Below are 72,089 nucleotides of genomic sequence, written 5' to 3' on the forward strand. Positions count from 1 at the left end.
GCCCCCACGGTTCCTGGCTGGCTCCTGCTGCCACCTCTATACCCCTCTCCTCACCGCCACATACAATATAAAAGAGTGAGACTTTATTTTTGAGTTATTATGCAATCCCTTCTACACACAGTACACAAACCCAAATCATGACAAATATTTTTTGTAATAAAATTAAAATATGTTTTAGTAGGTGTTTGACTTCTAGTATATGATTTGGGTTTTTTTTCTGGTTCTTAGGGTGTTTGCAAACAGTCAGTGACTCAAACACTTGTAACTACTTTCTATCAGCACCAGGTGCTGTGCTATTTCTGTAGTTCAGGCCTTTAGCCAGTTGGTGCCACTATGATTTTATTGTATGTGGGGTTTTTTCCCCCTAACTCCATCCCTCCCATGGCCTTTTTTTTCCCCTCACTCTGTCCCTCACACAGGGCTGCGCTTGTGTCTGCAGTGTCCCACTCCCAGGGCTCAGGCCTCCCCCGTGGGGAAGGGTTCAGGCGGCCTGGCTTTGGGGGGGGGAGCTGCCGGACACAAGGGGGCTGTGTTTGCAGCTGCCCCCAGGGCCTGGATCAGAGCCCGGTGCACACGCTGAGAACCACGCACACTGGTTTTTAAAAGCTGGGTAAATTAATGAGGACTAAATGTTGTGTCGTGTACAAATACCTGTATATTCCAGGAGTAAAACAGCAACTCCCTCCCAAAAGGAGTATTTCTGAGAGGCAAGGGAAGGGACTTCCAGTGGCAAAGGTCAGGGAATATGGGGAGGAATTCTGGTCCCGATATGGCAACCGGGGGGCAGGGCAACAGTCAAGGGGAGGGGCTACACATGTGGCCCTAGACAGCTCACTAAAGCTCATTAAGCAGGCCTCCAGCTGAAATAATTGCCCACCCCGATGGAGCAGTATCCATGTGTAACACACGCAAACTGTACAAGCTATTTTGTATTGCAAAGTGGGTTGTTGTGTATATGGTTTTAGTTAAATATGATTGTATTTTTTTCTTGTACTTGTGGTGTACAGTCCTGTCTTCTATATGTTGTTGCAAGTGATCTGCAAAGAAGCAGGAGATACTGCACATGGGTGACTTTTGCTAGGCATATTGTCAAGGCTAGCAATACCCCCTGCTGTTTACTGTAAGCAAAAGAGCATGGGGGTCAGTCACTTAAGGAAGGGGATCAAACCCCTAGCCTGACTGGCTAAGCTAGGTATTGTTCTTTTTAAATTAACTGGCTAAGAGGAAAAAGGCTGAAGGCCTGGCTACCCGTAATTGGATACCCCTAGTGGGGATGATATCATGCCAGGGCATATAAAGATCTTTCAGCTAGTGCTCACTCCTCTTGGAGAGCTGCTACCAAGGTTGTTGTTGGAGAACTGGGGGCTCAGCTGAAGAGAACTGCTTCCCCTGAGGTGTCTCCCCCCTCCCCACTTCACTGGAAAAGCAAGTTGGAGCCATGTGAAAGTGAAATCTAAAGTAAAGGAAAGAAAGTCTGTCTCAGAGTTTGGGACACAGCTTATCTCCCTCTTTTCCCCCTTTTCCCTGGGTTTGGAGTGGAATAATACATGGGGGTATTAATCCCTGGAGCACACTGACCAGGATTGGAGCCTGGCAGTTTTGCTGATAGTTTGCCCTGGATTAAAGGCCTGGCAGTTTTTGGCCAGGATTAAAGACCAGGCACATATTGGACCAGGGTGAGACCTGGCATGTTTGGGCCATGCTGAGGGCCTGGCACATTTTCTGGCTGTTGCACTTCTTTTGTCTGAGCATAGTTATGTATCTGAGCCTTACTGTACGTACCCTCTTTTTTTTCCTGGGTTTCAATGGGATAATACTATGGGGGTATTCATCCCTGGAACACATTGACCAGGGTTGGAGCCTGGCATTTTTTGGCCCAGATTAAAAGCCTGGCACAGTTTTGGACCAGGGCAAGTCCTAGCATGTTTTGGGCCATGGTGAGAACCCTAGCACATTCTGTTGCCTAGTCTAGGCCTAGTGCAATATGCCCCCCACCCTGCACCAAACACATTTTTATTGCTTTACAGCTGTTGTGTCTCAGCCTAGCTGTTTAGCTGAGCCCCACTGTATATTCAGACCTGGTCCAGGATAGGTCTGGCTAGCCTTCTTTGAATTCGTTTGCAATTTTCTGCCCTAGCAAAGCTGGAGATGGTAATTAGTGTGACGGGCTAGCTGGCAGTGACTTTGCCCTTTCAAAACCCCTGGGCTAAAGATGATTGGAGGACTTGGGATTCCCTTTACTCACCAATCAGGCCCCAGAGACTCACCCTCCGTGTTCCCTGATTGGCCCCTTGGGTCACCTGGAGAGGGATAAAAGGGGCAGCGTGGTTGACTTGAGAGACCAGCAAGGGACCACAAGGAAGGAGCTTCAAAGAGCTGGCAAGAACTGGGCCAGCGAGGCAGAAGCAGTTGCCCCAGAAGCACCTGAAGAAGTGGGACCTGCAGGCAGCAGTTGGACACTCAGCAGTGCGGCTGGCAGGAGAGGCTCTCTGCTGGGCTCCAGGATCCCCTACGGGAGGCTGTGGCCAGCAGGAGAGGCTCCCCAGCTCCAGCAAGGATCTGAGCAGTGACCTTAGGGGTTCCTAGCTCTGCTTCCAGCTGTTCCAATAAGAGGCCAGGCAGCTTGGTATGAAGCTGGGGCTCCTAGAAAGTCAAGACCCCTAGCAGCTCAGGGGAGTACTAGCACTGGTGGTTGTGTAGTAGTGCTTCTGCTTACCAGATGAGATCTGAGTTCAAGTCCCAGTTGGGGTGAGTGAAGTAACAGGGTGAAATTCTTGTTGCAGTGGAAAGGGGTCATTGTGTTTTCCCTCTTTCCCCAGCCTCCAGGTACCTAGGCCCTCTATTCCTTGTTATTTGACATTTTGTGCTTTTTATATTTCACCAACCAGTATTGTTTGTTCTGCTGTTTGTGTTTTATATTTTGTTAACCCTGTCTTTTGTCAATGATTGTAAGTGTCTAAACTTTGTTGAATCCTGCCCGCTTGGGGCATTGTAGTATCCCCTATATCCCCTGGTTTATGCCTGTTATGTTCCCAGTACTGTTCTCTCATTAAAAGGTATATGGTTAAGGCCCCATTGGTGGTCTGACTCTGCTCTATAGTGGGAGGAGAGTCCCTACACCTCCCACAGTGCTTGTGCACCTGCTTTGATCCCTTCAGTTGGAGAGGGGGTACCTCTTGGAGTACCACCCGGGTTACACTAGGATTTTTGGGGGTGCAGTATGCTGACTGAAGATGCAAGTCACCCCTTCAAAGCCACCATCTAAAAGTGGAGATTGGCGCCCTACAGCTTCCCAGGGAGCAACAAGGGGCCTGTATCTCAGAAGGACCTACACTCCCTGGTGACTCCCCAAGATGCAGCAAATCCCAAGGAGAGGCTCATTTAGAATGTATTATACCTACATTTAGAATAGGCAGAGGAGGTGGAGGCAGTGGTGGTGGCATGAGATGGGTGGGGAACAGGGTTGGACTCATGGTGGTGGTGCGAGGGAGGGGGGGAAATGGGCCTGGGCCTGCTGTGGCATGGAAGAAAAGCAAGCCCAGACATCACCATGATGGCAGGGACAGAGGGGAAGGAGGCAGCACAGCTGGCCTTGCCCCTGCCCCCCCCCGCCATGCTCCCAGGAGGCACGGTGATGGAGTGGATATAGCAGGGGATAAGGCCAGCAGCACTGGCCTTACTCCCCTGCTCCCTGGATGCAGCGGCGGCACAGGGTGCTGGGTGGTGGCACTCCATCTGTGCCTCACCCTCACATCATTTATGGGGAGGTGAGGCAGGTGGATGTGGGCCGGGTGGAAGTGGGAGGAAGCAGGCCCCAAAATGGCAGCGGAGAGGGTTGGGGGGTGTGCTGGGCCCAGCCTGGCCCTGCAACAGCGGGGGGAGAGGGGGGGACATATGGCCCAAAAATGGCAGCAGGCAGGGTAGGGGGTGGCGCAGGCCTCTGTCCCAGCCCGCACCCCCCCGGCATCATTCTTGACTGGCAATTGGCTAGTGTGTGTGTGTGTATGTATATGTGTGTGTGTAATATATATATACATACATACATACAATATGTATGTGTACGTACACCAACCCTAGTCTGTGTGCATATGTATATGTGTGTGTGTGTGTGTGTGTGTGTATGTATGTATGTATATATAATAAAATAAACACCTACATATTTTGGCATTTTATTTTCATTTTTTTATCATGAACAATCAAAGCTCCCCTTTTCTGGTTCGATCACCAGGATGCAGGTCCAGCTGCAGCTGTCCCCCCATCCCTCCCTTGCTGCTTTGTGGCACTGAGCAGCCCTGATTGCCGGTGCCCCTCACTCCCAAACCAGAGCCCCCCTAGTCTTGCCTGCATGACCCGCACCCCCCTGCCCTTCCAGCACCAGCTCTGCTGGCATAACTTGCAGACAGAGCCAGCCTTAGGGGTTGGCAATGAGGGCAACTGCCCAGGGCACCAAGGTGTGGGGGGCAGCACAGAACCCCAGGGCAGGGCCCCACTTCAGCTCAGGCACAGACAGAGGAGGCAGTGAGCCAGAGGTGCCTCTCATTTGCAACCCATAGCTCCCTGCCAGAGGGGAGACCCCAGCTGCCCCCAGGTCCCAGCCCTTTAGTGTGTAGGGCAGAGGAAGTGGGTAGCTTTCTGGAGCTTTGCCCCTTCCATGATGATGCAAGGCTGGTCTGGACTTACCAGAGCTTGGTCCCTGATGGGCCAAACTTCTCCTGTGCTATTGGAGCCATGCACCAAGCTTTGGCATGCTCAGACTGCCCCTGTGACACTAAGGGGCCTCTGATGGCATGGGGCCAGTCTGGGCCATCAGGGGCCAAGCTTGGATGAGCCCAAACTTACCCTGCACCATTGTGGGTACTCTAGAGGCACGGGGGTGGTCTGGGTATGCCCATTGGTGGCATGTTGGGGAGAATGGAAGGGCACGTGCCCCCCAGATTTCTGCAGGTATGGGGCATGGGGCTGCAACCTGGGCAGACCAGAAGATTTGGTGCTGCCATCACTGTCACTGGGAACTGCCACCATCACCCCAGTTGAGTAGCGCCCCAGCCTACAACTCTGCTCTGAAGGCACCTGGTGTGGTGGACAGGGGCACAGTGCACGCTGCTTCCCTCCCACACCAAGCCACCACCGGAGCTGCTGCCACTACCACCCCAGCTGGGTATTGCTCCCAGACCCAGCCCGAGCCACAGCAGAATAAGGCAGCATGGCTGGGGATGAAGCAGCCTGCATCTGCCCTGGCCCATGGAACGGGACAGAGTGATCACGGGATGCTACAGTTGTAATGCCCTGAATGCCTCAGCATCCCTGGAATTGCAGTGCTATGGCCACTGGCACCACCTCCTCCTCCCTGCCCACCCATCCCTGCCCCCAGCAGGGCATGGAGGGGCTGGGTCCTGGCGCAGGGATGCTGTCCAGGTCCCCTCATGCCAGCCTGAGAGTGCCTGAGGACCCCAGCCTGCTCCTCCAGACCCTACCCACACATCTTTTCCCTGCCTTCCCCTATCCCTGCCAGCTCTTCCTGCAGCCTCCATCCCCAAACCTAGCAGTTTCACCAGCACCCCTCCGCCCATTCTGCCCTGCCCCCACCTGCCCTGCCAGCTCTCCCTGCAGGCTCTGGCCCTCCTCCGAGCTGTGTGACCCTCAGAGGATCCCCTCCCCAGCCCTGCCAGTTTCCCTCATTCCTGACCTACAGCCCCTTGCCCTACCAGGCCTGCCAGAAGGGCCCCCCAGATGCCCCCACTCCCAAGCCCCAGCCCTCAAAATCCCTACTTACCCCAAAGGCCACAGGAAGGAAAGGGAAACTGAGCTAGCCTTGGCTGACTCAGATCCTCAAGCCCTTCCCCCTTCACCCCTGCCTCTCCCTCCCTCCCCCCCCCCCCCCCCCCCGGCAAACAGAGATTAGGGTTTACCACCCTTTTGCAAGCAGCTCTTTCAGGCTGGAACTCTGCCAGCCGTCAGAGATTTGTTTGCAAAAGGGGAAACCCAAAGTTTTCCACTTCAAAGGGGAAAATCTGCATTTGTCTACTTTAAAGTAGAAAATTTGCATTTTTCGACTGGAAATGGAAAACCCGGATCCCTGCTCATAAGGCAATCAAAAGAGCAGAAAAAATAATAGACATGGCCTCATCTAGCCTGACCTCTTCCAGAGAGTGTAGACAGAGGGTACTAACAGGAAGCAGTGTTCCTCCCAATAGCATTCTCCCTAGTAGCCTGCATGTCCCCCGCCTCTCTTCCTTCTGCACTCATGGAGTGCACCCTGAGTTTATCCCAGACATGGTTCTTCAAGCTATCATGAGCTGAGCATGAGGCAGGCAGGAAACATATGGTGCTCAAGTAGGGCCCAGCACATCAACAGGAGTGAGTGAGTTAAGCCTTGTTGATGGGGAAATTTGATGGGTTCACTTGGATTTGAGGCATTGGATCAGTAACAAAGGGAAATGGAGATCCTTGCAGCTTGTTATTCCTCAGATCAGTTTGCTACTCTCTTGAATGACCTTTCACATTTGCACTAATGCTCCAGAGATGCCTTGGGCAAAGTTCTTCAAAAATGATTGGCAGTTATCATCATTCCTGTGGGTGTGGAACACTTTAATGTGGATCAGAAAAAAAAGCCTGATATGACACTACAGCTAGAGCAGAAGAAAAACAAAACCTGGAAGCTTCAGCTGCCTGCAGTAGCAACTGAAACCAGAGCTCTTTACTGGGGGGTGGCATTAATTTTCATAAATGCAAATTCATTTATATGGAGTCAGCTCAAAGAGATGCAACAGAAGGCTGTGTTGAAAGGTGAGTTATCTGGCTGGAGATCAGTTGCCACTGGTGTTCCAAAGGAATTAGTCTTAGGACCTATTTTTCAAAATTTTTACTAATGATCATGGTAGTGGAATTAAAAGTGCCCTTATGAAATGTACAGGTGACAGCAAGCTGAGGGGAGGGGGAACATTGCTACTACAGGAGAAGGCAAGATTATTATACAGGAAGATTTAGATAATCTTATGAAGTAGACCATGAACGACACGTGCCTCCTGAGGCTGGGGGGGCATGGCGACCACCCACAGGTGGCGGCGGCAGTGTTGGCAGCAGGGATATGGTGGCAGCAAGTGGGAACCACCCGCAGGTGGCCACGGTGATGTTGGCAGTGAGTGCAGGCCAAGCAGGGACCACCCACAGGCAGCCGCAGTGGTGTCAGCAGTGAGGGGGGAGGGGCAGCAGGCAGCGAGTGGGGACTGCCCACAGTCACTCTCCACGCTGATGGCAGCAGCAAGTGGTGAGCAGGGACTGCCCACAGTCATTGGCAGCCAGGTTGGCAGTGAGGTGGGGGCAGTGACCACCTGTAGAAGCCGGCGGCAGCTTTGGCAGTGGCCAGTCTCAGCAGGGGACACGTACCCCCCCTGTATACTCCCTACATGTCAGCTATGGAGTAGACCATTAGAAATGGTATGTTTAACAGCTTGAATACAAAATCATACACTTAAGGACCAATAAGAAGTACTTGGCTGTAAGAGAGGGGCACAGAGCCTGGAGACAACTGAGGAAGAAAGGGCCTGGGTGTATTGGTTAGTCACAGAAGGACAACAAGCCACAAGTGTAATGTAGCTGTGAAAAAGTCTGATGCAATTCTAGGGTGCATTAGACAGATTGTATTCAGTCTAGTTGGGAAAGAATTAGTACCATTGCACAAGGCACCCTACTTAGAATAGTGTGTGCAGTTCTGGCCACCAGTTTTCAGAACAGGCTAATTTAAACTAGAATAAATACAAAGAAATTCCACCAAGACAGTTAAGGGAATGGAAAGCTTTTCTTACGCCAGAAAATTAAAGGAGCTTGGCTTGTTTACCATTAAAAAAGGGAGACTGAGAGGGGATGTGATTACTTTTTATAAACACATTCATAAACTGAATGTTAGGTAGGAAGAAGCACTTGTTAGGTTGAAAAGCAAAACTGGCATAAGATCCAATACCATATTTTCTCACTTACCACATGCACCTTCCCCACCAATTTTATCCCCACCAAATAGGGGCTGTTACCAGACTAAATATTAGACTTTAGGTAGTGGCACTGAATTTATAAATGCTTCAACAAGAATAGTCCATTTTCTGAAGAGAGCATTTATTGAACTTATCAATTTGCAACTTCAAGCACATGACAAAGAATAATAGAAAAACTTCACTTAAGCTAAGACACAGCTTAGACAGCTTAAACAGTGAGTGTATCTACATGTACATTTAAGCACGACCAAATTTAATGTGCATTAAACTAATGGACATTAAGCGATTTTTGGCAGGTGTCTACATGTGCAGAGACTTGGCACTAAAGTTAGTGAACTTGGTGCTAAAGTTAATGCCATGTGCCCCTAGTGCCATGTGCCCCTAGTGGCTGGGCAGACCTGGCACTAAAGTTAGTGCTGGGTCACGTCTACATGTGCATTACTGTGCTTTAAATAATCACACCTAAATTTGATGCCTGCTAAGCTGAGTTCCCATCCCCAGCACTAGTAGCTAGTAGGATGGGGCTGGGGAAAGGAACTCAGCCCAACTGGGCTAAGTTCCCCTTCCCAGCACTACCACTGGGCTGGGGGAAGGAACTCCACCCAGCTGAGCTGAGTTCCCATCCCCAGTGCTAGTGGCTGAGCTAGTAGTGCTGGGGGGATGGGAACTCAGCTCAGCTGGACTAAGTTCCTTTCCCCTGCGCTGTGATCAACTTCCCGCAGCCCGGCGGCAGGAGGCAGGGAGAGCCAGGGCTGTGTTCCCATCTGAGCCACATGGGGCTGCGGAGCTGCTGGGATCATAGCCGTGGTTCTCCCCTGTCTCCTACCACTTGGCTGCTGGCTGCTTCGAAACTCAAAATGTTTTGAAACTTTCAAAACATTTCAACTAGCCTCATTTTGTTTTGAGGCTGTTTCACAGTGCTTCGTTTCAATTCGATTTCACTGTTTTGAGTTCGAAATGAGTCGAAACAGTGTCAAATTGAAACAGCAAGCAAAATTTCGCACAACCCTAAAAGCCAATAACATTTAAGCTAAGACTTAAAATGTATATATTAAAAGAGAACAAGGAAATAAAACTATATTACTATCCTTTTTTCCTTTCATAATAGCAAGAACATATTGTTTATTCATTTTTTGCTTTTATTGTTTCATAGACAGATATAACCAAAGTACATATACATAACAATAATTTGAATCAATAATACAATGATAAGGGGATGAGTTATAATGTGAATAAGTCTTTGGTTGAAGTTCCAATGGGCCAGTTTATCCCACCAATTTTCTGTGGTACTTTTTTTGATGCTAGTTCCTTTAGCTGCATTATTTTGGTCCACAAGCATACCCATAACTTTTTCTTCTTCTTTATTATAACCACAATCCTTATCATAGGTCTTCACTAAATCACTGCTCAGGCCATCCTTTTGGGTCTGTTGAATCATACCTGAAACATAGTTGATAATGGGGTCTTTATTCCTCATTAATTTCCTTTCTGTGCCTTTAGTTGTGAGGAGTTAAATCATTTTTGAAGTATGTATTTTATTGGGGGGGGAGTGTTTTTGTTAGTATTACTGGAGCCATACCAACCAGATACTCCCAATGCAGCAATGCCCATGCTAATGCCAGAATTTTTTTTTACATGAGGTGAAGACTTGCTCTACAGGGTTTAGAGCCAGGACATATATACCACAGGCAGGCTGGTGCCATGGTCTTGACTTAGCACTGCTCCAAATTGTTGCACAATGGTTGCTAACTGGACAACATATTATTTATTCATTTGAGGGTAAACCAAGGCTGGTGCTTGTACCAAGCCTTCCTTAAGAGTCTTAACTGTTTTTTGTTGCTCCATTCCTGATTCCCATGGAAATTCCTTTTTAGGAGCTTGTATAGAGGAGTTGTTTTTTCTCTATACCCCTCTATGAACTCCCAAGAGAATCCCATCAGTCCCAGGAATGACTGCAGGGTGGTAACATCAGTGGTGGCTGGTAACTTCTGTTTCAGCTCTATCTTTTGCTTCTCTGGAGATTGCCCTTCTTGTCAGGGGCCAGGGACACAAGTTACACATAAACCAGTTTAAGTGATCAGAAACTGGTTTAAACCTGTAACAGAACATAAGTTCAGTGCACATAAACCAATTTCAAAATGGCTGAAACTAATTTAAGACAAACCTGATTGAATATAGCATTAGACTTAACTCATTTGTGTCAAACTGGTTTATGCAACTTCTATCCCAGACCCCTTCCCGGTTTAAATTAAACCAGAGTCCCCCAGTCTCCCAGCGTGCTCTGCAGCCCTGGGTTGAGCTGTGCTCTCTACTCTGGAGAGCAGGGATGGCCCTGCCCCTCTGCTCTCTAGCCAGGGGCAAGGGCATGGCCAGCCAGCATGGCCTCCTGAGGCAAAGGGAGCATGGGGAATGGAAGGGATTTATTCCCTTCCCCCCTTCCCACCAGGGGACTGCAGCTGAGGTCTGCCTGGCCAGGGTGTAGCAGCCCATCAGGCATTCGCCACTCTCCCCACTCCAGCAGCACAGGCGGGGCATGGTTAGAGCCAGCCAGCATGGCCCTACCATCTTCCTGCCTTGCCCACAGCTGCAGGGCTGGAGTCATTGGGCTGACCCAGGCTGGCCCACAGGTGCTACTGAGGGTAGACAAACAGGGGCCTGGCTGGGCTGGGCCATAGGGGCTGGGTCCTTGGCTCATGCTGGGGGGCTGCCCAGGCTGGCTCAGAGATGCCAGTGAGCCCAGAGCCTGGCAGCCACCCACTGTGGGGTTCACAGTCCCCACCATGACGCTGTCCCGTGCAGCACCCACCAGCTGCAGCCACACCACAAGCTGTATACTGGCCATGGCTTGCAGGGCTCTTCTGCCTCCCTCGCCTCCATCTGCCGCTGCCACCACCACATGGCTTTGGGTGGGTGGGTGGGTGGAACCTTTATCCCCACCACTTCTGCCCAGTACATGGAGCTCTGGCTCCAGCTGCTTTCCATCCGCCCCCCCTCCCCCCGCCCTCCACCTTGCAGGAGCTGCTCATCATGCTGGGCAGCTGGAATGGGTGGAAGGCAGCTGGAGCCAGAGCTCCAGGCAGTGGGCAGAAGCCACCAGGCTGAAGTTCCCCATGCCCTGAGTGGCAGTGCATGGCGAGGCAAGAGCAGGAGCAGCAGCTGGAGGTAAGGGGAGCAGAACAGTCCTGCCAGGCCCAGCCACAGAGCAGCTTCCCCTCACCTCCAGTGGTTACTCCCTCTCCCACTTGTGTGCAGAGAATAGCATTAGCCTGGTGAATTCTGCTCAAAGCATGGAGATCAGGCTCCAGCCGCTTTCCACCGCTCTCCCACCCCTCCCCCACCCCCAGGGATGCTCATTAAGGGGTGCGAAATGGGCTGTATTCAATTTGGATTCAGCCTGAGTCAGGGACAGTGATTTGATTTGTTGGTTCAGATCTTTGTCCCTGATTTGATTCAGCCAAATCTGAAGATTCAGCCCAGTAACTTCTTCCCAGTACCTGGAGCTCTGGCTCCAGCTCTGGTTGCTTTCCACCCACTCTGCCTGCCCAGCATAATGAGCAGCCCTGCAAGGGGGGCAGATGGAAAGCATCCCCTGCTGGAACCAGTTCTCCATATGCTGAGCAGAAGTTGCAGGGCTAAAGCTTCCACCCGCACAGCCTGTGGCAGCTCTGCCTGCCCAGCCCTGGCTCCCGCTCCTGCCCCTGCCTGCATGGCAGCTCCCCACCAGGAAGAGGCTTGTGCTCCTGGAAAACCCTGAGAGCCATCAAGGTCCTTACTCCCTTGCTACTCCAGTGGCAGAGGTTGGAGTGTGGCCAGAGGCCACCCAGCATGGCCCCCTTACGTGAGAGGGCAGAGAAGGGAGTTATTTCCCCCCTCCCTGTGGCATCTGGTGGAGGGGGCAGGACAAAAGCTTATCCCAGTTCTCACTCCATTCAAGGAGCGACCGGTGGCAGTGGGGGCTGGCAGACCCCGGCTTCAGTCCCTAGATGGCAGGTGGGGTTAAAGGGGGAATAAACCCACTCCCTGCCACCTCTGCCTCAGGGGGCCATACCAGCCAGTATCTGACCAACCGCCCTACCTCCCCACCACTACTGCCACCACTGCTGCAGCAGCAAAGGGGAAGAACCAGGAAGACCCTGGCTTGGGTCCATGCCAGTGGTACAGGGAGGGGGGAATTAAACCCCCTCCCCGGTTAGGTCACTTGAGGCTACTGCTGGGGCTGGCCACATCCCCATCAGCACAGCCTTCCTGCAGCCAAGGGTGAACTCTAGTGCCCCCCCGGTGCCTGGCCTGAGCCACTGCAGGCATGTGCCTGCATTTCTTGAATGCCTATTCACTTGCAAATTGGTTCAATTTAGGCAGGTTAGATTAACCTGCAAAGATTGAATCAATTCAGGCTCCAGCTTTTCGAATGTCTGTCCCTAGCCCTAAAGTTACACCTAAATAGGAAACCTGTTGCTATCATAATTGTGCCTTACTAGGGCTCACCTTAACACCTGTCTGCTCTATCAGTTTTAGAATGCATCCTAACAATTCTATATTCTTTTCTTGGGTACTGAAGTGTATCAAGATATTACCTACATATGAAATACATTTTCCATGGTTATCCAATCTGACCCACATGCACATCATATGAGTGTGGAATATAGTGGGTATGGTATGTAATTCCTATAGTGCCCAAGTAAAGGTATACTGTCTCCCTCTGAATCTAAAGGCAAGCTTATGGGAAATGGCAAATAATGCATCAGACAAATTTAGCACCGAGGACCACTTTGCTCCTCTGGCAATTGCTGCCATCACTTTGGGGTACTTTGCTACCACTGTCGCTGTCATAGGACTTATCTTATTGAGGGCCCTATAATCCACTGTCAATCTCCAGGTTTTCTCACCAGCTCTTCTTACAGGCCAAATTGGGGTATTGTTGGTACTCTGCTGTTTTACCACCAGCCCCAGTTCTAGCAAAGTACTTATGGTTTCCTGTAGTCTGCTTTCAGTCTCGGTTGTATATTTGCATTGTTTTTTGGGTAAGGAGTTAGGTCCAGTAATTAACACTTGCTTTGATTCTTCCACATTCCAGTTTGTTGGGCCCATACCTGTGGGAACTTACTGGTTAGTTTGGACATCCTTTTCCCATTTGGGTTTCATTATGCTTTCTTTAGCTTTGAGAGCAGTGCATCTATGTCTTGCCACAACCACATGGGGGAGTTTAGCCACTATGTCACCTGTCATCTGACAACACACCATGTTATTACTCAAATCCATTGTTATTTGTAATTTTTTTTAAGCTACTGATGCCCAATATTCCTTGCTGTCCCAATTTTATGAGCCCAAATGTGCCTTGGGCCCTTTGAGTCCCTATTCAAATTGCTTCACCTGTGAGAAGGTTATTAATGATTCTTTTCCATTAAACCCTTCAAGCCACTTTTCCCCTCCCTGCATCCAATGTGAGAATGGAGCTTCCTTTATGCTCACAATTGAAAATGAAGCACCCATGTCCATTAATATTGTTTGCCTCAGTGCCTGACCATTTATATCACTTCTAAACTGCACATTCACTAGGATGCCCCCAGTTGTCATATTTTATGTGTGCTAGAAAAAAGGGGCTATCAGACACTGTCCGGAGGCGGGCTGTTAGGTTTTGGCTTTTCCTCTTCTTCATGGTGGGCTAACAATCAAAGTAACTCCACAGTAGGCAGGGCTGTTAGGTTTTGGCTTTTCCTCTTCTTCATGGTGGGCTAACAATCAAAGTAACTCCACAGTAGGCAGATCATCTATCTCTTTTTTTTTTTATATTTAAGAAGTTGGTGCCAGATTTGTGCTCTCCAGAATTCTGACTTCCTGTTGGTTCCCTGAAAGCCTTCCTTTTTCTCTCCCACAGACTGTCCTGTCCCCTTTGGTCCATTATTACTAAAGGTAACAGCTAAGACATTTTCTTTCCCTTTCTGATAGGCTTCATTATTGTATCACACACACACTACTGCATTCTGGATTGTCTCCCAGTCTGACCCTGAGTCACACAGCAATGAGAGCTTGCCTTTCATTTCTCTGTTGAGTGCTTCAAACAGAAGCTGTTTAAATAATGGATTATCATCCTTCATATCTTGCCCCTGCTGGGCTGTGGTTAAATTGACCCCCAACTGGAAGGCTAGCCACAACTTATGTGTAAGTATCGTTGCATCTTTACCAGGTTTCTGCACATGTCTGGACACCATGGATAGCATCCCATCATTTCCCACAAATAGTCTTGCAATATCCCTTAGTATGGCCATTACATTTTCTTCTTCACCCTTATAAACCTTTTCAGAGAGTAAGGAACTATTTTCTTCCAAGGCCACCTTTACAATTTCATCACATCTCCCACTGTCAGTTTATCTGACTGCCATGCCTGATTTAGGGAATATAACCAATCCCATAAATCAGTGGTTCCCAACCTTTATTTTTTACCACGGCCTGATGGGAGCAGGACAGGGCCTGTGGAACCAGCTGCTTCCCTCCCGGGGCTCCCCCACCACCTGGCTTTAACCCTGGAAGCTCAGCTGTGACCCTGGAAGCTGCTCACCTGGGCAGACCAATCAGGGTCCAAGCAGGGGGCTTGTGCCACAACCCAGCAGCCAACCCGCCTGCAGCCCAGTGGTTGGGAACCTCTGCCATAAATTATCCGCATTTAAGGGTCCCAGTTTTTTAGCAATTACAACTGCATCCTGTGTGGATAAGAGCTGAGTAATGAGGGCTGTTGGTGGCCCATTTTCTCCCTGCATATGGGTGGAGGTCTTTTCAACAACGGGAGCCATAGTTTCTTGACAAACATCATTTAACCACTGCAAGTCCCTCCATAAAGGGGCATACAGGGATGACAGACAAAGAGTTTCATCCTAGTGATTAGTTTCATAAACATAATGGGGAGAATTTAGGTTTGGGTTGTCATCATCCCAGGCCTCCAATTCATTTTCACTAGACCTTCCCACACCCATGCATCCCTCTTGCATTGCTACCATGATTCCTCGTGGTGTTTTCAATCTAGCTTCTAACTCCCTTATCTTCTGGTGGTATTGATTATGATGAGAACCAACTCTATTTTGAGAATATTTTAAAACTTCCCACACTGCTTTTTTGGCATCCAGTGCTTTCTGTTTCCATAATGCTGCTTCTTTATATGCTTTCTCCATTCAGTCTTGTACATTTCCACCTGTTTTTTTTTCTAATTTCATCATTTCCACTGCATCCTTTAAAAATGTCCCTTGCAATGCTTTTACTTGTGCCTGTGAAAGAGCTGCTTCTTGCTGTAGCCTCTCTGACTCCTCTTTCACTGTCTTTAACAGTTGTTGCTTTTTTGGAGCTCTTCAGTTAAAGCTTTCTATGTCAACAGCAGCTCCATCAGGGTGATTCATTTCTTTGTCTTTTTATTTACCCAGGATTTATGTCCAGAGGTGATCTGAGAAGACCACTTGTCACAAAATTGTACAAACAGGTCCAGTTCACAAAACCCCTCCTAATTCCCAGATCCTGGAGCTGTTTTTCTCTACTTCTGAAAGCTCTTTTCTCACTGAACCCGCCATATCAAGTCAATTCAAAAAAGGGGGAAGATCCTGAATTCCAGCTTAATCTGAGCTCCCTCCCTTGCAAAACCAGTTTGGCAAGTTTAAGTAAATGATCCTCCTAGCCCGGGAACAGATTTCACAATCCTCAACATGTCTCAGTCCAAGCAGCTTCCCATTTCTAAGTCAAGCATTCAACAAAATTAAAAAGTTCTATACCAAATAAAATCTCTCAGTCCAAGTGAATTCAGTAGGCCTATCCAGGGACACCAAAAGGGTGTGTGTATTAAGTAGGAAAGCTTTTTTTTCTTCACTGGAAAAGAAGCACACCTGGAGACACTGCATGTCATGCAGTTGCCATGATGGTTGCTACTTGTTTCTGGCTCAGGAAGATGAAGGGTCAGAGTCCTGTGTTAGCCCTCATAGCTATAGCTATTGGCTAAGCACTCAAACTCAGAGAGGAGTGAAGTTTTGGAGCTAAGCAATGTGGAAAAGAACTGAATCATTTTAAGAATGGTTGCAATAACTTTATGGAAGGCATACTCTCATAGAGTTGTTGGATCAGCACTCAATGTATGTGCTACAGGGAATCGAGAATTTTCTATTGACCTGTTGGCAGTCGTGTAACAGGACAGTTCTGCACCCTGGGCGGTGGCTGCATATGGAAAAGTGGGATGAAGCCAGGCTGACATTGGCAACACAACAGCCAAGAGAGCAGTGGCAGTAGCTGCTGCCCTTGTTGCCAACTATGCTACTGCATGTTGGTGCAAAGAAGTAACTCTGTTGCAATATAATACATGTCTGACAATCCCATACTTCAGGGATTTTTCTGGTCACCTGTTGCAGCCATAAAGCTATTTTTTTCCTTTTGTAAATGCTACTGGCTTCTGCAAGGGGGGGGGGGGGGGGCAGGCTCATCTTCCTCTGATGCACTGGGATGGGTACAGTGACTGCCAGCACTTAGAGAATCCAGAAGGTCTTGTTCTTTTTCTCAGGGTCACACTGGGCATGTCTATATGAGATGCTACATTGCCGTAGCGACAAGCTACAATGACGTAGCTCATCACTGTGGTGATGTAGTGTTGGTGGGCACAAACTGTGATGCTGACGCTACTGCACAGTAGCAGTGGCAATTAGCTACTGCACAGTAGCTTGTTGCTACTGTGTAATAGGGTCACAAACAACCCATGCACCACTGACATGGTGCAGTAATGGTAGTTGCTGTGCAGTCAGGCACACATGTAGACGCATCCACTGATTGCAAATTTTAGGGTCAGGAATGGATTTTTTTCCCCTCTCACTTCAGGATTGGCAATGACTGTAGGGGTTTTGCCTTCCTGGGTGCATCTACATATGCATTGATCTGGCCTAAGTTTACTCTGGTGTAAACTACACTTGAGTAAGTGCTTTGGGGCAGACATCTACACATCTGGGGATTAGGAAGCAGATTTGCTACTCTTTGCACCATGTTTGCTGCAACCCTGCAACAGGCCCCTGCTACCACTGGGGATAGCTCTAGGTGCTAGCCCAGGGGCTTGCAAGGAGCACCAGGCCAGAGCTGTCTCGTTGCCCTGGGGGGCTGCCTGCTGCTGCAGGGGAACAATGCATGGGACTGGGACCTGTCCCTGACCAGGACAGTTCCCAGCCCCCACCCTGCACGCCAGGCGGAGGCTTGGCAGCTTGTTCCCCACTCAGGTCCATGAGCACAGAGCTGGGGGGATGGGGAACAGGCTGAGGGGCTTGTTCCCCACCCAGCTCTGTGAGCATGGAGCCGGGGGGAAAACAGTATGAGGGACTTGTTACCCACCCAGCCCCATGAGCACACAGCTGTAGAGGGAACAGGTTGGGGAGCTTGTTCCCCACCTAGCTCTGTGGGTGTACAGCTGAACGGGGAACAATCTTTCCAGTCTGTTCCCTGCATAGGTCCACAGTTGTGGAGCTGGGTGGGGAACAGGTGCCCCTGCCCCCACCAACAGGAAGATCTCAGTGCTGGCTCTGCAACTGTAGGGCCAGCACTGGGAGACCCTTATCTCCCAGTGCCAGCTCCGCAACTGTGGGGCCAGTGCTGGGAGATCCATGAAGTGAAAGGCTGCTGCAGAGCCTGAAGGTCAGAGCAAGAAACAAGTGACTGTGTCCTCACTCTTTAAAAGGACCATGAAAAGCAGCATGGCAAGTTGAGCAGTGGCATTTTCCCTCATGGAGGCTTTCACAGCAACGAACATCCCACTGAAGAAACTTGGTCACCCTAAGTTAAGGGATGACCAGAACCACAATTTGCCCAAAGCTGGTAGTTTTCCATGTGTGAACAAGCTTCTCTAAGACTATCTCCTGCATTGGAAGAGCATGAATCCTTCTCCGTTATGGCCGATGAAGCCACCAACCCTCAAGATAACTACATGCTTCACATTTTATTTGTACATAGGAGCTGAAAAGACTGGGACCTGCCTGTTTTTCAAACAAAACCGATCTGCCTCACATCTGTCAATTTTGCTACTGTGGCTCAGGCTGTAGAGAAGGCAGTTGTCAACTATGGCTGAGAATTTAACAAGATCTCAGCATTTCTGTGTGACAATGCCATGGACATGTGCAAGGCTTTCTCTGATGTGCTCCACGGAACAATGCCCAGTGCAATTTATGTCATCTGCAATGCACACATTCTCTCTTTGGTAAGTGGCATCTGGGGCATGCAGTTCCCTGATGTGGATGGCCTGGTGTCCTCCTTCAAGAAATCCTTCAAGCACTGTCCAAGCCATAAGCTCTAGGTATTCCATCACCAGCCAAAGTGGGGACCCACATGGCACTGTGTCACTGCCACAAGAGCTTGTGCTCACAAGGTGGAATGCATGGTTCATTGCCACACCAGGCATATGCAGTACTACCAGCAGTTTGTGAGTAACGATCTGGAAATCACACTTGACACACAGTGCAGGCTTACGCTTCTCAATCTCTTAAAGTGAGGCAACATTCAAGATCACGTACTGTTTGTGGCTGAAAATGCCACGTAGAGAAGAGGAGAAGGTGGAGATATTTACCAAGTGCCAGCAGGAGCTGGCAAAAGAAAAAAGAGCTCCCCAGGAGCTGTGGTTCTGGAGCAGCTGCTCCATAAAGCTAAAGTGGCCCCAGAAGGAAGAAAGAGCAAAAAGAGACCCAGATGAAGGAGAAGAGAGAGGTCCTGGAATCCCGGAGGATGGGTGGGACGGCTGCAGTGGTAGCAAGCCAGCAGCCAGCTGGCTAAGAAGTTCCTAGGAGCTACAATAAGCTGGGAGAAACTGGCTGGGGGAAGCACTACCGGGAGCTCAGTGTGGATGATGGAGCTCTGCACCAGAGAGGAAGGGCTAGCCAGAGGAAGGCAACTGAGCTCCTACTGACGCAAGTAAAACTTTTCCTTCTGCTTTCACTCATTTTGAGAAATGTCTGCAGACTCACATGAGTCAGGATACTGGATGCAGTTTGCTGGGTTAAAGGTACAGGATACCCTTAATTGGATGTATATATCCAGAAGAAAGTGAGCAATTCAGAGATGCCAACCTGGCAGGGCTTTGTTTAATTTTGTTTGGATTGAGTTCCTTTATTTTTTTATTTCAGGAAAGAAGGGGTTTATCCCTAAAGAGACACGACGATAGACTTACCTGAGTCAGACAGAGCAGTCTAGCAGTTTGCAGGTACTGAAGCCTGTCGCTACATAGACGAGGCCGGGGAGAAACTAAAACACAAAGAAAATAAAGTTAATAAATAAAAGAGAATTTCTGAAAGAAAGGTCATTGTGAGTTTCAGTTTAATGAAAGTTGTCTGAATTTCTGAGAGGCACTAAACTGGGTTATGTGGGAGGTTGGAGTCACTGGAGAAACCAGTCTTAGATCTCAGTGTCAAGTGGTGTGAAAGCTTAACTCTGTGCGCGCCGGGTCTGACCCCGGGTCGCTTTCGTCGCTCTGCACGCGGGCTGTGGCCAGCAGCCCGGGCAGGCCGGGTCGGAGAGGGCGGGCGCCAAGCTAGAATTAGGCACAGACACGTAACGGTTGATTTTAAGATTGTTTACTTACACCGAGGTGGTCGTGGTGTAGGCTGAGAACTTGCTTGAGTTGCGGTTACAACAAAAAACACGAACACACGTGGAGGTTGCAAGGCTCCACGCAGACAGAACACGAACAATCACGTGGAGCTTGCTAGGCTCCACGCAGACAAACTCCGGATGTCCAGGACAAGCGCGCATTAGACTCGTCGTTACGTCTTATAGTAGGCTCCGTTCGAAGACGGGAAGAGGTGGGCGGTGGATCAGGCCGCCAAACTCCTCTGAGTGACACACAGGGTTTCTATTACCCTGCCGCGCACACCCAGAGTCCCCACGAGATGGATGCGGAGTCCTCTTCGGCTTGGGCGGAAACTGCTCAAGCCTCTTATACAGCTAGCAGGCCAATCGCTAGCCGCCGCGTGTGAATAATTTAGAACTAGCCAATTGCGGGGCGCGGATTTGCATACGACGAGCGGGAAACCTTTGCACAGTGCATTTCTGTGCTGCAAAGGAAATGCACCCTGCAAAGATCGCTGCAAAGTGGCGGGAACACTTCCCTGCGCGCGGGTTCTCTGCGCAGCAGAACTCCTCCGCGCAACAAAGCTGTATACCCACGGGGATAATTCTTAGTGCCGAAGCACACACAAAAAAAATCAGACCTTTGGGTCATGACAAACTCCTCCCAATAGAAAACTTCTTCCAACACCATGATGTGACAGGCAAGAGTTGGGATCCCCACTTAGACATTCCTGTAAACGATTATGATACATATGATTTAGGGTAGGGAAGTCTCCCATTAGCTCCACACTCTATTAAGTTAACTGACAACCCCACCTGCCACCTGGTTCATGGAGCTGGCAGGCTGTGATCCACCACACACACAATGAGCGGATGGATTTAATAAGCTGGGTCAAAGTAGAACATTGCAAAGACAGTCAAGCTGTCCTTGTTAAAACCAGCAGAGAAAGAAACTGTTCCAGGCAATAGATGTGAAGCTGAACCAGTACTACAGGTATGCCCATCAGTGCCACTCTGGTTCAGACAACTGGCTGCCTCCTTCCTTAGTGCTGTTCACATTTTGGACCCCAATCAGATGCCTGCTCTGAGTTGTGACCCTTAGTTAATGAAATCAATCTTGGGGAAAAAGCATGCTGCTTACATGAACTTTGTCAAAGAGTGCCAGATGCCTGTCTGTGCCTGTGTTTTGGGACTCTGTTTGTGACTGGTTTCCACATCTGTATGTCCTAGCAAAATGCTGCATCCAACCAACTCAATGGATCTAGTGTATGGACAAATGTTCACCCAACAGAGACAGAGGATGTCAGCAGCAACTGCCAGTGGATGTTGCATGCTAGTGTTTAACAGCTAGCATGAATTGCCTCTCTCAAGGGTAGCACTGCCTATTGCTTAACTCCTTTTTACAATGTCATTAATAAAGTATGGTGATGGCATTAGTTACAATTCATGGTGTGTATAGCTTTAATTTCATAAGACATCTCAGTTTAGAGCTTAATTGAATGCTTCGATTGCTTAATAATGCATTTATTAATGGTTTCTGTGGGCTTCATCAGGGTGAATATACCACAGTTTGGGGCCATCTGCCAATCTGCATGAGGGGCAGGACCATGATGGCCCCTCAACCAATCAGAGCTGTGGAGGGCAGGGGGTGGCTGCCACAATTAGCCTGTGAAAATAGTGGCCAGTGCTGTGATCAACCCACAAAATTGCCCATGTGCTGCCTGCATGTATAAACCAATTACTTCTTTGTCATTGCATCATTGCAGTAGCAGGATATTGGCAGAGTCCTCATCTCTTTTAGGAACAGAGGTCTGGATGTTCCTTCATGACCATCTAGTCCACTCCCCTGCATTTTCAAGCAATTATTAACTGGAAGGATCCTTCAAAAATCACCATTTCAAACCCTCACCAACAGTAACAGGGACAAAACCCATAACACCCAAACCACCCTGCTAAAGGTGAAAGCAGGGGTAAGGAGGCCTGACACTACAAGGACAGGGAAGTAGTTCTTTAATAACACGTTCAACAAATCCTAAGTAACAGACTATGTCCCAAGCTACAGAATAGGCAGAAACTCTAGTCTGTGCCAGTCTGTCCTAAGAGAAAAATTCCTTCCTGACCCCAAAATTGGCTTTCAGTGGGCATGTTACATGTTCACTTTAATGCACAGTAGCCTATTTTACTTACATGATTAAAGCATCATGTAAAAACCATGCAATTATGCTTATATGCAGTAAAATAGGGTAAATGTCACTTAAAAACCATGAGTATTCATCACTGAGCATTAAGGCAGTCTAATATGCATTTCTTTAGTATCTCACATTGGAGGTACGTACTAAATTTAGTGCACATTAGAAAAAGTGCTTTAATGTACATGTAGATATGCCCATTGTGACCAAAAAGAAAAAAGCAAGACCCTCTAGTCAGGAACCTTTGGATTTTCATTTGATATGCAGATTAGGCTCAGAGAAAGGTTGAAATAGTCTGTCATATTTCCTTCTGGTTATGGTGTTTTGTATTTCACAGAGGAGTATTCCAGGAGTATTCACAGAGGCATTCCATCTACTTACTCCTCTGTGAAATACAAAACACCATAACCAGAAGGAAATATGAATACATCCTGCTTACCACCGAACAACTTCAAGGTAAACAGACTATTTTCTCTGAGCCTAATCTGTATATCAAATGAACTTTTCCAAAGAGGAGATTTTACTGCACCATCAACTCTCCTATGAAATATGAACTTTCATTTCTACCCAGGAGAACTTTTACTATCTTTTCTCTGATGCCTGATGAAGGGTGTTTGTGCCTGAAAGCTTGCACTTAAAGACTTTTTTTTGTAAAAATCTAGTTGGTCTAATAGAAGATATCATCTCTACACAAGTCCTAATTGCTTCTGAATAATCATGTGTATATGTGACTCTGAAGATGCACAGTAGCCTGACTCCACCATATTGCACCTGAAATTTCATAAAGAACACTTTAAAGAGGAGATGTGGGCAGTGGACTGGGACCCAAAGGACTCGGGGAGTTCTCCACCCCTGTTAGTTCTGTGGGACTGCGAACTTAAGCCCCATCACATCTGCTCACAGGGGCTTGGCTGGCCAGCAGGACCCTGGGTTCGCTCTCCTTTTCAGTAATTGGGCAGGGGCCCCATTACACAAACTTCCACTTGCTCTAGGTCCTTCAGAATCTGGATGGCAAGGAGCATGTCCACCAAATTATGGCAGAAGGACTACTCTCATGGCCAGCTCAGAAAACATCAGCCCCTTGCACAGGAGAAAGGGCTTGATTGAGACAGCGCAGAGCTGGCTGGCCAGCTGTATCCAGCATTGATACACTATCCACTGGAAAGTGATAGGACTGAGTATGCCTGGTCAAAGTGGATCATGTCTGTTGCCAGCCTAGATGTCAGCTGCAGTGAGATGGCTTTGACCACAACCATGTAGTATGCATAGAGGAGCAAGAATTGTCACCAGTTCCTCACGTTATGAGGGTCCCCATTTTTGGACAACAGGGTCAACATAGCTGTCTTGCATGACAAGGGAAATAAATACTTCATCCCATTTAGACTCATCCCAGACCACAGCAAAGTTCAGACTGAGGAAATCCCAATATACATGGCAGAACTCCACTGTCAGCTCAGCAATGGAGACTTGTTGGTGGGCATCAGACACAGGGCATCCAATAATTCAGCCACACAGAGGATCCTCCAGCCAATCCTAGTCACTTGTGATGGCTTGTGACAGTCCCTCCCCCAGGACTTTATGGGCATTGGCATTGGTCAGACCTGGTAAGAAGAGTCCTGCTTATATAAGGGTCTGTGAGGAGGGAGAGAGGAGTCATCCTCCACTGGGATGCAGACGATGTACTTCTTGGCATCCATTTTTTCTCTGGGGCATAGAAGTAGTGGGAGCCACAATCCAACTCCCAAGAGGAAATGGGTCTGGAATTGGATAAATGTACCACAGGCATAGCAGTCATTCAGAGCTCTTCCAGCCTCTCACACTTTCCACAGAGGGATGAATTGTATGGCTTGGTGGCAAAGCACCTCTCGAGCTGCTCTCTGGGTGCCTCCCTGTGCCAGGTATGCCCCAAATATAGCTATAGCACAGGAGCCCCACACAAACCTTCCCCATATCCCAACATCTATGTGCCTAGGGGAGATTCACTGCTGCTCATGTCAGGTTAGCTAGAAGATCAAAGACCATATCTTCCAGCAAACTTTTATTGAAGTGCCAGTATGCTGTCCCTGAGCATTTAGGTCCTGTGACCCAAGTGCAGGCAAGATGGTCTTTCCTGAAAGGGGCTGGTGAAAAGATAAATTATGCATTTGGATAGTGTCCAGGAGAGAGATGTAGATCCTCTCTAGATGGGAGTCACATGCCTGATATTCCTTCATCTTGACAGAGGTAAACATAGTGTCTTCAGAACATTGGGCATGCTGGACATCCATCAGCAAGTGGTCAGTGATGACTTCCCTTCAGATGTCTGCAGTGGCTTGACTCCACTTCCTGCTGGATCAGTCCTGCACCTCAAGGGTGACAATGAAGTTCCCACCAAGGACCAGGCATTTGTGAAGACTCAGTGTGCCAAGGTAGTTGGCTACCTGCTGGTAGTATTGTGTCATCCCAAGATTGTTCACAAGATCATAAATGTTAACCAGGTTCAGAGATGAACTCTTGAATTTAGACCCAGATATGTAGCAGATGACCAGACCGTACCTCAGCTATCTGCAGGATCTCTGAGCCACCATCCCACATGATGTACCTGTGAGGTGGCTGAAGTGGACCCTATCCCCTCACTCTAGCTGCCAGCTAGCTTTGTTGGCCAGGATTGTGGGTCTCCTGCAATAATAACACAGAATACTCCCTTGTCCTGAGTTAGGAGAGTACCTGACATCTACAAAAATGCATCCTGCAGCCATGGACATTAAAGGTGGTAATGGTGAGAGTCCTCATGGCTGTGGGATGATGGAAGGCCCAGTGAGGGCCTCATGAAAGGTGGTGCCAATTGCAGGACCTAGCAGCAACCCTGCTCTCCTCCCATAGGCATAGAGGGCATCCTGGAAGCTGTGGGCTCTCTGGTAGCTCCTGGAATTTTGTCTCTTGGGCCCTTTTCTCTCCCCCCACTAAGAACCTCACAGCATTGAGGCCCTGGTAGTAGTCCCCCAGCAGTTCAGGGTGGGTTGAACCTTGTTCACAGTGTGTGACATGATCTCCAGGAACTGGAGCAGCTATTCCCTGGGCAAAGCTGAGGCTTAGAGATCTGCAGGTTCCACTGAGTCCCCAGAGTCCTGCTTGTCCTCCTGGTCCCTGGGTTCCATGGGGAGGGCCTCCCAGGACAGAGAGGGTTGGGAGGTGTGTCCCTTTTCTCTGCCCCAGAGGTTACCATCTGAACCATCTGGTCCTCTATGTCACCCCAAACCAGTGGAAGGATTGGGGGGTGGGAGGGAGAGCCAGAGTGAGTAGGGGTCATGGAAGAAGATGGAAAACCCTACTCAGAATTACCTGTCTCCTGCCTTACCACCTACCCTGGTTATCCTGCTCAGGGCTCCAATGACTGTCAAGGGGTCCTGTGTCTTTCCCATCCTCAGCAGTTATAGTAGGTGTTGGGAGCTGTGACAGGGTGGTGTTGGTGGGGTCTGGAAGAGATGCTGTGGGCATTTCAGCGGTAGCGGTATTGTCTACTTTGGAATCTTGAGGAAAATGGACTTCCTCATCAGTCACTGGTGGATTTCCGCTTCCTACAGGTAGTTGGAAGGGGAGTGATAGCCAAGGTCAAGACTTCAACCCCAGCACCTATGATGAAGCAGGGATGACTGTGGGTCACAGCAATCACAGACTGTGACTGGGTCACAGACTTACTGTCCAGAGTGCTCATTTAGGGTGGTCTCCACCCACTTGATTTTCCCTGGGAATAGGTTTTCAGATATAGCTCCAGAGGTGACAGGTTCACCTCATTGTCAGTCCCCAGCTTTGGCGGTATGAGGGAGATCTCCTCTATGTCAGAGGGACTGAGCTGCATCTGGACTTCTCACATAGCCAGGACAGTTGCTCGCTGCCCTTTGGGTCCAGTCCTGCCTTAGCATTGGGGCTGGCTGGGGATGAATCAGCCCCCTGTTGGAGGGGGGAGTGTTGGGATAGGGATTTTTTGTGGTGGGGCCATTGGGGCAGTAGTGCCCCTCCCTTTCCTACCCTCTTCCCCATACCCTGGGATCCTGCCATTTCTTGCAACTCAGGGTCCTTCAATGGGGGCTGGGCACTGAGGGTGGGAAGCTAAGGAAAGTGCTTGGGGTAGCCGGTGGGGGGCAGGTGTACGTGGGGAGATCCATTTCTCCAACAAGGGGGTGGGGAGTTTGGCAACTAAACAAACAGACCAGACTGGCACACAGGAGAGAGATCAGTGCGGGTTTACTAAGCCTAGATACCCACAGGGGATGGGTTGGGGAGTATAAGATTCACAGCAATAGGGTAGAAATGGGGTTGCAGCAAAAGTCACAAATAGCGGAGGGATTCTATAAGCCTAACGAGGGACTTGTGGAGCTACAGCAGCAGAGGGAGAGGAAGAACCCTCCCCAAATGAACTAGATGGAGCATCTAATTCTTACCCATCTGAGGACCATAACTGTGTCTGGCAAGGAGCCTGAGGCATAGTCATCACTGACAAAAGATAAAGCAAGTTACTGTAATGCCCCTCCCCTTTAATTTGCATGTGCAGGCCAGGGGCAACAGGTTTCAATGTGCAACTTCCAGGCCACTGGGAGAAAGAAAACGAGGTGCATCTTTCATCTTCAAAAGCTGCATTTGTACATCAAAGACAGAGCTAGTCATGTGCATATAGTAAGGCTCCTTACACTCCATCTCCTCCCTGGCCACCTCTGGCCATTTATGCTTTAGTGCTTAATGACGATTTCACTGGACTGAGTATTTACATAGACCAGATTCTCCATCATTTGGGCACCTTAAAAATCAAGCCTGAATGGCTTTCTACAAAGAAATACACCCTTGCTCAAGAAGTGCTAAGGTGATGCAGGAATCATTGGACAAAGTTCTCTGCTCTGCGTTACACTGGAGGTGGAACTGGCTGATCACAACAGCCCTTTGTGGTGTGGAAATCTGCAAGTCTGCAGTAATGTATTCAGTTTCTCTTCCCATTCCATGAGCAGACTTGTACTTTGTTATTCACTGGATTAATCTACTCTTTGATTCAGACACTGGTGAAGCTTTCCTGTCATCCAGGGACAAACTTTGGCATTTCCTTTTCTGTTAGGTATGCTAGTTTAAAGTGCTTTGGTTTCTGGCATCTGTTCATATAGCATTAGAAAAGAACCGGAGGAACAGTATCTTTATTCAAACACTGAACAAGACCCTAGTAGAGTCATAGGAACAGTGTTATTAGCAGGGATCCTGGTTTTCTCTGATTAAAAAAAATCCTTAATTTTCAGATTAAAACGAGTAAACCAAAATCCACATTTTTCCATGATTAAAATGAAACACCACTATATATATTTCTGTATTTATTAGTGGTGTTTCATTTTAATCACAGAATAATGTAGATTTTGGGTTACTTTTTAAATCTGAAAATTAGGGATTTTTTTTATCAGAGAAAACCAGGTTCTCTGGTTATTAGGACTGGATGAAGGGATAGCTAGAACCAATGTATGTCCGGGTTCCCAGCTCCTGGACTCATGTGAAGACTCAACAGCATACTGAGAAGCGACAGGTTTGAGATCACAAATTAATGTAGCAGGAAGTAGTAAATCTCAGTGGAAGAGTTAGTGGGACAGCCAGGAACCTACAGGAGAGAGACTATCACCTCAATAACACTGCACCAAAGTTATGTAGGGAGGTAAATGTGACCTTGTACACAGTGGCTGGGTCTATACATGCTATTAATTCAAAGTAAGCTTACTACGCAGGAAAAATACTGTGTAGTAAGCCTACCAGTAAGCACATCTACACGTGCTCCCTCTTGGCCGCATCTACATGAGGTGCTGACTGTGTAGTAATTACTGCAGTAACCTGAGTTACTGTGCAGTAACACTGACAAACAGTTTTTTCATGACACTGACTGCACAGTAGCCCAAGATATTTGATATGGCCTAAATTTACTTTGGTAGTAAGCTACTCTGATGTAAGCGCTTTCACGCAGGCATTGACACATGTGGGGATTAGGAAGATTTGCTTCTCTTTGCACCATTTCCTGCAACCCTGCAATAGGCCCCTGCTGCCATCAAACGCAGCTCTAGCTGCCAACACCTGGCAGCCCTCTTGAAAAGCCAGCCCCACATGCTGCTTCCTGGCTAGCCCCTTTCTTGGCCAGGAGCAGCATGACAAGTGCAGGGGCAGCACACGGCAGCTTTCTCCTTGGCCACACTGACTCCCCACACTATGGCAGCTCCAGCTGCTGCCCCTGGCAGCAATGACCAGCGCCCCAAGCTCCTGCTGGCCGCCACGCTAGCCCTGTTGGCCTGCCATATGAACCACTGCCTGGCCTCAGCGCACTGTCCCATGGCCACTGCCAGTGCTCCCACCAGCAGGCACGCTGACAAAGGGCTTCTGGATGCCAGCACCAGGACCACTGTCACCCTCCTGGGCCTCCAGCTCCACCACCTCTGGGGCACCAGACCAGCCAGGACTGGTGACTGCATACCATTCAGCACACCTGCAGTGAGCAGTGGCCGGACAGCTTCTGCATGACCCAGGCTGCCTTCTGTGACCTCCTCCAGCCCCTCCAGCCCCACCTGGAATGGCAGGACACTGGCATGTGCCCAGCCCTCCCTGCAGACTCTCAGCTGGCCCTCGCCCTTCTCAAGCTGGCCACACCCACCATTCTTTGCTATGTGGGCCATTTCTTTGGCATGGGCAAGGCCATCACAAGGCCATCTTGGAGGTATGTGGCACCCTGCAGGATATGCTGGGGGATGCTGTGCTCTGTGTCCATGATCCCCTGGTGGTGCCGATGGCGTTCCATGCACCGGGATCCCCCCAGTGTATTGGGGCCCTAGACGGGACCTACATCCTCATCACCTGCCCACCCCATGGAGACCACTCCTAGTACAACCACAGGGGCTTTCACTACGTGGTCTTGCAGGCCATCATTGACCACCATTACATATTCATCCATGTGAGTGCCAGCTGGGTGGGCAGCACCCACAGCGCCCGTGTGTTTCACAATTCTGGCCTGGCGGGACTTATAGAGAGTAGGTGCTTTGTGCTGGGGCTGCTGGATCTGCAGCTGGGCTGTGTTGTGGTCCCACCCCTTTTCATCAGGGACCCTGGACCCCCACCAGGCCCACTTTACCCAGTGCCTGGGCTGGAGCCATGTCCTGGTGGAGTGCATCTTCAGCTGCCTCAAGGGCCACTGGCACTCCCTCACCGCCTGTCTTGAGGTTGCCAAGGAGAACCTCCGCTGCCACCAGGAGCACAACCTGTGACTGCGCTATGCATCCCTGACTCCCACTGCTGAGGAGGACATTGCTGCTGGCTTTGATGCATTCCTCGGCGTGCGAGAGGCCCATTGCTGCCTAGCTGCAGGGGCACAGGCTGCTCAATAAAGTTTAGCACTGTCTCCCACCTCTCTGTGTGCTGTGAGGGGAAATCCTAGGCCAGGGGACTGTGGGTGAGCCAGGTGGGCTGGGGTAAGGAGAGGGACCGAGGCAGGGAGGGCCTCCTTCCAGCACAGGGCTTACATGTGGCCAATGTCCTAAGCCTCTGGGGTGTGGCATGCAGATGCTTGGCTGCCCCCCCCCCCCGCCCCACTCCCCCAGGGAGGAGCTGGCAGCCGGCAGTGTTATGGCTGGCCACACCTTGTGGCTGGCTCTGGGGCTGCAGAGCTGGTGAGGGGCCAGGGCTCCCCGAGCTGCCAGTGGAAACTGCAGCTGGGGAGCTGGGTGGGACAGGCCACTGGATGCCTAAGGACCCACCACCTGTGATGTGTCACCAGGGGTGCCAGACTGGGGCAGGGGCTAGCACAGGCCACCCATGTTAGGGCTGTGCCCTGGGTCCCAGGGTGCAAGAATGACATTATGTTGATGCATAAAGGGCATGGACTTGTGGGCATGGCTGAACCAATTATTGTGGTCTGTCATGGCAACTCACTGTGCCCACAAGGCCTTGACCTTTATGCAGCACTGTTGCACCAACCAGTCATTTCCATGCTCCCACATCCAGCCTGACAGTACTTCATATATGTGGGTGTTCGGAGTGGCTGCCCCACTCAAACTGGCACTGCACCTCTGTCTCACCCCATAGCACCATGAAGTCACCCATCTCCTCCTTGGTCCAGTTAGGGCCCCGAATGGAGGGCACAGGCATGGGTACATCCACAGATAGGTAGGAGGTCATGGTGGGTCCCATGCTGGTTCTCTGTGTCCACGCACAGCTGTTCCTTAGCTGCCAGGCCTGGACAGCTGCCAGGAATGCCTAGTGCAGGGCTATGGCATGGGACCCACTGTCTCATGTAAATGCAGCCCTTGGGAGCAGATTTACTCCCAATGGGAGCAGCCCAAAAAGGATTGCTCGCACCCTCCTCTACACCACTGCAGCAGCCTGGGGGAGCTCAGGCTCCCCCTGGGTGCTAGCCCAGGGCATGTGAGGGAGCATGAGGCCAAGAGACAGCTGTCTCCTGGCCCCATACACATTGGGAGGGGTCCTGATGTGCACGGGGCAGGAGAGCTGCTGCTGCTGCAGAGCTCTCCTGCCTCGTGCACATGGGCACGTGTCCTGTTTCAAAGGAGGCTGGCCAGAAACTGTTCTCCCATGTCCTGCAGCTGTTTTCCAGCTCTGTGTCCCGATTGGGCAGTTGGGGCAGGGGGCTGGGAAGAGTCCCCTCCCCTGGATTTCAGAAACAGGCGCTGAGATACAGCTCTGAGGGAGGGAACTCTTCTCCACCTCCTGCCTTGATTGGGTGATTAAGGCACAGGGTTGGGAAGCAGCTGCGGGGGGGGGGGGGGAGAGGCAGATTCCAGCCCCCTGCCCTGACCTGCAGATGGGGCAGCTAGCAATGGATCCTCAGCTGGGTGGGGATTCCCTGCCCAGCCAAGGGTTCACTACTATCTGTCCCACTGCTAAGTTCCCAGTCCTGGTGGTGCTCAGCTCCCCACTCCTGTGGGTAGCCGGAAGCCCCACAGTGCTGGGATGGGGAAGTGGGCAGAGAGGGACCTGGTCCCCATGCTGATGGGCTTCCAGCTCCTGGGGAAGCCAGAAGCTGAGCAGTGCCAGGACAGGGCCCCCTGGTGTGGCTGACTGGAGCTAATCTGTTCCTGGTCAGTGTCTACATGAGCCCTACAGTGCAGTATCTATTGCACAGTTAGTTTAGTACCTATATTTACAGGTACTAGCTCACTGCACAGTAGACTAATTTGATGCACAGTAGCTTGTTAGCATGGGAATTTACTGATGCTTTTTTGTGCAGTAGATTAGTATACTGTGCAGTTAGCTAGTACCTGTAAATATAGAACATTTTTAAATGTGTGCACAAGACAGTGCCAGATGCTTTTGAAAGCACCCGGCATTGCATCACATGCATTTGTATAAACGGTGAAGTTCATGTCAGTGCTGAGACAATGGTAGCAGTACACTTTTGAACTAAAACACATTGCAGGTGTGTTTTCGTTCAAAATCTTAAATGAGGGTTTATTCGGGGAAAAGTGATTGGGTTCTTACTGGCCTACTCATCTATCCTTGAGTAGAAGCAAACTATTCTTCTCTTGGTTCTTTAATTCTTCTTGTTTTGTTTTTTTCTGACAGGAAGTGTTGAGGGCCATTGGATAACCTTGCAATATAGGTATTGCAAAAATATTTTGGAGAAAGAGACAGAATACACAGGTGCTTTTAAAAGGAAACCCACATGCAAACAAAATCCACAGCCCGCATGCATTTATATTCTGGCATGAACAGTGTAGCAGTTCAAGCCTTCATTATAAGCTCGTGAGCAATTTTGTAGCTCTTGAGAATACCTTGAAATAATTTTAATACATTTTCAGTACAGCAAGTATTCTCAGTAATGCTTACAATTTACCCTCTTGGACATGTGTCTAATGATTTAAGACAGCAATTGCATAGCAAATATGGAACAAAATGATCGTTAAGAACATTTTGTTGAGTTTTATAAAATGTATCCCAGATTAGTGTATCAAGCCAATCTGTATCTATTAGAAAGAAAGAATGCAAAAGTATTTGTAAGCTTCTGGAAAGTTTAGTGAAAGGCACTAGAATCAGTACTTAATAGAAAATACAGAACATACTTTCCAAGAGGAACAAGCAAAATGGACATCATGCTTAATGGGCTAAAGAATGTAAACTTTCAGGTGGAGCAGCTGGCTGGGGCACAGTGTGTCTTGCCCTCACACAGAGGCACATAGAGACAGGGGAGCAGCCAGCCCAGGGCTGCCTATTCCTGCATCTTGAGGCATCCTGTGCCCCAGTGGCTGGCTGCAGCTCAGGGTGCCTTGAGATGGGTGGTCTGCAGCACATGGACCAGCCCTGGGCTGCAAGCTCCCCTGTCTCTATGTGCCTGTGCCACTCCCTGGCTGGCTAGGCTACAGGGTGCCTCCATGTGGGGGCTGCCTGCCCACTAGCCCCACAGTGAGGCACCCCATGCCCCAGCCAGCCCCACCCCTTGCAATACATGGAGCAGTGGGACACAGTGTTCTGCTGCAAACCACATAAACAGTCACGTGAACTGCAGCACAAAGTTGCAACACAAATTTGTGCCACTACTATTTTTACTGCTTCAAACACAAGCCCCTGTTTGTGTGGATGCAGCCTCGGAGTGAGTGGAAGTCAAAAGACACAATGAAACAACCTTTTTTCTTCTGGAAACAGCCTCAAAAGCTAGACCCTGCAATTTTCACCTCTCTAGGCTCCTTCTTAACACCCAAAAAACCCCTGAGTCCCTGCAGTTCATATTGCCCAGGGGCATCTCTTGGGTTCACCTCTCACTAGCACCCTCCCTCTACATCTTTTAAATCACAAAAAGGAAAAGCAGCAAGTTAACAAAGAGAACCACATATAGAACTGTTGCTTAGAATCTGTTTTCTTGAACTAACCACAGTAAGTATTGTTAAATTTGAAGTTTGTGAAAGATCCTTTCAGAAGTCTATTCTGTTGCAAACAGGGCTCTCAGAAGGTACTTTCGGTTCAGGATTAATTTACAACGAAACTCCTCTCCTGGTATGGACACACATAACACTTAGAACTGTATAAATGCAGCTTAAATCTCAAGTGGACAAGCCTCTTAAAACAGTTTAAAGACACCTTGCATAGTTCAAAAGTGTACCTGGAAGACCAAGTACTATTTTCCACTAGTTCCCTGTTATTTGTGGACACCAAGCATTCAGTGACATTAGTCTGGTCAGTCCTCCAGGCATCCCACATTCCTCATCCCAAACCCCTGACTGCTGCAACTCATAGATTCATAGATGTTAGGGCTGAAAGGGAGCTCAAAAGATGGAGTCCGACCCCCTGCATAGGCAGGAAAGTGTGCTGGGTTCAGATGGCCCCTGCCAGATGCCTATCTAACCTCCTCTTGAAGACCCCCAGGATAGGGGAGAACACTACCCCTCTTGGGAGCCCATTCCAGATTTTGGCCACTCTAACTGTGAAGAAGTTCTTCCTAATGTCCAGTCTAAATCTGCTCTCTGCTAGCTTATGGCCATTATTTCTTGTAACCCCCAGGGGCGACTTGGTGAGTAAAGCCTCACCAATTCCCTTCTGTGCCCCCATGATGAATTTATAGGCAGTCACAAGGTCACCTCTCAACCTTCTCTTGCAGAGGCTGAAGAGGTCCAGGTGCACTAGTCTCTTCTCATAGGGCTTCACCTGCAGGCCCCTAACCATACACGTGGCCCTTCTCTGGACCCTCTCCAGGTTATCCGCATCCCTCTTGAAGTGCAGCGCCCAAAACTGGACACAGTATTCCAACTGCGGTCTGACCAGCACCCGATAGAGGGGAAGTATCACCTCCTTGGTTCTGTTTGTCATGCATCTGCTGATGCATGAAAAAGTGCAGTTAGCTTTGCTGATGACTTCATCACACTGACAACTCATGTCCATCTTGAAGCCCACTAGGACTCCGAGATTCATAGATTCATAGATTGTAGAGTCAGAAGGGACCACAATGGATCATCGTGTTCAATCCCCTGCCCCTGGCAGGAAAGAGGACCAAGGTCAGATGACCCCAGCCAGGTGACTATCTAGCCTCCTCTTGAAGACCTCCAAGCTAGGTGATAGCACCACCTCTCTTGGAAGCCCATTCCAGATCCTGGCCACCCTTACTGTGAAAAATTTCTTCCTAATATCTAACCTAAATTCACTCTCAACTAGTTTACACCAGTTATTCCTAGTCACTCCCTGGGGCGCCTTAGTAAACAGCATTTCCCCTAATCCCCGTTGACCTCCCCTAATGAATTTATAGGCGGCTACAAGATCTCCCCTCAGCTGTCTCTTGTGAAGGCTGAAGAGATTCAGCTCTCTCAACCTCCCCCCGTAGGGTCTATCACAAAGGCCACTAATCAAGCGAGTGGCCCTCCTCTGGACCCTCTCGAGATTCCTTGCATCCCTCTTGAAGTGCGGCGCCCAAAACTGGACACAGTACTCCAACTGCGGCCTGACCAGTGCCGCATAGAGGGGGAGCCTCACCTCCTTTGTTCTATTAGTCATGCACCTGCTAATGCAAGACAAGGTGCGATTGGCCTTGTTGATGGCCTCGTTACACTGCCGGCTCATGTTTATCTTGGAGTCAATTATGACTCCAAAATCCCTCTCTGCCTCTGAGCTGCTGAGAAGGACACTCCCTAACCTATAGATCCCTTTCCACTTCCGTGCTGCCAAGCAGGTCATTTCCTAGGCAGTAGGTATGCTGGACATTTTTCCTCCCTAGGTGTAGCACTTTGCATTTCTCCTTGTTAAATCGCATTCTATTGTTTCCTGCCCATTTGTCCAACCTGTCCAGGTCTGCCTGTAGTTGTTTCCTGCCCTCCGGTGTGTCCACTTCTGCCCACAGTTTTGTATCATCCGCAAACTTGGACACAGTACACTTCACTCCCTCATCCAAGTCACTGATGAAGACATTGAAGAGTATTGGTCCAAGGACCAAGCCCTGCGGGACCCCACTGCCCATGTCCTTCCAGGTCGGTACCAACCCATCCACCACCATTCTCTGGGTATGACCCTCTAGCCAATTTGCCACCCGCCGGACCGTGTAGTCATCCAAGTCACAGACTCTTAATTTGTCCACCAGTATGGGGTGGGATACTGTATCAAAGGCCTTCCTGAAGTCTAAGTAAATGATATCTACTCCTGCGTCCAGGTGTTTTGTAACCTGGTCATAAAAAGAGACTCACCACTATAGTATGTAGCCAGTATCCTATTACTGCTCCCTTCTCCCTCCCTCCCGCCCTCCCCCTGCCGCACCTCCTTCACCCCTTTTTGTTGGCATTAAAAATTAATCAATGGTCCCTTGCACTGCTTGCCCAATAAAAGTTCTAATAACTAGTTGGGTCCTCACTACTTACACAGCCATAGCCCATCATCGTGCCCTTCCAGTGCCTGGGAACCCAAAAATGTCAATCCAGGCCCTCTTCCCCTAACTCCCAAGGCACATTGCAGATATTGGTCAATCACAAACTATTGACATTTGTTGAACTCATGGTTAAGAGAAAAGGGAAAGCAAAAGAGTGAAAATGCTCCCAGCCACAGGTCACTCACTACCTGGCACCCCTTAAGCACAGGTGCAAGCAGTCCCCACAACCTCCCAAACTACTCACTGTCATGCATGCTGGGCTACGTGCTCACTTCCATCCCCTAGCATTTGGGCCATAAAGCACTTCACACAACAATGAAGCAATTCCCAATCAGTGACATACAGGAATAATTCAATAGTTATATAATTGAGAGCATGGGGATATATTGGAGTGAAGCCAGAATAGCTCTGTTCTTACTTTGATTTTACTCTTGATTTATACCAGCATAACTTGGTCTTCACAGTAAGAGTTTAGATAACACTGCTGTCTGCTGCTCCTGTACTGGACTGATGAGGAACCTGAGCAGGCAATGCAGAGCACATGTCTTTCTACAGAGCTCTAAAGACAGATTTAATTGGGTTCATTATGTGCCATCTCCACTTAGGTCATTTCAGCAGCTTAAGTCCCTTGTGAGTGTCCAGTGACTTCAGATTGTCTTATTGGCATTCTCTTATTCCTTATTCAAGCCCTGTTTTACTTCTCAGAAACCACAGTAATGCTATTCTTTATGTTCTTAGATGCCATGTTTTTTACCCCATAAATCCTGTGTAAGTAGCAATTGCCTACAAACAGAAATCCCAAGGCAAATGAGATTAATCGTAAGTACAGCGCTGAAGTTTTCAAACTTCACCTCTTCTGGAAATGAAATCACGTCCTTTGGAATTCCGTTAAGCTCCTGTGAATTAAAGACATTTCCTTCTGAGAGAATACACTACATTTCAGGACTTCAAGAAGGCAAGGGTTCCCTCCGGAAATCCTATGAGAGAGATCCTCACCCCCATTCTCCCACTGTTCTGTGCTTTCCTTGAACAGAAAGAAGTCTACATTCAAATGAAACACCAGCCATCTGCTGGGCTTAATGCAGGTCTGGCTTTCTTTTTCAGTGGCCACATCTACGAGATGCTGACTATGTAGTAGCCCAGTACTACTGCGCAGTAGCACTGCATGGCAAAAACCATGATGCAACGCTACTGTGCAGTAGGATTAGGCTACTGCACAGTAGCATCACACAATGTGCTGTTTGTCAGCACTACTGTTCAGTAACTCCAGCTACTGTACAGCCATATAGTACTTGTTTATATAAGTATTAAATGTGCAGTAATGACTGTGCAGTCAGCGTCTTGTGTACACACATCAAGTAACAGGCAAACGTGACTACATGAAAATACATTCACAGCTGTCCTCCCATGACTGAAACCTTTATGAAATCATGAGTCTATGCTACATAGGTAACCTGAGATTTCACAGCAGGACACTATTTACCAGGTGGAATTGGTTGCATACTCAGGGCCTTAGTACACACGATGAAGGGCCATGGGGTGGGGTGATGTGATGAAATTGCCCCTTTTAGTGGTTTAATTGCCCTTTTTAGCAATTTGAGTCACAGTATACATGTGCAACAGCATATTGCAATTAAATTTCATCACAATGTACACGTGCGGTGGTGTATTTTGATTTAACTGGCTTTTTTATGTAGCAAAGTAAAATATGTCTGATGTATTTCAGTTTGCTAGGTAACAAATTACAGCAATACATTTGGAGATGTAAGTGGGGACCATGCATGGGGCGCTGGAAGCCCAGGCATGCTCAGGGAAACTTGGGCTTGGCAGGCTTCCAGCACCCTGTGCCCTGTCCCCACTGCCTTCTCCAGCTGCAAGCACATCGTTGGCTCCAAGATGAACATGGGCCGACAATGCAAGGTCACAGTCGGCAGGGCTAACCGGACCTTATCGTGCATCCACAGGTGCATCTCAAGTAGGTCCAAGGAGGTGATCCTCCCCCTCTATGCGACACTGGTCAGGCCACAGCTGGAGTACTATGTCCAGTTCTGGGCACCCCACTTCAAGAGGGATGTGGACAACATTGAGAGGGTCCAGAGGAGGGCCACCCGCGTGATCTGGGGACAGCAGGGCAGACCCTACAATGAGAGGCTACGGGACCTGAACCTGTTCAGCCTTCACAAGAGAAGGCTGAGGGGGGACCTGGTGACCATCTATAAACTCACTAGGGGGGACCAGAAGGGTTTGGGGGAGACCGTGTTTCCCCTAGCACCCCCGGGATAACAAGGAATAATGGCCACAAGTTGTTGGAGAGTAGGTTTGGATTAGACATCCGTAAGAACTATTTCACAGTCAGGGCGGCTAGGATCTGGAACCAACTTCCAAGGGAAGTGGTGCTGGCTCCTACCCTGGGGGTCTTTAAGAAGCGGCTTGATGCCTACCTGACTGGGGTCAATTGAGACCAGTTTTCCTCCTGCCCAGGCAGGAGGTCAGACTTGAAGATCTACAAGATCCCTTCCGACCCTACTTCTATGATTCTATGAAAACAACTATAAAGTTGATGCATAGCTGGTTGAATAATCAAGAGTAGTTGTCAATAACTCAGTGGGCACATCTACATGAGACATATTATTGAGCATTAGCCTAATTTACTGTGCAGAATGTGTGAGTATCTACACATGCACACTCTAACTGCTCAATAAATTCCCTTAACCATGCTTAAATTTTCTACCTGCAAATGTAGGTAGCAAATTTAAGCATCATTAGTTAATGTGCAGTAATGCATGTATAGACACAACCTGGCACTATGTTTGCTACTGGGTCTGCCTAGCCCCAGGGCTCCTGGATGAGAGCTTTTCCTGCTCCAGGGCTGGGCTGCTTCACTGGCAGTCCCTGTCTGCGGGTTATAAAAGCCTGCAGCCACTTTGTGCCCTGGGGCACACACCACAGAAGCCTAAGGGCACTGCAGGCCTTGTGTGTCCCTCTGGGCAGGCCACAGCCCTGCTGTGCCTGCCTCCCACCACCCCAGTGCTGCTGCTCAGCCTGTGACTGCTTCTTGGTGAGCCTTTGGTTGCTGAATAGCGGGCTTTTGAGTTCTGGCTGCGGGGCTTTTGGTTTTGTCCACATCCTTTCTGTAGTGGGGGCCCAAAACTGGACACAGTACTCTAGATGTGGCCTCACCAGTGTTGAATAGAGAGGAATAATCACTTCTCTCGACCTGCTGGCAACACTCCTATTGAAGCAGCCCAGTTTGCCATTAGCCCTCTTTGTAACAAGGGCACACTGTTCGCTCATATTCAACTTATTGTCCACTGTAACCCCCAGGTCCTTTTCTGCAGAGGTGCTGCCTAGCCAGTCACCCCGCAGCCTGTACCGGTGTGTGGAATTGTCCTGCCTAAGTGCAGGACTTTGCACTTGTCCTTGTTTAACCTATGAGATTTCTTTTGGCCCAATCCTTCAATTTGTCTAGGTCACTCTGAATCCTAGCCCTACCCTCCAACATATCTACTACTTCCCCCAGCTTGGTGTTATATGCAAACTTACAAAGGGTGTACTCTATGCCATCTTCCAGGTCATTGATGAAGACATTGAACAAAACTGGCCCCAGGACCAACCCTGGGGCACTCGACTAGATACCAGCTGCCAAAAGACATCAAGCTATTGATTACTACCTTCTGATCCTGATGCTCATGCCAGTTTTCTCTCTACCTTACAGTCCATTTATCCAGCCTGTACTTCTTTAGCTTGCCTGTGAGCATGTTGTGGAAGACCATATCAATAGCCTTGCTAAAATCAGGGTATTACTAAGGGTCCTGATCCAACTTCCACTGAATTCAATGGATAGGTCCCATTGGCTTCAATGGGAGTTAAACTAAGATTTGCAATAGACAAAATGTAAACATCCACAAACTGTCCAGACTAGAAGACATTTTCATGGAGACACAACATGAGCTGCCTATCCTTTGCATCCTGGAGGAAGGGAAGACTTTTGAGTAGGGGTGCTCAACCTCTGCCTCATAGCCCATGGGTAGGAAGCAGTGTCACCAAATTACTGCTCTCCTACTGTCAAATTTCTGGACCCTGTGGGCTTAATAGTATGGCATGCTAAATGGAGCACATGAGGCCAGTTGGAGTAACACAAGGCTGATCAGGGCAGCATGGAGTAGCACATGGCTGAGCAGGATGGTGTGAGGAGACATGGGAATGAGTAGGATGATGTGGAGTGGCATGGGGCTAGTGGAATGGTGCAGGGTGGCCCCAGGCAATGCAGAGTGGCACAGGCCCAAGCAACACAATACAAAGCACATTTGGACAGTGCAGAGTGGCATAGGGCTGAGAGGCACAGTGCAAGGCCTATCAGAGTAACACAGGGATGAGTAGGGTGGCACAAGGCTACATAGAAGGAGTCCGGCCCCAATTCTGGCACATGGGGCCCAATTTAGCCTGCAGAGCTATTCCACTGATCCAGCCTGTGGGTTCAAAAGACTGAACACAACTGCTTTAGAGTAATTGCTTTCCTCTTCCAATGGTGTTATAATGCTGGTGAGTAAGTTGGACTGGAAAGAGTGTGTTCCTCCACTGGCAAACCAAGATACTAGTATGTGGCTTGTGGGCCAGGTCCTGGGTTGACTGTAATGGATACACACTCCTTTTCCACACTGGCCTATGTGGCCAGATACAGAAGTTACACTTATTGCATGGCAGGCGCACAGAAAGTGCTTTTCAGTCATAGCTGAACAAATGGTCAGGGCCCATAGAGCAGTGTAAAAATGGTAGATCCCATTTTAAGATGACCCTGAATGGATGTGGTATCAGACTTCAGCACTATAGGTTGGAGCACTGTAACAAACCTCTGTACCACATCCCATCCTGACACATAGTAAAGTTGCATTCCACTGACATCCCATGAAGCTTTGCAGCACCCCACTCACCCTCCCTCTTGGGGTGGTAGTCTAGTCTAAGCCACAGCCCATCTTGTCTGCCCCGGTTCTGAATGTGGAACTGCTGCTATTTTGCTTCTGCTCACAGTTAACCTATTTTAAGAATAGGTTAATTGGAGAGAAGGGGGGGGAGGGGGATTAACCTGTCTTAAGAACTGCAATGATTTCTGGCAAAGGGCAAGTTCCTGAATGGAACTACAAAATGTACTTGAACATGCTCAAAATCGACATCTGCACATTTATGCAGACTAATCGTGTAAAACCTAGATTGTGAAAAGCACTTATACTCCCTGTGCTCAATACAAAATGCAGAACCAGAAGCCCATGGGTCCAGCTCACAGACACAAAGTCCCAGAAACCTTGGGTGCATTCAGTGGCCCATAAAGAAGCAGACTGTTTCTCTGTCTTAAAGTCAATTTCTAATAATCCTGGTCACTACTTTGGATGGTTTGGTTTGGAACCATGTGCACTTGATAGAAATCTGGTGTAGACAGTTTGAGGTATGCTGCTGGGAGTCCCATAGCTCCCACATTGTTTTATTAGTTACTGTTGTTCAGTCATCATGTTTCCTGGCTATATGAATAATAACAACCAATGGTCTTCGTAGCCTTAATATAGTGCTCCTTTCTTAGACCCACTTAGCAATAACCCCAGCCCCCCCCCGGTCTATGACGTTCCCCTTAGGAAACACCTCACATTCTTCAATGGGAGGAGAGGAAACTCTTTGCTCGCCATCCCAATCTGCTGCCTGCAAATGAAGCAGTGATTTGATTTTCTCTTCTGAACCCAGTAGATTACTTAAAATCTATACAAAATTTTGTAAGTCACCAGACAAACAGGGTCACTCCCCTGAAGCTCTAGTAAGTGGAGGCAGTCAGGCTGTCCCATTTGCCAGCTCATGCTCCAGAAAGGATGATTTAAGATCACCAGGTATTTAGTATTGTGACAATATTCCATCAGTTCTTTTTTAATTGCCTAATTAGCGGACACCCTACTACTACCAGCCAATCAAGGACATTGTATGTTTACAGGACAGGCAGTGGACACTTGATCTCATGGCCCAGTAAAATACACTGTTTACCAAGAAATTGTTCAATGGTTTTAAAAAAGCATTGAATGTTTGCACTCAAAACAATTATGCTTCCAAGTTGGTGTCCTTAAGTGGTCTCATGGCTAGTGCAGTGAACTTTTTTTTGGCGGGGGAGGGTTTTTTTTCTTTTTTTAAGTTTATCACACAGTCCTTTAGTCACATGCAAGTTTTTTAAATGTAGTAACACTTAAATCTGACATTGGGGTAATTTTTCCTTAATTTCAAGTGGAGCAGGATTGGGTCTTTGTATTGTTTGTCTGTTTACTCTATAAGGTACCTCTCTAGCCTTGCCCCATTTTGTCTATTGCAGTGCAACAGAGAAATTGCCTGACCTGGGTAATCATGAAGAGCAATTACAAGTATGCAAAAATTCTACAGTTTGGGGGAAGGAGAGAGAAGATAGCACATTCAGGGGTGAATGGATCCAACTGAGGCCTATTAGGTGAAGCTGCTGAGCTCTATACACCCCAACCCCACTCTCATGATTGCGAGCCCATTCTGAGCCTGGACCTGCCCCCTCCCAACTTCCTCCCCACTCCTGCAAGCTATGTAGCCCCTCCCTCTTGTCTGCAGGGTCCACATCTGGCAGCTTGCATGGTGAGTCCAGGATGGGTGACCAAACTCCTGCTGAATAAATGAGAGGTGTGTACAAGATGCCAGCAAAATGAAGAGGAGACATTACAAGCTATGATCACAAACTCTGAGCTGAGGCCACACACCATGGACTCCTGTCACCAGGGCTATGAGACTGGCTGGGGGAATGAATCAGGCCATATATGGGGAATATAGACAGGTCGGGGGGCTTACACCTGGGCTGCTGAGTCACATGACCAGGGGCTCCAGATGGTCTCTGTTTGGAAGAGACACCTTGTGGCACAGTGGAGGTGAGAGTTGTCCATGTGGGCACAAATGATGCGGCCGGGAGTAGTCCAGACTCATCATGGTGTGGCTGGGAGACTGCATCATGAAGGACTTCCATAAGATGGGGGTTGGGCTCAGGAAGTCAGGGGCACAGGTGGTATTCTCCTCCATCCTTCCAGGTGGCAGCAGCCAGAGGTGTCAGGATGTCTGCATCAGGGTAGTCAACCAGTGGCTCCAGAGATGGTATCTTCAGGAGAGCTTTGGATTCTACAACCATGATCAGCACTTCCAGGGCGGAGGCTTCCTGGGAAGGGATGATCTTCATCTCTCTCCTAGAGGTAAGCATCTGTTCTCCCGCAGGTTGGCTGATCCCCTCCAAAGAGCTTTAAACTAGGTTCGATGGGGGACAGGGAACCAGTAGCCGATGAGAACCCAGGGTTGGCGAGCCACAAGCAAGGCACCGGACCTAACCAGGTAAGCAAAGGGGCACACTAACCATCAAGGCAAAGGAGCACCAAGAGCACCCATGGTGGGGGGCTAAAATGTCTTTACACAAATGCCAGGAGTATAGGGAATAAGCAGAAGGAGCTCACACTCTTACTTGCTAGCACACAGTATGACCTAGTCAGCTTGACTGAAACATGGTGGGATTCTGTGCACACCTGGGCAGTAGGCATTGAGGGGTACAGGCTGTATAGGCGAGACAGAGTGGGGAAAAAAGATGGAGGTGTAGCTCTCTATGTTAGGGAGCAGTACACATCTTCCATCATCAAGGCAGGGGTAGAGGAGGGGAATACCGAGGCATTGTGGATCAGGATCCAGGGGGGCCAGGGGAAAAGGACTTGGTAGTGGGGGTCTACTAACCTCCTCATCAGGATGATGAGCTAGATGAGGTATTCTCCAGGCAGCTCTCAAAGGCCATTCAGGTGATGGAGGCAGTGGTCATTTGGGATCTAAATTACTCAAACATCCGCTGGGAGGAGCAGACGGCCAAAACAAACCATTCATATCGGTTCGTACACTGCGTGCAGGACTTCCACCTAACCCAGGTGGTGTCCAGTCCCACCAGGGGTAGCATCTTGCTAGACCTGGTCTTAGCAACAGGGGATGATCTTGCTGGGAACCTGTGGGTACACAGTAACCTGGGAGATAGCAACCATCACTTGGTAAAGTTCACTATCCAGTGAAGGGTGAGAAAAATATCCAGTGAGGCTAAAGTGTTAGACTTCAGAAGGGCCAACTTTAGTAAACTTAGAAGGCTAGTTAGTGAGGTGGCCGAATGCAGGAGCATCGAGCAAATGGGGGTCCAGGAGGGTTGGAGGTTTCTCAAGGGAGCGATCCTTGGGACACAAAAGGAGTCTATCCCCTTATGCAAGAAAGAGGGTAAGGGGATAAAAAATCCCCCTTGGCTGAATAGGGAACTCAAGAAAAGACTGGGGGCCAAGAAAGAGATTTATAGGCAGTGGAAGCAGGAGGCAGCCACCGAGGAGGAATACACCTCTCTGGCATGCTGTTGCAGTTAGGCAGGCCAAGGCAGGACTGGAGCCTAGCCTGGCTACAATTAAGGACAATAAAAAGTCCTTCTACAGATACATAGCAAGCAAAAGGAAAGCGCAAAGTAACATAGGGCCCCTGAGGGACAAATCAGGACAGTTGGTGGTTGACGCAAGAAAAAAGGCAGTGCTCTTCAATGAGTCCTTTGCTTCAGTATTCCTAAGTACTGACCAAGGCAATTCCCCGACCTTGAGCATAGAAAAATGTCCAAAAGGCACCAGACTGCCAAAGGTTAGTGCTGACTTAGTTGAAGAGCACTTGGAAGGGCTGGATGGGTACAAGTCAGCTGACCCAGATGACCTCCATCCACGGGTGCTGAAGGAATTGGCCAGTGTCATAGCTGAGCTGCTGGCATGGCTGTTCAAGTACTCATGGTGCTCTGGCCAGGTCCCTAAGGACTGGAAAGGGGCCAATGCCATGCCCATTTTGAAGAAGGGGAGAAGGGATGAGCTGGGTAACTTTGGGCCAGTCAGTCTTACTTCTATCCTTGGGAAAATACTGGGAAAAATCATCAAAGAGCGCATTTGTGAAGGCCCAGCAGAGGAAATGATGCTGAAAGGAAACCAGCATGGGTTCATCACAGGTAGATCCTTCCTGACAAACCTTATAGCCTCTTATGACCAGGTCACACACTGCCTTGACACAGAAGCTGAGGCTGATGTCATCTACCTGGATTTTAAGAAGGCCTTCAACACAGTTTCACACAGTATTCTCATAGGGAAGTTAACGGGCTGTGGAGTGGACACTTACACAGTCAGGTGGGTGGCCAATTGGCTTAGGGACCGCACCTAGAAAGTGGTGGTGGATGGGTCATTCTCAGCCTAGAAGGAGGTGGGCAGTGGGGTCCCGCAGGGTTCGGTCCTTGGACTGGTGTTATTTAATACCTTCATCAGCAATTTGGATGAGGATGTGGAGAGCACCCTCTCCAAGTTTGCAGATGATACCAAGTTATGGGGAAAAGTTAACATACTAGAGGGCAGGGAGCAGATACAGGCTGATCTGGACAGGTTGGATCAATGGGCAGAATGAAATAGGATGCAATTTAACAAAGGTAAATGTAAGGTACTCCACCTAGGGAGGAGGAATCCCCAGCACACCTATAGGTTGGGGGATGAGTTCCTCAGCAGCTCAGCGGCTAAAAGGGATCTTGGAGTCATAGTTGACTCCAAGATGAACATGACCCGGCAGTGTAACGAGGCCATCCACAAGGCAAATTGCACCTTGTCGTGCATTAGCAAATGCATGACCAACAGATTGAGGGAGGTGATGCTCCCCCTCTAGGCAGCATTGAACAGGCCACAATTGTCCAGTTTGGGGTATTGCACTTCAAAAGGGACACAGAGAATCTGGAGAGAGTTCAGAGGAGGGCCACTCGCATGATTAGTGGCCTCCGTGAAAGACCCTAGGAGGGGAGGTTGAGGGATCTGGATCTCTTCAGCCTTCACAAGAGACTTCTGAGGGGAGACCTTGTAGCAGCCTATAAGTTTATCAACAGAGGACAACAGGAAATTGGAGATGTGCTATTTACCAGATCACCCCTAGGAGTAACTAAGAATAATGGGTGCAAACTAGTGGAGAGTAGATTCAGGTTAGACATTAGGAAGAATTTTTTACAGTAAGGGTAGCCAGGATCTGGAACGAGCTGCCAAGAGAGGTGGTACTATCACCTAACTTGGAGGTCTTCAAGAGGAGGCTTGATAGTCACCTGACTGGGGTCATCTGACCTTGGTCCTCTTTCCTGCCAGGGGAAGGGGTCAAACACGATGATCCATTGTGGTCCCTTCCTACTCTACAATCTATGAATCTATGAGTCTTGACTCCAGATCCATGAAAGTAGGGTGTCAGGTCAAAAGCCCCCTACCCTGTGCCTCCCCACGAAGGTTTCATGTTTGTTAAGTTCAGGCCCTGTGGCATTCCCCCTGATGCCAAACCCCCTTCCAGGTTGTGTCACCCCATTCTCAAACTCCCGCCCACCTTACACACATACACGCACACTGCCACTGCCAAAGGTTTTCTGTTTTCTGTTAACTGAGAGGAGGGACCAAGCTGAGACACGGGCAATGTTCAACAGGTTTTCATTATTAAACACAGGAAAAATTTGGCAACTGCAAAATTTTAAACTGAGGCATGTTTCTTCCTCATGCCATATTACCCACCACTCCAGTGTGTGTCCACAGGGGATTTGGGGAGGGAGAGGGGAAAGGGGATGGTGCCCAGGTTGTGGGCACCGGATTGTGGGCAGTAGTGCCTGTGATGCATGAACAGAAGAGCCCATGGCAGGAGGCCCATGGCCCGGTGCCAGGTCATGGGCACTTCAAGCCCCTGGGCCCTACTCATCCAAGGAGGGCTCCTGGTCCATGCAGGTGAGGAGACATGGATCCGGCAGGTCAGGGCTTCATGGATCCGGTCAGCCAGCCATGGCGTGGGGCCAGGGAACAGACATCAGTAGGAGGCTCACCCTCTCCCCTATCCCTGCACCACATGTGATCATAGTATCAAGCCCAGTCCACAGCTGAAGTGCTCCTTCCAGCGCCCCCCATAGTGCCCCCACATAGCGCCTCATGAATCAGGGTGGGAGGAGGTAGTCTGGGCCCTGACAAGGATTAGGGGGGTGATGCCATTGCCAATGCTGAAATTGAGGACCCTGGGCACATAGCATCAGCTCTCCAGCACCCTAGGGAACAGGGAGTTGCACATGCAGCAGGCCTCATCCTCATTGTCTGTGTGAAAGTCAGTGACCCAGTCATGCCGCACCTGCTTGGGTTCTGTGTATGTGTCTGCATGCATGTATATGTGTGAGTGTCCAGGACGCCTGGGTTCTGTGCGGGGTGGGAATAGGGAGCACCCAGGTGGGTGACTGTGATGTCCCTGCTAGTCATTCGGAGCAGCTCAGCTGTTTGGCCCTGCTCAATGAGTCTTCAGCAGCCTGGGGAGCCTGCTGGGCATGCTGGTAGGCATGCAAGAGCCAGTGTTCCCTCTAAGCTGCGTGCGTGTGTGACTGCGCACAATAAAAAATCATGCCACACAATAACTTTTTAATGCTGCGCACACCGTGGCATACAGACAGAGGGGTGTGGGGAGCCATGGCCCCCAGGCACCAGCCTAGGGGGGATGCCCAGTGCCATAGTAAGGGGGCGCCGAAGCTCCCTCCGCCACTGCCACTGGCTTCACATCTGGCCACTCACCACCTGCCCCAACCCAGCCATGGGCTGCTGTGGGAGGGGCAGGCACACTGAGATACCGGCGCACTCCCAGCCAGAATTGCTCACAGCTCACTAAACCTTAGAGGGAACATTGCCAAGAGATCCCTCTACCTGCTGCACTAGCGCTATAAAGACAGGATCTGAGGCCCACCCTGCAACAAGGGCTAATGTATGTTGTGCTCCCTCTCTACCTAAACAGGGGCACTTAAAGCTCAAAAGTTAGAGCACTTCCACCGCGGGCTTCTTGAACACCTGTACTTAGCCTTCATGTCTCCATAACTGCGTGGAAATTGCCCATTACCCCATGTGTCAGGGTATGCATGCTACAATACTCACAATACTTAACACAAAGGAAAAAGAATTGCTTTTAGATTTACAAACTCAGGGCTCTAAAGATGTTAACAGTCAGCAGTTAAAATGTTCTGTGCATTAATAAAAGGTGTCTTTGCCATGAGTTCATACAAGCTGGAAAGGTAACTGAAAATTAGAACTTGAGTTTGGGAACAAGATCAAAGGACTAAGTAGAACTAACTGGGCTAAGCTGGAGGAAATTATAGCAGTCCCCAGATGCACCAAAAATGATGCACCAAGGAGGGAAAGAAATCACTTAACATAATAAAAGGGGATGTAGCTCAGAGAGATGAATGAAATAAGGAAGGGGGAAATTTAGACAGAATCTCAGGAAAATCTTCATGGCAGACAGATGTATGAGCCTGTGGTATTCTCTCCCAAGGGAAGTCATGAAAGAACCATTGCCTGGCACATTTAAAACAGCACCTGTCTTCCACTGTCAGGCTGATGGACTAGTTTTCAGACCAGGTTTGTACCTCTCTAAATTCTAACTTGAAACCTCAACAGGTGACTATAAATAATAAGCATCAGCCCTATGCAAATGCATCCAAATCTGGGCCCTGCACACACAGTCAGCAAGAGGTAAGTCAGCCCTGCTCCAAAATATCTGCCTGCTAAAAGCTGCATCAGAGTAACCTCTTCTAACAATAAAACATTCCCAGTTCTTAATTATTAGTGAGTACCCCAGCCAGAGCATATTTTAAGCTGGTTGACTGGAGTCCTTACCCTAAGCAATATTGCATCTCATTTGTGCTGCTTGGCATTCTAACCCAAAAAAAGCAGCCATAAGATACAAACACTTTTTGAACCAAATGGGGATCCCCAAGGCACAGTCCTATTTCTGTATCAGCCTGGCCCTGACTTTTCCATTGCACTGTTTTGCCATAGGTTGTCAGCATGCCCTTCCTTGGGCTGCTTCAGTGGCACAGCAGCTTCTGCTTCCTTGTCCATGTCTCTGAGCCTCATGTCCCCTTAGGTCCTGAAATTAAAGCTGCTCTCCTTTGCTTCCTTCTCTGCCTCCATGGCAGCCTCCTATGTACGTGTCCAGCTGGTCAGGCAGAGGAGTTCCCTGCTGTGTGGCTATTTTGAACAGAATGCAACCCACCATAAAAATCCTGTTAACCTTTTCAGTGCTGTGCTGTAACCTGCTGCTAGATGCATGTACCTACTGCCAGCATATTTTGAGCTGGTCAGTGGCTCCACAGCTGATCTGGTACATTGATGTTCACAGTTGTCCAGCTTTTTGGTACTGCCTGAGGGTGAGGAGTCACACCTGGAAGGAGTTACCATAATCACTTGTGCAAAGGTGAAAGAGAAGCAGCCGTGAGAGCTCACACATAGATCTCCTTGTTTGACTCCACCTGGCTGAGACCTCACCACTGCAAAACTGCCTGAGGAAGGATGACTGGAACCACACAGATGCATCATAGCTAGATCTGGAGAACCTGGCCAGGACACTGGTGAACTCAAGTCAGGCACTGCTGACCACCATCATATTTCTGGCAAGTATGTGGTGCCTACTCATGAACACATGGGAATCCTCCATGGCCTTCTTCATGTGGATCTATGTCCCATTTACAACCTCCAGAACTTGTGGGATGTTAACTGTTTGCAGAAATTCCCATATGGTTTGTGTAGCGGGGTGACATCCTCAGGAGTGGCTGTAAGCCCCTGGAGACCCAAAAAAATTCCATTTTTGCCCTACTTGCTCTGGGAACAATCTCCCTCTTCACTCACCCACCACACCTTTATGTCCTTTATGATTATAAAAGGGAGGCTGCCCCTGGGCTTCCCAGACCTGGTCTTGTTCTAAGGACCACCTGACTATTTGTAGCACCCAATTATCATGGGCCCTGAGGCCCACGTGGCTAACTAATAGCCCCTATTGTATGGGGCTAATGGATGGATGACATAACAAAATACTTAGGACAACCAATGAAAAAAACAGGATAGGAGTGTTGTGTGGGTCAAAGGGTCAAAACGTGAAAATAAGTGCACCTGAGGAGGACACCGAGCAGAGCCCCCCCAGGCTGTACCCAACAATCCTCAAAGGCATCCAAGGAGCCGATGGATGCCATCCACTGGTGCTCTGCCCAGAAACATGCACGTACAAGTGAGAGAAAAGCAGCCCTGCTGGCTCTGGGCACCTTCCTGGTTAGAGCCTCCTTCCAGAGCCAGGAGGATGTTGACCAGGAGGTCCCGGGATTGGTGGGGCTGCAGATGGGTTGACTAAAAACAAAGAAGTGGGCGGTAAAATTTAACCATAACCTTAAGAGGAGGTTCTGGAGGTGGAGGTGGAGGGGCTGTAGCCTGGTCCACTTGAGGGTCATATGAGCCAGGGTCTCCCTCTGCCCGCAGAAGGGACAGGAGATGGTGGTGTCCATGAAGCTCGCCACATACACACCTGTGGTGATGGCTCCATGGAGGAGCCACCAGCTGAGGTCCCCAGTGGCTTGTGGGATGAGGGTGGAGTACAGACTCAGCCACTGGGGTGCCCCAGCTATGCCCTTGCCAAGCAGGTCCTGCCGCTTGGTGTCTGGGTAGGACGTGAGTACAGCATGATGGACAATACAGCACATGAGCATGTAGAGGTGGTGGTGATGGACGGTAAAAAAGCGGACTGGTTTGGTGTCCTCCAGCCAGCTCACATGATGGAGTGGGGCGCACTGTGAGGTTGGGTGAGGCTCTGGCCCCATGACAAACTCTGGTGGGCTGGAGGACAGTGGGGGGGGGGGGGAGGGGACACAGCCGCTGCACAGGACCTGGTCAACAAAGGCAAGGGCATCGGGAGGTAGGGCAGATTTTACCTCCTGGACCAGATGGCAGGTTGCACATCACGGGTAGACCCATGTGCCGGGCCAGCACAGCGGGGTCCACCCACTCGTGCCTATCATAGTCCAGGATGTTTCCAATACGAGTGCTAATGACCACCTGATGGCTGTGGTCCCTTGCCTTATGGGCTAATTGCATGGCTCTGTACCTTCCCTATACCACGTCCCATGCCTTGCAGATGGCATCATCATGGATGTTACCTTTGTCACATGCCTACACTCATGCAGACCTCCTCCAGGTCCTCAAACCACTCTCTTTTGCCCAGCCCCCTACTGGGCCCTCAGACCACTTGGTCTCTCACACATCCCCACTCAAGTCTCCAGGCCCTTCAGTCCCTCTTCCAGCCACTTTCTAGGCTGCCAGACCCCTTGGTCTCTCACTTGGCTCCCCTCCAGGTCGCCAGATCATTTGGCCCCTTCCTGGGTCCTCTGACATCTTGGCCTCCCAGTCAGCCCCTCTCTGGGCTGCCAGGCTTCCCAGTCTCACTCTTGACACCTCTCTGGGCTGCCAGACCCATTGGTATCTCATGTGGCTTCTTGTTGATGTGGGCTTGAAATACCTCTACAACCTGGCCCAGGCCCATTTGCTTGGATGCTGCTGCAGCTTGGCTGTGTTAGAGTCAGGGCCTGGACATCCTCCGGGCTAGGGCCAGATGCTGGGGTTTCCCCTGGATGACATGATGCTACTCATACCCAATGTCCAACATCATGGGATGCAGTAGCATGCCCTTGTCCTCAGCCCACCCAGTTCTCCCTCAGATAGTTTGGCCTCCCTATTCCTTAGCCTGGTAACCCAATAATGCCCTAGGAGTTTCTTCTCAACTTCCCAGCTGTGTCTGGCTAAATGTTCCTTGTTCCCTGGCCATGGCTGCCTATCTTGACTGGAGGGGAGGCAAGTGGATTGGACCCCCCCCAGTCCAACTTGTGTCCCCCCAGCCCCTTCCCTCTTCAGCTCAGACTGGGCAAAACACAGCCAGCAGCTTGCTCCCCCTTCTGCCTCCTTTCCTGCTGACATCCCCAGAGCTGGGAGGTGGGAACAGAGCTGGGCTGGGCTGGGCTGGGCTGGGCTGGGCTGGGCTGGGCTGGGGGAGAGGGGCAGCTCCTTGGTTGTAGGCAGGGTGCTTGGGCTCCTGCAGGCAGACTCAATCCCCACCTCTGATGCAACAGGCAAACATCTGTTGGGTTGTGGGGGGGAAGCGAGGGGAGTATTCTAAGTCATAGCGTTTTATGTAAAGCACCATGAGGTAGAGCAGTGGCCTGCATATCTGTCAGAGCCCTAGATGCCCAGGGGAGCAGAAAAGAATTATTCCTGGATGCAAGCAGCCACTTTCCCTTCAGAAATGAATAGGGTCTACAGAGCATTAACACCTACAGATGCAGGTAACCTATGTTATAGCTGAGTATTACACTTAACCACAAGGCAGTGATTTAATTATTTTTTTAAAAAGTAATAGAATCACACGCATGTATCCACCAGTTAAGTGTATATGTGACGCTTGCAGGCAAGATTATTTGAGTAGATGTGATATATTTTATTAAACTAACTGAGTAGTTGGAAAAAAAGTTCTAGGCAAGCTTTTGGGCATAGTCACCCTTCTTCAGGCATAGGGAGTCTCTGCTGGTCTGAGACTCCAAGGAATGAGAGAAACTAAAAGTGTGGCAGGTTGTCAGTGAAAATGTAAATAGGTAGAAATTAGAAAGGCAAGAGATAAAGCAGGTAAAGGAGGGGGAAGAAAGCAGTTGGGGGAGAGGCAAAGGGCAGACAACAGCGATAGAATACAAGGTAGAAAAGAGGCTGTCTGTGAAAAAGGAAATAGCTGGAGATCAGGAAAACAGTAATGAGAGAAGCTAAAAGTATGACAGGATGTCAGGGAAAATATAAATAGGTAGAACTTAGAAAAACAAAAAGTTAAATAGGGAGGGGGAAGAAAGCAGGGGGGGAAAGGCCAAAGGGAAACACTACAGTGATAATAATACAAGGTAAAAGAGGCTCTCAGTGAAAAAGGAAATAGTTGGAAATCAGGAAGACAAAAGGCAAAGAAGTAGGGGCGGTGAGGGGAGAAAAGTGGAGGAAAAAGAAAGTGTAAGAGGTCAGATCTGGCAGATATCTGGTGAATCAGATGTCAGGCAGGTTGTAATGTGTCATAAATCCAATGTCTATGTTGAGTCCATGATTTTTGTATCCAGTAGATTTATGAAGCGAAGTTAGTAGGCTCATCTATGAAAGGTGCTTTGTAAGTTCCCTTTGAGGATTAGAACAGAGTGATCGGAGAGGGAGTGATTGTCTTGTGAGACGTGTGCACCCACAGGTAGTTGGGTATTCTTGTCTTGGATAGATTTTCAGTGTGCGTCCATTCTGGTGTGCAGTTGTTGTTTGGCTTCTACATATTTTCCATCAGAGCATTTGGTGCGCTGGATGAAATGTATTACATGTCTGGAGGTGCAGGTGTAAGATCCAGGAATGGTGATGGTTCTGCGTGGGGTTATTGTGGGGGTTTCTTGTCCTGGCATGGTCTGGATCCATTGGGTGTGGTTTATGTGACATTTAACATCTGTATAGTAAATTAGGATTTTGCCCCTCACCTACATCATTCAATAAATTAAAGCAGGAAATTGTTCAGAACCTTCCATATTTTGTCTGCTTTTTCTGGTGCTCAAATATACTGTTAGGAAAAATATGTGCCAGTTGAGCTATGTGAAATATTTGCAATTAGTCTGGGGAACTGACAGAAACAAAAGCAGCCAAATGTCCTGGGAACCATGTTGTGTACTAGGAACCTTGCCTGCAAACTGTGCTGTATCTCTGGACAGGAGAACTACTCATCTGTCATCTGCTGATTATGGTATAAATTATGCTGTTATATACAGATATGTGTATTATATCAGGATATGTGATTCTTTGTCCAGAGTCTTAGAGTGTCTGTAGATGTGCCGAGAGGCTGTTCTGACGTGCAGTAATTACAGCACATTGGAGCATACTTGATTAATTGAGTCTGCTGGAGCATGCTAATTAGTGCACTCCAGCCAGCCTCTATATTTCATGTATCAGCGTCCCTGCATTTCAAAATGGCATTGGGGGCACTTTAAAGCTTGTTTGATGAGCTTTAAATAAAGCACCCCCACTGCCATTTTGAAGCATGGGGATCCTGATGCAGGAGATGCTCCGAGCGCTTGCATTAGAGAGGCTCTCGGAGCTGCTCTAATTAAAGTGCACCCCCCTACCCCCCACCACTGCCTCTGGAGCACATGTAAAAATGCCCTTAATGTGCTTACTGAGATGGCATTGTGGTCCAGATACAAGTGATCCAGCTCTTCTGAGAATGGTCTCCCTTTCTCTAGAACATCTCAGGCGGGTTTTATATCTCGCTGACTACTGGGACTCTGCTTCCATTCTTATCCAAGTCTGAATCTGACAAAGCTCATCCTGCCCTTGGGGATTTGGGGATAGCAGCAGGTTGTGCTGGTCACATTCCAATGCTAGATCCCAATCTGCCTCTGTGAGCTCTCCAGCTAACAAGGCCCTTTACCTAGCTTTCACTTTACAGCACAAGGTCTCCCACAAGGAGTGAATTATACCAGGGCCCCCAGGAGTGTGCCCCACCATGTACATGATGAGAAATAACTGTAAATGAGAGTTACCTTCTTGATTCTGGCAGCTGTGTTCCAACTATGCAACACCCTCTCCACACCCCGCCCCCTCCTTCCCAGAAATGTATTTCTCAGTCACAGCTCTTACTAACAGAAAATTGCAGGTGCAGGTACACTTTTAAAAGGGTAGCAAATGTTTAAGTAGTAACCCAGAGAAACCAAGATACCCATGGTTTCCCCACTAGTCTGCCTAAGGGACAGAGCTTGTCCAGAAGCTTCCATGTAGGATGTGTCATCAAAGGGCAAGTACAAAATATATGGAGTGGCCTGGTCTTGAGACAAACTAGTCTTCTAGGCTAGGTACAGAAGTTACACATAAACCACTTGCAGTCATCAGAAACTGTTTTAAACCTGTAACAAAACAGAAGCTCCGTGCACATAAACCAATTTCAAAATGTCTGAAACTGATTTAAGATAAACCTGGTTGAATGCAGTATCGGACTTAACTAATTTGGGTTCAACAGGTTTATGAAACTTCTGTCCCAGACCACTTCCTGGTTCAAGTTAAATCATAGTCCCCCAGCATCCCAGCATTTTGCAGCCCTGGGCTGTGCTGTCTGCTCCAGAGAGCACGGCTGGCCCAGCCCCTCTGCTCTCTAGCTGGAGCACTGAGGGCTGGCTGACAAGCAGGGGGGCAAGCCCAACTGGGGATGCACCCCAGTCTGCAGGGGGGAGACTGCCCCTCCAGGCAAACCCAAGCTGGGGCCTGGGGCCAGAGATGGGGGTTAAACACCCCTTCCCCCCACTCAAACTTACTTCTGGCTGCCACTGTGGACTACAAATTGCAGAGGCACTTGGAAGTAGAAAGAAGTGATGAGCAACACTGCAGAGTCCTGCTGCTATAAGTCTGGACTGCAAATCCCAGAGACATTGGGGGCAGTAGGAAGAGGAAGTGAGCACATAGCCAGAGAGCTATGCTCTAGAGCCCCCTGGCTTCTGACCTGAGCCATTGTAGGCATGTGGCTGCATTTCCTGAATCAAAGGTAAATGTTTGTTCACTTCTGTTTCAGTTTAATCTGTGCATCATAAACTAACCTGCAAAGACTGAATTAATTCAGCCTCAGGCTTTTTGACTGTCTGTACTTAGCCCTAAGGTTTAGATTCCAGTCTTGGCCTGCTGTAATTTGTACCTAACTGCAATCTTTTCCAAAAACCCACTCCATGAGCTTGTCAAAGCCCATGGCACTGAGCTAAATGCATCAGTGGAGGATTCTCTTATGACTGTAGAACCTTCAGCTGCCTTAAAGTCTGCTTTGTGCACTGGAACACCTCACATCAGAAGACATGAGGATTAAGATCTGGCCTATTTCTATCATGTAATATCCTACCTACATTAGGAAAATGTGGCATATTTGTCAGCTAATATGTCAAAAAGCAAATGTATCAGTTAACATGACCTACCTAACATCAGGGCAGCTCTGGAAACAAATATTTTCCTGTTGTAAATTCCACAGGAAAAAAAAATCATCCTATTTCTCCAACCAAAAACACTTGTGCGGCTCAGGTAAATTTGTTTTGAATACATACAAAAATGTCCTTTTTACTTTAATTTTGAATCAGCATTTCTAAATATAAATTGACATGTTGATTCAAATTCAGCACTTTAACATTTTATCTCTGTATTTGGAAACTGAAAGGTTTCAGTTTTCATTTTCATGTTTTTAATTTTCATGCTTTCCTCGCTTTTCTTCCGTTTTGTGCAATCAACTAGGAAAAGTTTACGAAAATCATATTATTTTGCTGTTTTCTAAAATTTGAAAACAGTAGAAAAGTAAATGATGATAGTATTCTTTTACCACGTGTATAGAAATATGGTTTTTAAATGTTTTTGCTTAGATTTTTTTCACTCAAAAGTTTTTAAAAAATCAAAAATGATTCTGAAAGAAAATTATTTAAATGAAACCACATTTTCTGATGGGAAGATTTTGAAGATCCCATATTTGAAGCAGTTTTAAATAGAATGTTTTAAACCCCATCAAACATAGAACAGATTTAATACTTTTATGAGTGTAATAAATCCTCACCATCAGATTAAACTACTTCAGATCCTCCCCTGTAGAACTAACCATGACCATCAGAAACCATGATAGGTAAACCATATTAACTAACACTTGACTAATTTTCCTCCTCTACAATGACCTTAAAGTGAAGGACTCGTTTCTCTAGGCAAATAAAAAAGAAGAGTGATCTTACCATAGGTTATCTAATATCACAGATGACTGGTAGGGTGTGAGGGGGCACGTGCCTCCCCTGAGATTGGCCCCAAACTAGGCGCCACTCAGGACAGAGCAGTTTAATTGCCACGCGGGCCAGCGGCATCTTGGTTGGGGGGGGAGGGATTACACTAGACTGCAGCACAAAAGTATAGGAGTGGATATGGGGCTTTTGGCCTGCCCACAAATTGTGACCCCCCCTCCCCCCTGAACTCAGGAGGCACCAGTCACCCCTGTCTAATATTGGGCAAATCCTAGTAAAGAAAAGACATTTCAAGTGTTGATTAACAGCTTGAGAGGAACACAAGATTCCTCCTGCATTACTTTTACACCTATTTTGCACCGGTTTCAATAACAACTCAGGGGGTACGTCTACATGAGATGTTTACTGCAGCTGCCTAATTAGCGCTGCGGTAAAGTCTCAACAGCTACAACTGTGACTCTATTAGGCCACAGTAAACTAATAAATGCTGCTGTAGGAGACTGAGGTGAAAATCAGAGCTGTTATCTAGATAAGCCAGGTGAATAATGAAAAAAATCTTTGTTCCTTTTGAGAAATATCTCAATATTTTTCAACTTCCCTATTTGCTGAATAGGGATTGATCTGACTTCACTGTTGTCACATCCACTCATTGCCTTGCGTAAGGGTCTGTAAGAAGGAGGAAGTTTGCTGTGCAGACTTCCCCTTGGATGTTGGGCCCCGTATTCATTGAAGTGTTTTACTCGAGGCTCATTCAGAGCAGAGGAAATCAGTGTGAGCAGACCAGCACTGTAGAGGCAGGAACTGGGAGGCAGAGGAGAACTGTGACCTACAACAGTGAGGGAACACCTGAAGTGATTAATGTGTGTAAAGGCCATTCTACCAGGGGCATCTCCAGCCAACTGGGAGGCAGCAGAGAGCTCTAAAAAGTAAGAATATAGAGATGGAATGACATGATTTACCAAATTAGTTATAATAGATTAAATTAGCAGCAAATACCTTACAAGACTCATGGTACAAACAAATCCTACTAAATGGACTTAGGTACCTAAGTATGATCCTGTTCCAGTCTGCTCAAGTCTCTGAAAAACTGTTAATACAAAAGGTGGGTGGCTCTTTGTAATGGGACACCCTTTGGTCCCTGTTATGAAGAAGGATGGGGGAAAAGGGGATGGGCCTTTTAAGAAAGACACCACAGACTGGGAGGAACTTACAGACGTATAAGTGATAGGACCCTAGAAATAAAGGACAGAAGTGCTCTAGCACAAGAAGGCTGGATCCAGGCAGCAAATGCTATGACTAATAAACTGAATGTAATAAGAACCAGACTAGGATTAAGTAAATTGAAAGAAATGCTGGTTTAGCGTAAATTTATTAGAAGGACCATAAAGGAGCCTAAGGGAAAGGCTGAGGCTGGAAAGACCCAGCAGAGACTGGGTGCATCTACACGAGACACTAACTGTGCAGTAGCTTAATAATGCTGCATAGTAGTGTGCCAGGCAAAACTCATGCTAATACACAACCTCACAGAAATATTAGGCCACTGAGCAGTTAGCATCCAAAAAAACCCATGTACCAGCACTACGTCACAATAGTGTGAGTTACTGTGCATTGATTTAATACTTGATTATCTAAGTAGTAAACGCAAAGCACAGTAACTGCAGCACATTAATGACTGTGTAGATGCACCCACTGTGTAGCAAACCTGAAGGACACTATAAGGGGAATGCAAGCTAGCTGTTAAGAAGCCGTGAGAGGCTGCCTGCAAGGGGAACCAGCGAAAACTTGGTTGTAAAAGGTGCTACAGCCCTGTGAGCAAGAATCACTCTTCTCCAGTGACTTAATTTACTGAGTTAATACCAAGGCACACATTCATCTATTGGACAACAGGGCTTGAGCCTTATATCAGATACGTTGATATAAATTCCTTCTGAGGAATGATGCCAGAGTCACACGGGTGAATCAGATTTGTTGTTCCCAAGTTTCTTCACATGATGCAGAAAAAAACATCAAAGATGGTGTGAACAAATGTACAAATGGAGCTGCTGAAAAAGGGCAGCAGGAGTTACCTTCTGATTGTTATTGAGTGAAGAATGATACAAGTATCGCAAAACTGCTCCAACGGTGCATGAAGCTTGGAGGACACATTATACATGTCCTAGGAGTGATGACATCTTCTGTATATAACCTGCCAGTGCTAGACATACTTTTTTTTTTTTCCTTTCAGTGTTTGGGGCTATACACAGGCTGTTTAGGTATGGTATTAAATAGAGCTACCCAGTGGGTTAGATACCTGACGGGGTTAGCAAATTATCTCAAATAGCATGCAAGGTGAGGGCAAAAACACATCAGCAGGCCATTGTTTATCCAGTGAAAGGAATAACACAGCTGTCTAGCTGGTGGTCTGTGGAAAAGGCTTCCCCTACTCATTTCTTATACAGGTAGTTCATATTTTTCCCTGGGGAAGGTTTTCTTTCTCTTCTGGTGCTTAGATACCCAAGAAAAAGACAAGATCTCTAAGATCCCTTAAACCCTGTGTTTCTATTTGTGCTATGTTTTCTTTTATTCAGACTGCAAGAACAACATATCAGCGGTAATATGCCTGCTCATCTATAATCAAGAATGTATCTGGAAGACCCATTATATCTAATAGTAGTACCTTCACTGAAGAGCTGTCCAGATTCATAGAAACTATCCTGTAACCAATTGTCACTAAAAGAGCAAACTTTCTAGAAGATTTAACACAGTTCCTCAACAAAATCCAGAACAACAGCTACATCCCTGAGAAGGCCATACACAATCATGATTGTCATGAGCCTGTACACAAACATCCCACACCAGGAAGGCACAGCTGCGTGACTAAAATACCTACAAGAGCATGCAATACACTTAGATTGGCAACAAGGCATTACACAAACCATCCATTTCATCCTCACCCACAAGAACTTCACTTCTAACTGTGGTCACTTCCTGCAAACCATGTGCACAGCAATAGGCACAAAGATGACTCCTCAATAGACCAACCCCATCATGAGACAACTGAAGGAGGAATTTTTGAGAAACCTGTTCCGTTAAATCTGTACTCTACCTACATTGCATTGATGATATTTTCATCACCTGAACTGAAATCATGGATTTACTTCTTGACTTCCACCACAGGTTTAGCAATCATCACCCCTCAATCTATTTTTCTCTGAAATATTCCTATGATAACATCAGCTTCCTAGAAAGCACAATCTACATCCAAGATGGCACCCTACAAACCACTATGTACAAAAAATCCATGGACCACCTTATATCCATAAAACCAGCAATCAGACCAAGCACACTAAAAAAAGCTGTAATCTGCAGCCAGAACTTCAGTACCATCACATCTGCTCTCAGAAGAATACTGTACAACCCACCTTGTCAGCCTAAAATCTGCCTTTAAACAACAGGGATACTCCACTAGAGAAATATATCATATATTTCAAAGAGCCACCTAAATATCCCACAGAAAGTTGCTACAATAAAAAAGACCACCCCCCTGCACGCACACAGACACACACACACTGTTGACCACACATTTCTGCTGTTCACTTACCACCCCACACTTAGAGCAATTAGAGCAGGAGTGTCAAAGATACAGCCCATGGGCCAAATAAGGCCCATGGAGCTGCATCATCCATGCACCACATGCAGCACATGCTGGTCCTGGACCCACACACTGTATGCAGCCTAATGAGCCTTTCTGGCACAGGCTGTGCATGGTGCAGGCTGGTCTGGGTCATGAGCTACATGTAGTACTTATGCCGAACCAATCCTGCATGCTAGATCTGGGGCTGGTCCAGATTAGGCCTATAGACTTGCTGCTCCTGTTGGATCCAACACACTGGGCTGGTCCAGTGCAGGTGCCACATACAGTGCATGCCTCAAACTGACCCTGGGTGCTGTGTGCCATGCCAGGCTGGAGCCGGCGCTTGCTACATACAGCCCAAAGGGCTGGAGCCAGTGCCCGTGCTATGACATGCTCACATCAGACCAGTCCTGTGGGTTGGATCTGATACATGGGGCCAGACTGTGGGCCTAATCTGGCCCACAGACCAGCCCCATGCCCTTCATCTGGTCTGTGGGGCCAGATAAGTTTGACATCACTGGATTAAAAGAATCATCAAATAGATACAACCTAGTTAACAAAGATCAGACCTTAAAAGAAATATTTCCATCCCCTCCACCCCTTGCTCTCAAACAACCCCCTAACCTTGACCAACTCATTGTCAGAAGCAAACTCCCCACTGTTCAACAGACATCAAGTGGTACCCAGCCTTGCTATAAAAATAGCTGCTTCACCTCTCAGCACATCTCCACTGCTACTAAAGTCAACATGTCCACAGTGACCCCACCAGAATCCATGGATCCTACACATGCCTTTGCCAAAATGTGGTATATCTGATCCAGTGCACCAAATGCCATCATGGTAACTATAGCGATGAAACTGGACCAGTGGCTCTCAGTCATGTTAGACTAAAGGCACCTTTCTTTAGACTCAAGACACCCCCTTGGAAAATGTTAGCTCTGAGTTTTTACTCATTTTTTGACTACGGAAATGTACCAGAGAAATTCTACAGTTTTGAATTCAAAAAGACTACAGCTAATCACAACTTTTTTGACGCTCTGGGTTCCTACTTGAAATCTCCGGATTTATCTTGAGAATCATATTTGTACACCTAACTCCTAACATTGTTTGGCACCCGTGGAACCCTTCAAAGGATCCCGAGGCAGCCCAAGGTTCAACAGCTCCCTGGCTGAAATCACTGAACTAGAAAGAAACTGTGCACCAAAATGAACTCTCACAGAAAAAAAATATAAAGGACAGAGATGCACAAACACCAGTAAGAGCATATTTTTCATAGAACAACCAACTGTTTATCTGCTACACCTGGGAATTTTTGTCATCTCAAGTTTCACAGCCCTCCAGTTCATAATCAGCATTGTGCCTGCCTGCTTCTTTCCTCACACCTGATGAAGATCACTTCACATTTGAAAGCTTGATTAAATCTATCCTCACTGTGCAGTTGGTCCAATAAAATATGGGAAGCCTCAGGACTCTGATTAGCTCCATGCAGCATGTGCAGTTTGCACCCTGCACACGCTGGCCCCAATCCTGCACAGCACACATAGCATGTGCCAGACCAGCTCCACATGCCACGTGTAGCGAGCGAAGCTGGGAGTAGAACTGGTGCATGCTCACATGGTGCATAGGCTGGTCCTAGGTGCACGACATGTGGATCCAGTCCAAGGCCCACAGGTAGCAGCTTGTGCTAAATGATAGGGCTCTGCAGGCCATATTTTTAACACCCCTTCAATAAAAGATACTACAGTACCCATAAAAATCTTTGCATCTCATGATTTTCATCTCAACAAAATATCATTTTTTTAACTTATTAATGAAATGTTTTTGTATGGTTGGTTGGTTGTTTTTTCCACCAGATATTAAAAAATCAAACAGAAATATTTCACTTTTTGGCCCAAATGATACGGGCTTGGGCTGTGACAGTTTTCCTTTCCCTAATAATTCAATTTTTCATTGAAAATAACTCCTCAAACTGCTTTATGAAAAAGTTCAGCTTTTCAATGGAAAATCCCAAATGGCCCTACTCAAAATTGCATCCTTCCCAGACCAGTTGCTGGGTCTAAGCATGGAAAAAAAAAACAACACTCATTTGTTGTGTGGCTGGAGTGATTAGCATGCAGCACAGACAACAGGAGCAGACTGACATGTGATGACTGGAACCTGCCACTCACCCCTGTCTAGTGGCAAATATTTGCAAAGGCTGACACTGGTGCGCGGCTTGTGTGGGCTAGCCCTGACTTGGCTCTAGCCCCATAGTCAGGCTTGCTGTTGTTGTCTCCTATGTTTTCTAACAGCTACATGTTGATTAACAGTAACAGGACTTTGTAGCTGTATGTAAAGACTAAAAATAAAGACCTTTCTGTCTCACAATGACTCAGACAAGCAGAATGGAAACCCCCAGACATTTGGTTTCTCAGCCCCTAAAGATCATTGAAAATTTTTAATCTAAAACTTTGTTTTGACAAAAAATGATGGGGGGAGGGGGACCTCCAGCAGATATTTCCATTATAATTTCTTATGAAAATGTCTAGTTTTTAAATTTGCAGGAAGTCTTCTGTATACGTGTGTGTGCGCAAACATGTGCATATGTGTGGGCTGTTTTTGATAACCGAAATATAACATGTAGCCATTGGACTGCCAGACAGGGCTGCTTAGCTTTCTGGTCTGTGGGGAAAGGATGTGGCCTGGTGGCTGGGGTAAGGGAGTGATGGAAGAGGGAGCAGAAGTAAAACTGGATCCTCGACTGATATGTGTTCTCAGTTTCATTTCCAAATTGTTTCTGCATGATAATAACCAAGCCACTTACCTTCTGTATGTTCCTGTTTATAATTTTGTTCCCATAACATGTAAATTAATCCTTTTTTGTAAAAACCTGACTCAGGTGGACAGACAAGTATTTCCTACTCAAACTTACAGTAGTGTAAGAGTGATGTTGTAGCCAAGACAGAGCCGGCCCAACCCTCTAGAACTCCAGCTCACTTCCCTAGACAGTTGTTATGGCTCCTAGTTTCCTGACTTTCCTAAGCTTGGATTCTGCACATGCCTCTCAGATCTTGGCTGCTTCTCCTGACCCTAGGTGACTCCCAGACTTGGCCACCTGCAATGCGGCATGACATTAGCACACACAGACCATAATGAACTCCATCTTACCTTCTGTAAAGCCAGCGTTGAGTGTCCCAACAAGACAAATCCTCTTCAGGTGTCCACTATCACTTTATGTCCTATTTAAAGAATGATTGCCCTTTGCCAACACATGCATGTTCGAGAAGCTTGTTCAGCTGAGAGAAACTCACCAAGATAGTCTATTGTACATATGTATTAGGACAGAAGATAGAAGTTGCTCCTGATAACTTTGGTGTCTCTTGATGTCCTTTCCCTGTGACTGACACCTATGATGTCAATAAATGTATTTCTATTGGGACAGCCTGTCCTGGTGTCCTTGTCACAGATCAGAATGCTCCTGTGAATATGTCCTGAATTCTGAAACCCAAATATATGATGGAGACTAGCTGGGTGATATCATTTTAACAGGGCGCATCTACACAAGACGCTACATCGACATAGCAACACACTATGGTGACGTGGCATTGGCTAGCACAAACCGTAACGCCATAGCTATATCACCATAGCAATGTGCTCCCTCGCTATAGCGTGTTGCTACAGTGACATAGCAGCTAAAAATAACCATGTGCCGCCAATATGGTGCAGTGAGGGCTGACACTATGCCATCATTTAGTACTTCCAAAAGGAAGTACTAAATGACAGCACAGTAACAACGGCACCATAAGGGCACATGTAGATGCACCCACAGTGTGACATATTCTTCAGGGCAGAGAAGCTAGTTTAAGATTTTGGCAGGTCTAAAGTCCCATTAACATCCAAAGGCCTTGCATTGGCCTTCTACCCAGAAATCACAGAATCATAGAAAATGAGGGCTGGAAGGGACCTCAGGAGGTCATCTAGTCCAACCCCCTGCTCAAAGCAGGGTCATCCCCAACTAGATCATCCCAGACAAGGCTTTCTCAGGCTGGGCCTTAAAAATCTCCAAGGATGGAGATTCCACCACCTCTCTAGGTAACCCATTCCAGTGTTTCACCACCCACCTAGTGAGACATTTTTTTCTACTAGCCAACCTAAATTTCCCTTTCTGCAAAATGAAACCATTGCTCCTTGTTCTGTCATCTTCCACCACTGAGAACAGTCTAGCTCCATCCTCTTTGAAACCACCCTTCAGGTAAAGGCTGCTATCAAATCCTGCCTCAGTCTTCTCTTCTGCAAACTAAATAAGCCCAGTTTCCTCAGCCTCTCCTCAGAAGTCATGTACCCCAGCCACCTAACCATTTTCATTGCCCTCCACTGGACTCTTCTCCAATTTGTCCACATCCTTTCTGGAGTGGGGGCCCCAAAACTGGAGACAGTACTCCACATGTGGCCTCACCAGTGAAGAATAGAGAGGAATAATTATTTCCCTTGATCTGCTGGTGTAGAAAACCCCCTAGTTTTTCTTTTTTTTAATTTATTTTAAAATGCATTCCCTCCCTTTCCCCAACCATTTCTGACTTTTTCTCTCCCTCTCTATTCCCTAGATAAGTAGAAGTAAGCTAAGATGTAGGATAAGTTTTAACATTTTATTTTAGGTAGTAAGTTTTATTTTTTTGTCCCCTCCTTGCAAATAAGTGCCCTGCTATTTTGATATATATATCCACTGTATTATAAGTGATAATTATTCTGTTTTGTATTGATTTATTATTTTTACTGCTTTTATATTGTGTGATTACTGTTTTAGGCCTATATATGTAAGTTAGCATAAGTCATGTCAAGTTTCCATTTTGTTTGTCAAGTCTCCATCCTGTCCCCAGGTCTGGTTTTGTAACCCATGACTCACACCTACCTCTCCTATGTAACTTGGTTCCTGAATGAATGGGGATGAATGAGGGTGCTTGAGAGACAATGGCAATAGGTCTTCAAATAGCTCCCTCTGAATGACCGAACCATCAACACCAATACCTGGACCAATGACCCAGCCCTTGGAACCACCCTCAGCATTCAAGAAACAAAAGATGAGGCAACCCACCATTGTGCCAAGCTGCACATGCTCAGTAAGAACACGTGGGGCCCTCTGGAACAGGACTGACCTTGCCTGGACAGGCCCTCCCCATAGGAGATCAGAGGTAGTCTGCCCCATAAAAGGGGTAGTGAAGACTGACTCCATGGGACGCCCTCTCCATCTAGACCAGCACCATGCCACACCACCTATCCACCCAGAGACCCTGCCAGCAACCCCCCTCTGGACAACACCTGCTAGACAAGGACCCCTTTGGAGCCTGTATAGGTAGCCATCACCCCCCACCCCCTCTTCAACCAAGGACTTGGACTCTGCGTCTCTTCCCTACCTGGACTCCAGCCCTTCCACTGAGTCTCTTTCTCCTGCTGCCATTGTGTGTGTGTGTGTGTGTGTGTGTGTGTGTGTGAACCAATAACTTCATGGGGCTCTGTAGTGTGTTGTTTGTGTAATAAAACTGTTATTTGGACCCCTAAGTTGGGTTTTGCTTTACTATGGTTTGGCCCTGCTCCAATCTCTGCTCCTCGCCCCTCTAACTTCAGTCTCATTTCTCCCTTTCCTGCTTCTGGCTCATTGCCACCTCCAACACCTGCCCTGAGCTCCTCTCTGCCTCCAAACCCCCTGTTTCTTTGCCACTGTCTTATCCCCACTGCCTTTTCCTTTTCCCCTGAGCAACCAGGTTTCTGCCTCAGTTTCTTTCCTGGCTATCTCCTCCTTGCCACCACTTATCTGCCTCCCACCCCCCAATATCTCAGCTGTCTGCCTCAGTTTCTAGCCCCAGTCTACCTTAAATAAACCCAAGCCTCAGTTCCTCAGCTACCTTCTCTGTAGTCCACTGGTTTTAATCCTGGTTCTGGCAACTTTCACTCCCTACACGTTAACTCTCTCCCTCTCACCTGAACCTTCCCCCAGGTACCCCAAGCACACACATACACACTGTGCCATCCAAGTTAGGAACTTACCTGTGTGTATGTGTAGGTCGGGTGTGTGTGTGTGTGTGTGTGTGGCATTGTGTGCATGATATACAAATTAGTGATCTATGTCTAACTTTTGGGGTGTATAGTGTATGTGCTTGAATTGGTGATAGGTATGCATGTGCCTAGGCTGGTTTGGATGTGTATGTGCCTGAGCTGGTAGTGTGTGTGTGCACGCACCTAATTGATTTGTGTGCTTGTATATGTGCAATTGTGTCACACCCTCCTGTCTAACAGTGCAAAATTGAGATCCTGAGAGTTGGCCTGACCCCACAGGGCAACACTGGCAATGCTCCTACTAATGCAGCTTAGTATGCTGTTAGACTTCTTCACAACAAGGGCACACTGTTAACTCATATCCAGTTTATCCACTGTAACCCCCAGGCTCTTTTCTGCAGAGCTGCTGCTTAAGCCAGTTGGTCCCAAGCTTGTAGCGGTGAATGGGATTATTCCATCCTAAGTACAGGACTTTGCACTTGTCCTTGTTGAACCTCATGAGATTTCTTTTGGCCCAATTCTCCAACTTGTCTAGGTCACTCTGAATCCTAGCCCTATCCTGCTAAGGGTGCAATCCATGCCATCTTCCAGATTCTTAATGAAGATATTGAACAAAACCAGCCCCAGAAATGACCCCTGGGACACTCCCCTTGATACTGACTGCCAACTAGACATCGAGCCATTGATCACTACCCATTGAGTTTGATGATCCAGTCAGCTTTCTATCCACCTTACAATTCATTCATCCATTTGAACTTATGCTAAGATGCATCTAGCTGCTACAAATTCTACTTCCCTCTGATCACATTAAAACTGTGTGTCTTAGTAGACAAAGTTCTTTATGTAAATGTGATCTTTAATTAGAACAAAGTCTTAGTAGGACTTTTTTGTCTTAGCAGATACATAGGTAGCACAAGGCATGGTCTCCTTCACAAATAATTCAGTGATTAGACAGGATATGAGAGATCTGGGTTCCAGACCCCCTCATCCTTAGAGAGTTTGAACCAACACCTCCTGTATCATAGCAAAGTGCCCTACCTACCAAGCTAGGGGGAAAACATGGCTGTGAACATGTTCCATTCCCCCCAACCCAACTCTGAAGCTGCCCCACTAGGCAGCCAAGAGGTAAAGAATCATGGACCAGAAGGAGACCAAGTGAAGGGGAACCTAACTCTGAGGCCCATGTGTGGTGATGGCTCAGTAAAGGCAGGCATACATAAATGAGAAAGAAATAAGAACTAACTTTAATTTTAGAGAAGCAACCAGACAACCCCTTCCTTTGCTTTAGTCTCTTTCTAACTTCCTGGTAACTAAGGGATCATCTCTCAATTTCCAACTTCCTTACTCTTCTAAACTGTAAAGAGGTAGTCATCCATTTTAGTCTGAAATCAGGCAGAAAGCAGGGCAGTTCTTTAGAAACAGGCTACCTAACTACTATTCTCACCAAGCCATCAGTCCTCACTGCAGATAGCGATACCATCTGTACCCCTCATCAACACAGACCAAACCAACGGTGGACCAAACAATATGGATTATAAGATCCAGTGTTCAGTCACCGTCCCCTCTACCTATGTCATATAAACCATCACCTGCTTACAGTGCCCTTCTGCTGCCTCCATTGACCAGATGGGGCAATCCCTACACAAAAGAATGAATGGACACTGATCTGACATCAAGTCTATAAATACACAAAAACCCATGACGGAAGACTTTAACCTTCTTGGGCATTCTATCACCCACCTCAGAGTAGTTGTCCTCAAACAACAAAACTAGAAACCAGCTTGAATGCAAAATTGTGGAACAAGACATCAGCAGACTGAATTGTGTTAAGTATGGTCTAAACCAGGGGTGTTCAACCCCTGGCTCTTGGGCCAAATCTGGCCTAAGGACCCATGGCACCCAGATGAGGGGGCTTTCCATGGGTGTGGAAATTTGGTGGCAAGGGAACAGTGGCAATTAAATACTGACACCCCTCCCCTGCTGCCAAATTTCCAAGCCCTGTGTGGTTGGGTTGGGACTGGGCCAGTTGAGGATAGGCTACACCCCCTTCCCCTTTACAGCTGGGTTGGGGCTGGGTTATGGCTCTCACTCGTACAGCCAGACTGGGGTCAGGCCACACGCCCTTCCCCTTCATAGCTGGGTTGGGACTAAAACATGCCACCTTCCCAATCCAATTGTTTTGGGACCAGGCTGGCCCGTGACCCCTCTGTGTGGCTTTATTGGGCCCTACCAGACACCCTATGCACCAGATTGAGCCCACTGGGTAGATCCTGCCTGCAGATGAACCAGGCACCACCCATCCAGCCCAGGGGACAAAGAGGTTGAGCACCACTGGTCTAAACAGAGACTATGGATTTTTATCTCTTTACTTAGATTAGTTTTTATAATATAAACCTTATGTCCCTATGAGTTGACTGCTTTGTTTATGCCTTTTGACCTCTGCAGCCCAGCCTCTGTCAGTAGTGCCCTGTCTCTTTTCTTCCCCCCTTCCCTATCATTTCTTTTTAAAGTACTGCTTTTCATTTAGAACCTCTGCTCCCTATAGGTTTATTCCAAACATCTGATGAGGTAAGCTGTGACTTACAAACACTTACACCTTTCTGAATGAGTAAGTCCAGGGCTGACAACATATGGCCCATAGGCTGAATCCAGGCCGTGGGGCCACTGTATCTAACTTGCGGTGCTGGAGGACTTTGCTTGTGCCTGTGCCCAGGCCTGCACTGGAGCCAGACAGAAGGAACTATGCCAGGAATGGAAAGCTTCCAGCTGTGCCCATATCACTGCTCTCCCAGTTTCAGTCCAGCATGGGCCAGGTGGTTTGGAGGCACTGGAAAATGCACACACTGCACATGAATTGGTTCACTGTGCTGCAAATATGGCCGGATGGGAAAATTAGATACTAGGAAATCTTGGTATTTAAAAAAAGTGCAAAAAAAAAGGGTATTGTGCACGTGGCAGCAGCATGTGCTGCCTGAAACTGGAGCCTGGCCAGCCAAAGCCATGTTCTGGCTGCTAGCCAGGCTCCGTGCACCTGGATTGCTGCTGCTGCAGCCCTGGGATGCCCCCAGATCCCCAGGTAAGGCTGCTGGGGCCAGCACAGGTGCTGGCTGCAGCCTCCTCTACCACATCCAAGGCAATTTGCCACATGCCATATGTGCCACTGCTATTTGTCCCCAGGAAAATGCACGTGCGTGTTTATGGGGATGCACCCTTGGGATCTAAACCCTGCTCCCAAGGTTTAATTCATTTTACTTCAAGACTTTTTAATTACGAATGCATAATGGACACACTAGATCTGGGGTCATAGACTGTAATTCATTGAGTTATTCTAGAATGCATTTTAGAATAGAAGTCAAGATTGGGCCCAAGGGAGTTGTATCAATGCAAGTGGGAGGGGACTGGGCTGAAGCTTATGGGGTGATGTCAAAAAATAATGGATCCACAGCCCTTAATGTGCTCAGCCCTCATCCTCTCCTGTGTAATCTGGGTGTGTCTGAGAGGCTTTGTGGTAGCAGTGTGATTTCAGGACAGAATTGACAATGGAAGGAGTCATCAAATGTCACATAATGATGTATGGGACATCCTTAACAGAGGGCTGGAGAATGCTGAGTATTGTGCCCCCGTGGATTTTCCTATTTTCTGGAAGGAAATTCACACCTTGGGGTTTCCATGACAAGCTCACACAATATGAATTGATGTAAACCATCTCCGGAAAGCAATATTGGTTGACACTGCCTCTCTGGGTTGGGGCTCCTTTTGTATGAGGAGCCCCTGGCCAGCATATTGCTAGGTCCACAGGCTTTTCACCACCATCTCAGTAGTGCTGGGGCCTGCTAGACACAGGCAGGGACTTGGTAAGGCTGTGGTGCTCTGCAGCTTGGGCCAACAAAACATTCCTCAAGTGTTCATGGAAGTCAGCACTACAAGCTGCTCTAATTTGTTTTATGAGCCCAGCAGGATAAGTAAGGACTGGGGAGCATAGCCTTTCTTGAAGCCTATGGAGTGTGCAATTAGGACAGATATTAAGATCTTCAACTCCTGTGTCCACCCTCCTCCCCCCGTCCCCCAGACATTAATTTGTCTCTGGTGATGGTGGGGGGAGGGCAGGCAGCTTGACTCATACCCAAGTGACTGTTTCTGCAAAGCAACTTAACGAATTTCCTGATAAGAGAAATTTCAGCTCTGTAGGTACCTGGACCTAACCTAGAGTTCCCCATACGATTACTCCACCTGCTATCAGGGGCCTGGCTTTGTTTCTGCTAGGCTCTGGTCAGTCTCTTGTCTCTAATGAATTAACATCTGCAGGTTTTCATGTAATATTTTTGAGGAGTTACAGACGCCCAGGGTGTTGCGTGAAGATTTTATAGTTAAACAGGACTTTAAGACAAAAAGGGAAGTACACTGAGTTTAAAATGTTCATGACAAATAATGGAATAGAAATGTCACCAGACCATAGTTAAATAGTTTCAATTTCTGTGAATTAAATGACACCATGTGAGTGGATATTTCAATAAAATTTAAATTCTGTACAAGAGCAGGTGACTATAACCAGTTTTGCCCTTAAATGTCAGATTTAGTAAAAGAGAAGGATTTTTATTGCAAAATTAAGATTGTGAGCCAAAATGTGCATATGAAAGCTGAAGATACAATTAACAATGTGAATTAGCTGCTCTAAATTACATTAATGATAATGCTGTTATTAAACTCACTTTGATTTTCTCATTAACTGCATTTGTAACAAACTCACAAGAAAGATATTGGGCATGTGTTCTTCCTTGCCGTAAACCAGTATGTTCCACATGTATTTTAATGGCCAAGGCAGACATCTGCAGTAGAATAATTTTTAGATATTTTTTTTCAAAGTGGCTATTTCTTCGCTGTATTCCTTCTAGTTATTTTAAAGTGAAAATGATAAAAAAGCAACCTACTCTGAGTCTCCCAGGGTAGAATAGGGTGCAGAGCACTGAGGTTTAACAAATTATAGGATCCAATGGATTCACCATCACTTGAAGTCCATAAGTCTCCACTTAAGTCATTGAATGTCCCTTTCTAAGACCACGTGTATCCCATGGCAGTGATGTGTTTGAGCCCAGCCATTTCCTAACCCACTCTGCCATTCAGCTCACCCTGCACTGGATCAACTGCTCTCTATTTGTCAGCCTCACATGTTGAGCAAGCAACTTTTTCCTGACTCAGAAAGTAATGGATCAGTGTGTTACATGAGCCTCAGTGTTTTCCGTTCTTTTCTGCCTCAATGTTAACTAAAATCTAAACCCAGACTTTTGTGTCTGAGTTTATCTTGGGCAGACAGGCAAAAGGATTCATTCCCTTCGAGAGAGAAAGCTGAAGCTCTGGCAGGCAGTGCCCTCCAGAATGGTCACTTTGGGGTCATTGTGGGGCTGGACCTGCGTGGCCAAGTGCCTGTTCCAAAATTCAACTTGTCACTCGGTGGAGTGGGTTATTAGGTAACTTCCCTTGCTAAGATTTTGCATCTGTAGCGAGCCCCCAGGCTGAAAGCTTCAGCCCATAAGAAACAGTTATATTTGGTAACTGCTAAAGTAGTGAAGGCTCAACTTCTAGACGTTGATTCAGACACCCACCAAACACTCAGACGCTTCCTGTTTGGATGTGCTAAAACTGTTTGTATTGTATAAAGAAAACTACTGGTTTGGAGTAGCAAAGTGCTGCTGTCAAAGGAGGCTGACAGCTGAAGAGGAACAGCTGGGCTCCAGCAACTGCCATATATACCCCAAGTGCAATGGAAAGGTAGCAGAGCAAACAACTTTTCCCCTTTGCCTCCTAGCAGTATCACTCAGAGACATCATATTCTCATGTTGTGCAGTTACCCCATCCCACAGGAACTCCTAGCAGCCTATTTGTCCTGGACAAAGCAATGCCCCAGAAACAACCCAGATCTTTCCAGAACCATGCATCCTACAAGCACCAAACCTTGCTACCCTCATCACCAAAAGCAAACTCCCTATGATGCAAACCACACCAAATGGATCCAGACCATGTCAGGACAAGAAATGTAAAACCTGCCAACACATCCCCACCAGTCCCACAATAACTACACCCCACAACAGAACCATCGCCATCCCTGGATCTTACAGCTGCAGCTCCAGACATGTAATATATCTCATCCAGTGCACTAAATGTCCTGATGGAAAATCTGTAGGAGAAACCAAACAATAACTGCATACCAGAATGAACGCACACCGAAAATCCATCAAAGACAAAAGTATCCAGTTACCTGTGGGTGCACACTTCTCACAAGACAATCATTTCCTCTCCGATCTCTCAGTTCTAATCCTCAGAGAGAACTTACAGAACACCTTCCATACACAAGCCTATGAACTTCACTTCATAAATCTACTGGATACAAAAAATCATAGATTTAATATAGGCATTGGATTTATGACCTATTACAACCTGCCTGACATCTGATACACCAGGTAACCTGCCTCAAGCTGGCCACTTGCATTTCTTCACCCATTTCCCTCCCTTCTCCCCACCCCGCTGTCTCTACCCTTTGTCTTCCAAACTTCCACTTATTTGCATTTTCACAGACTCCTTGTTATACTTTAGCTTCTTTTCTACCTTGGAGAACACATAACAACAGCAGTCTCCCAATGCCTGAAGAAGGGTGTTTGTGCCCAAAACCTTGCAAATAACTTTTTTCCAACTTTTTTCCAAC

At 47.9% G+C, this 72,089-nt stretch overlaps 1 long non-coding RNA gene across 1 annotated transcript; it reads right to left on the reverse strand.

Annotated features, from left to right (window-relative positions):
* Nucleotides 1-9,114: 9,114 nt before the first annotated feature.
* On the reverse strand, nucleotides 9,115-54,412 carry LOC132251250 (uncharacterized). The gene is made up of 3 exons (XR_009463204.1): nucleotides 54,310-54,412; nucleotides 19,150-19,223; nucleotides 9,115-9,428 (listed from the first exon to the last, which is right to left on the reverse strand). It is a non-coding gene; the product is annotated as an uncharacterized LOC132251250 (long non-coding RNA).
* Between the last annotated feature and the right edge of the window lie 17,677 nt (nucleotides 54,413-72,089).

Source organism: Alligator mississippiensis, chromosome 6 (genome assembly GCF_030867095.1).
Source record: "Alligator mississippiensis isolate rAllMis1 chromosome 6, rAllMis1, whole genome shotgun sequence".
NCBI lineage: Eukaryota > Metazoa > Chordata > Crocodylia > Alligatoridae > Alligator > Alligator mississippiensis.